The sequence below is a fragment of the Mauremys mutica genome, chromosome 2, assembly GCF_020497125.1.
Source record: "Mauremys mutica isolate MM-2020 ecotype Southern chromosome 2, ASM2049712v1, whole genome shotgun sequence".
Classification (NCBI taxonomy): domain Eukaryota; kingdom Metazoa; phylum Chordata; order Testudines; family Geoemydidae; genus Mauremys; species Mauremys mutica.
The window spans coordinates 10994468-11066556 of record NC_059073.1 but is presented as its reverse complement, the minus strand read 5'-3'; positions in this window follow the sequence as shown (position 1 = coordinate 11066556).

Here is a 72089-nt window from a genome sequence, read left to right as displayed (position 1 = left end):
CTGTAACCCCTGGGTCCTTTTCTGCAGAACTGCAGCCTAGCCATTCGGTCCCTAGTCTGTAGCAGTGCATGGGATTCTTTCGTCCTAAGTGCAGGACTCTGCACTTGTCCTTGTTGAACCTCATCAGCTTTCTTTTGGCACAATCCTCTAATTTGTCTAGGTCCCTCTGTATCCTATTCCTACCCTCCAGCATATCTATCACTCCTCCCAGTTTAGTTTCATCTGCAAACTTGCTGAGAGTGCAGTCCACGCCATCCTCCTGATCATTAATGAAGATCTTGAACAAAACTGGCCCCAGGACTGACCCTTGGGGCACTCCGCTTGAAACCGGCTGCCAACTAGACATGGAGCCGTTGATCACTACCCGTTGAGCCCGACCATCTAGCCAGCTTCCTATCCACCTTATAGTCCATCAATCCAGCCCATACTTCTTTAACTTGCTGGCAAGAATACTGTGGGAGTACATATCAAAAGCTTTGCTAAAGTCAAGGAATAACACATCCACTGCTTTCCTCTCATCCACAGACCCAGTTATTGCCTCATAGAAGGCAATTAGGTTAGTCAGGCATGACTTGCCCTTGGTGAATCCATGCTGATTGTTCCTGATCACTTTCCTCTCCTCTAAGTGCTTCAGAATTGATTCCTTGAGGACCTGCTCCATGATTTTTCTAGGGACTGAGGTGAGACTGACTGGCCTGTAGTTCCCCAGATTCTCCTTCTTCCCTTTTTTAAAGATGGGCACTACATTAGCCTTTTTCCAGTCATCCAGAACCTTCCCCGATCACCATGAGTTTTCAAAGATAATGGCCAATGGCTCTGCAGCTACATCCACTAACTCCTTTAGCACCCTCGGATGCAGCGCATCTGGCCCCATGGATTTGTGCTCATCCAGCTTTTCTAAATAGTCCTGAACCACTTCTTTCTCCACAGAGGGCTGGTCTCCTCCTCCCCAGTTTAGCGGGTGACACATATTTAGCAGTGAAGACAGTCATTCGGAGTTGTCTGGTGAATGGAGCACTGGATTGGACTCAAGAGACATGGTTTCTGTTCTCAGCTCTGCTACTTACTAGTCTGCTAGGTGACCTTTGGCAAATCATTGTACCTTTCTGTACCTCCATTTTCTCATCTATTAAAAGGGGGAAATGTGACCGAGGTCCTGTCGAGACCAATGGTTGGGTGGTCAGGGTCAGGCCCAGAGTCTAAGAACCTGGTTCAAGTACCAAAGCCTTGGGTCAAGACCGAAGTCTGAGTCCAAGAACCAAATCCAGGGTCAAAGCCAGTGGTCAAAGCAGGAGGCAGAGTCCAAGTACCAAAGCTGGGGATTGGGATCAGTGTCAGGGTTCAAAGGTAAAAGCCAGGAGTCGAAGTCTGTAAGCGAGCCAAGAGGCAGGTCCATTGCTCTCACAAACAAACTAAGGAGTCAGCCTAGTTGCATAGACGCTTCCTGGAACTTCTCTTAGGCTTAGACAAATTGCCTGGGCCAATCAGGGACTACGAGAGAAGCTGTCAGTCCAGCCTTCCGAGGTGGTACTTCCTGGGGTGTTTATCTCCAGGGGTCCATGTGATAATGCATGCCGGCTTATCATGGCTGCTGGGCAGTGGCATGGAAATGTCAGCTGCTCTGCAGGCCTAGGTTCTATTTTCCACAGACCCTCACATCTCCCTTGTAAAGCGCTTTGAGATCTACTGATGAAAAAAGTTGTTATAAGAACTGGGTGTTGTTATTCCAGCCCAACATTTCTATGGTTCCGTGATTATCCACAGAACAGGTACACCACGATCGGTGCTTATTGGTCTCCCTTGTCAGTCTAAGCCGGCTGATGACATACAGAATGGGAGTGGAGTATGGAAAAATATGGTGCATTCAGGCTCTTTTTGCATTTCCTTTCTCCAGTCTAGCAAATAAATGTATTCGTAGGAGTGTTCAAGGAAATGGTCAAATTTTAAGCAAATTTTACCGAAGGAGAAAAATACTCCTGTGCAGAGGGTCTTTTGGGAGCTTAAGTGACACATCGTTGTGGTACTTGTCCTATGCACAGGGGTGCATTTCACCCAGGAAGCAAATTTTATTTTTATTATTTATTATTTGTATTGTGGTAGCACCTAGGAGAGCTAGTCAGGGACTAGGATCCTGTTCTGCTAGGCCCTGTCCAAACCCAGAACAAAAAGATGGTCTCTGCTCCAAACCGCACTTATAAATGGTAATTTTCACACTGGAAACCTGATACTCCAAGTTCCTCTCGTCCAGTCAGAGAACACAAACAATATCACATGTCCAATCTAAACAAGTTTCCAATTTCACAGTCTATCTAGTTAAGGGAGTTGCCTGACCAAAGTTATATTCTAAGCAAATATCACATAATTGCATCAAACTGCTCATGAAAATCTACAGACCATGAATTATTTCGAGCGACTGGGTCATATCCTCAGCTGATGTAATCTGGCAGATCTAAATCACTGATTGAGGCCAATTGAAGCTCTCATGCGAGTTTGGAGAAGAATTCCAAATAGCATACGCATTCAAGAAAACCATAAGCTGCTTTACTTGCTACAAACTCTCTGCTCCACTCTCCTATCAAGCTCACAGGACTGTATGAATATGCAAGAACCAGACTAGTTTTTAAGCAACTCGCATGCACCACTACATCAAAAGGGGATGGAATCTACTGTATTCGCTTTCTTCACCCTGCTCAGAATGAACCCAGCATGCAGAAACAAAAGGCCATATTTTATAGAAAGTATTCAGCTAGGGTCATTAGCTTTCCAATTTGGCTTCATCAGATGGCTACACAGGAGGGGGCTTTCCAAATTTATTGGATGGTTTGTCAATAAGCAGCTGCCTGTTAATGGCACAAAGCTCCATGGACTTGAAAAACTAAATATCTCACATTCACACTAGACAACAGAGAGGTCCATCTCTGTGATCTTTGGTTATTGGACAGATGGGACAGAGAGAGGCAGGGGTGGCTCTATGTCACGTGGATTCAGTGGCGTTTCTGCAGGTGATCTGATGGTCCCGCGCCTTCGGCACCCTCCGCCGAATTGCTTCTGAAGCCGCGGGACCAGCGGACCTCCCGCAGGCATGCTGCTGAAGACCACCTGACTCCCACCCTCATGGTGACTGGCACACCGCCCCCCGCGGCTTGCCACACCAGGCATGTGCTTGCTGTGCTGGTGCCTGGAGCCACCCTCGGAGAGAGGGCTTGTCTACACTTAAAAACACTACAGCAGTGCTGCTGTAGCGCTTCCATGTAGACACAACCAACACCAATGAGAGGGAATCTCCCATCAGCAGAGGTAATCCACCTCCCTGAGAGACAGTAGCTAGGTCAATGGAAAAATTCTTCCATCAACCTAGTGCAGTTGGAAGTTAGGTCACCTTAACTACGCCACTCAGGGGTGTGGATTTTTAACACCCCTGACTGACATAGCTAAATCAACCTAATTTTCTAGTGTAGAGCAGGCCAGAGACAAGAATATCCCTTGATTCCACCTCCACTGTTATGGATAATCTAATCAGCAAGTGCCACAGTGGCATGTACTGGTGGTTCATGCTAATGAACCATCCTACCTCCAAGAGTGGCTAAGACCACATGTTGCAGAGGAGGGTGGGAAAAGATTCATAATGCACTTGACCCATTGTGCAATAATAAATATTACAAGGGAAGTTCTTCCCAACCCTAGCTACAGCAGTTTATGCCCTGAAGCATGAGAACCCATAGCCCTGGCAAATACTATCCCAGCTATTGTAACAGCAGCACTGTGTTTGAATATCTCTAAGACTAGAGCTTTGAGGGAATTGGACTTTTCCTCCCTCAGAAAACTTCATATTACAGTTAGGAAAAAGAAAATCATTACAAATCAGAACAAAAATCTCAGATTTGCAAATTTTTCTGTCGGAGGGACATTTAAAAAAAACTAGTTTGGGAAGAATCAAAATAGAATTTTTTGGAAATTTCTGGTCCCACCACACTGGACTGCCAAATTTCCAAGGAGCTTGGGAGTTTGGGAGCCAGGTTTCGTAGGGCTGCCAGACAGGATGCCAAGGAGCTAAGAGGTGGGTGAGCTGGCAGGAAACCAAGCAAGTTTCTATCCCAGGTTTCCATTGAAAGTTTAGTGAGAATTGACATGTTCCCATGGAATGTGTTGATTTCAACAAAGTAGAATTTCCAACAGAAAAAAAATCCACTGGAAAATTTCCAACCACCTCCATCTAATGCCATCTATGAATCTTGCAGAGCCATGTCTAGATCGTTGGGCTCAATGGGTAGTAATCAATGGCTCCATGTCTAGTTGGCAGCCGGTATCAAGTGGAGTGCCACAAGGGTCGGTCCTGGGGCCGGTTTTGTTCAATATCTTCATTAATGTTCTGGAGGATGGTGTGGACTGCACCCTTAGCAAGTTTGCAGATGACACTAAACTGGGAGGAGTGGTAGATACGCTGGAGGGTAGGGATATGATACAGAGGGACCTAGACAAATTAGAGGATTGGGCCAAAAGAAATGTGATGAGGTTCAACAAGGACAAGTGCAGAGTCCTGCACTTAGAACAGAAGAATCCCATGCACTGCTACAGATGAGGGACTGAATGGCTAGGCATCAGTTCCACAGAAAAGGACCCAGGGGTTACAGTGGACGAGAAGCTGGATATGAGTTGACAGTGTGTCCTTGTTGCCAAGAAGGCTAATGACATTTTGTGCTGTATAAGTAGGGGCATTGCCAGCAGATCGAGGGACGTGATCGTTCCCCTCTATTCGACATTGGTGAGGCCTCATCTGAAATACTCTGTCCAGTTTTGGGCCCCACACTACAAGAAGGATGTGGAAAAATTGGAGAGAGTCCAGTGAAGGGCAACAAAAATGATTAGGGGGCTGGAGCACATGACTTATGAGGAGAGGCTGAAGGAACTGGGGTTATTTAGTCTGCAGAAGAGAAGAACGAGGGGGGATTTGATAGCTGCTTTCAACTACCTGAAAGGGGGTTCCAAAGAGGATGGATCTAGACTGTTCTCAGTGGTAGCAGATGACAAAACAAGGAGTAATGTTCTCAAGTTGCAGTGGGGGAGGTTTAGGCTGGATATGAGGAAAAACTTTTTCACTAGGAGAGTGGTGAAGCACTGGAATGGGTTACTTAGGGAGGTGGTGGAATCTCCTTCCTTAGAGGTTTTTGGCTTGACAAAGCCGTGGCTGGGATGATTAGTTGGGGTTGGTCCTGCTTTGGGCAGGGGGTTGGACTAGATGACCTCCTGAGGTCCCTTCCAACCCTGATATTCTATGATTCTATGATTCTATGGCAGAGACAACTGCATGAATTGATTCTGGGTTCAGTTTCACTGCAGCCTTCTGAACAGCCATTTTTTTTCTTGTGTCTGCAAGTACCCCTGTGATGCTTCGTAAATTATTAGGGATAAGGAAAACAAGAGTGAAAAAACATTAAGTTCATCGAGTTCATCCTCTGGCCAGTGCTGGATTATTCTCCACATTCTTCAGACCCTGCTTAAATGACTCTAGTAATTGGCCTTCCACTGTGTCCACTGAGACCATTCCACCGTATATTTATGTGTTTGTTTGCTCCAGGTACTTTTACCAAAGTTAAAATACAAAGTACCAAATTAAGTCACCTGTCTATGAACTGGACTGCCACTGCAACACCTTACAGTAGTGTTATTTACCCACCCTTAGCACAATCCTAGGGCTAGATGGTGACTTTAGTCACAGCCCTGAGCACAGAGAGATGCAGACTAGGGTACACATGCCTCAGCCACAATTCATCCCCTCCTTCCTCCTTGCCCCTGAACACAGGGGGTTGGTAATTTATTGATAGGCTAAATGAGTAGGAAATTACATCAGTCCCTCCACCCCATGTGGACAGGAAGGAGTCCATAGATCCCAAGGCCAGAAGTGATCATCATGATCATCTAGTCTGACCTCCAGCCTAGCATAGGCCGTAGGACTTCTTTGAACTAATTCCTGGTTGAATTAGAGCATCTTTCAGAAAAGCATCCAACCTTGATTTTAAAATTGACAGTGATGGAGAATCCACTGCTACCCTTGGTAAGCTGCTCCAATGGTTAATTACCCTCGCTGTTAAAAATCTATGCCTTATTCCCAGTCTGAATTTGTCTAGCTTCAACTTCCAGCATTAGACCTTTCTCAGCTAGATTGAATTGTGGGGGAGTGGAGATAAGACTCCTCTCATTCCCCACCCAGATGTTCTGGGCAGGGATTAAGCAGGCAAGAGGCACAGAGCTAAGGTCCAGGTAACCTTTATCATGGTAAATGGGGACTTCTTATTCCCTGGTGCAGGAGTCATTATCATGGGCTAGTCTGTGACTCAGGCACCTTATCTATTCAACCACCTTATCTATGCAGCCTTTTAATTATTTTTATCATGTTTATTTTGGTAGTGCCTAGGGGCCAGCCAAGAATGAGGCTCCATTGGGCTAGGTGCAGCACAAACACAGAATAAGAGACAGCCCCTGCCCCTTGCAATGTAAATAGGCAAGACAGACAAAGGGTAAGGGACAGGGATGTAATATGCAAGCAGAGCGATCAGTGCAATGGTGTCAAACATCCTATTAGTGCCACAATTGTTTTGGGGGTTGTTTTATTATTTAAATCCTTTTGTTGGGGTTAGGTTAAGAGATTCGCTAGATGGAAAGACAAAGGAAGGGAGGGATTGTAGCAAACAGCCAATCAACACAGGGGAGAGAATGTCTAGATTGCAAACTGTGCAAAGCTGTATAAATACCTTTTTCTGTGTCCATTGGTCCCTTCTTACCTTCATGTGTCCCATGTTGCTATTAGGAGGTTTAAAAAAAAATCCTGCATCAGACAGGATGTCCCATAGGGTTGACAAGGGATGGTGCCCCATTGGCTAGTTATTGCTGCCCCGACTCCAGCTAGCCACACCCCCTCAACTCTGCAGAGGGCAGGCTGCATGGTGATGAAGTGGTGGGAATTCCGTGTGCTCAGAACCAGGGGCATGATGCCAGTCTGGATCTCCTCCCCCCCCCCACCCACTGAGCCCCCATTCTAGGCCAACATTTGTATCTATTTGTATCTCTTTCATACATGGAATGGACTCAGACACCTTCTGGGTTAGATTCTCACCTCAGTTACTCTGGTGACAACCCAAAGAGATGCAATGAAAGTACTGCTCTGTTCCCATCTAGGGGCTGGAATGCAGAGGTTTATGAGTCTGCTACTGGCTTTGAGCTACCAGCTCTGGGCCTTCTAGCTCATGCAGGAGAGACTTGTGCTTTTAGACCCAAGGGTTCAATCTCCACTGCTTCCAGAGCATCACATTACAGAAGCAAAGGGAGTTACTCAAGCCTTGCACCAGAGCTAGTACACAGAAGGCACTTGCATAGTCCAGGGATGGGGGCTGTGATGAGAACCTGGACAGGCAGAGAGGTAAAGAGATAAATGTGACACAGATCTAGTACACTGTATCTGTGAATGCAGCAGATGATAAGAACATAAGAACGGCCGTACCGGGTCAGACCAAAGGTCCATCTAGCCCAGTATCCTGCCTACCGACAGTGGCTAATGCCAGGTGCCCTAGAGGGAATGAACCTAACAGGCAATGATCAAGTGATCTCTCTCCTGCCATCCATCTCCATCCTCTGACAAACAGAGGCTAGAGGCACCATTCCTTAACCAGCCTGGCTAATAGCCATTTATGGACTTAACCAGCATGAATGTATCCAGTTCTCTTTTAAACGCTGTTATAGTCCTAGCCTTCACAACCTCCTCAGGTAAGGAGTTCCACAAGTCGACACTGCGCTGCGTGAAGAACTTCCTTTTATTTGTTTTAAACCTGCTGCCTGTTAATTTCATTTGGTGACCCTAGTTCTTGTATTATGGGAATAAGTAAATAACTTTTCCTTATCCACTTTCTCCACATCACTCATGATTTTATATACCTCTATCATATTCCCCCTTAGTCTCCTCTTTTCCACGCTGAAGAGTCCTAGCCTCTTTAATCTTTCCTCATATGGGACCCTCTCCAAACCCCTAATCGTTTTAGTTGCCCTTTTCTGAACCTTTTCTAGTGCTAGAATATCTTTTTTGAGGTGAGGAGACCACATCTGTACACAGTATTCGAGATGTGGGCGTACCATGGATTCATATAAGGGCAATAATATATTCTCAGTCTTATTCTCTATCCCCTTTTTAATGATTCCTAACATCCTGTTTGTTTTTTCGACCGCCTCTGCACACTGCGTTGACATCTTCACAGAACTGTCCACGATGACTCCAAGATCTTTTTCCTGACTCGTTGTAGTTAAATTAGCCTCCATCATATTGTATGTATAGTTGGGGTTATTTTTTCCAATGTGCATTACTTTACATTTATCCACATTAAATTTCATTTGCCATTTTGTTGCCCAATTACTTAGTTTTGTGAGATCTTTTTGAAGTTCTTCACAGTCTGCTTTGGTCTTAACTATCTTGAGCAGTTTAGTATCATCTGCAAACTTTGCCACCTCACTGTTTACCCCTTTCTCCAGATCATTTATGAATAAATTGAATAGGATTGGTCCTAGGACTGACCCTTGGGGAACACCACTAGTTACCCCTCTCCATTCTGAGAATTTACCATTAATTCCTACTCTTTGTTCCCTGTCTTTTAACCAGTTCTCAATCCATGAAAGGACCTTCCCTTTTATCCCATGACAGCTTAATTTACATAACAGCCTTTGGTGAGGGACCTTGTCAGAGGCTTTCTGGAAATCTAAGTATACTATGTCCACTGGATCCCCCTTGTTCAGATGTTTGTTGACCCCTTCAAAGAACTCTAATAGATTACAGAGTAGCAACCGTGTTAGTCTGTATCCGTAAAAAGAACAGGAGTACTTGTGGCACCTTAAAGACTAACAAATTTATTTTAGCATGAGCTTTCGTGAGCTACAGCTCACTTCTTCGGATGCATAGAATGGAACACACAGACAGGAGATATTTATATATACAGAGAACATGAAAAGGTGGAAGTATGCATACCAACAGGAAAAGTCTAATCAATTGAGATGAGCCATCATCAGCAGGAGGAAAAAAAACTTTTTGAAGTGATAATTAAGATGGCCCATGGTTTTTTTTAAGGTTTTTTTCCTCCTGCTGATGATGGCTCATCTCAATTGATTAGACTTTTCCTGTTGGTATGCATACTTCCACCTTTTCATGTTCTCTGTATGTATAAATATCTCCTGTCTGTGTGTTCCATTCTATGCATCCGAAGAAGTGAGCTGTAGCTCACGAAAGCTCATGCTGAAATAAATTTGTTAGTCTTTAAGGTGCCACAAGTACGCCTGTTCTAATAGATTAGTAAGACACGATTTCCCTTTAAAGAAACCATGTTGACTATTGCTCAACAGTTTGTTTTACGATATGTCTGACAATTTTATTCTTAACTATTGTTTCGACTAATTTGCCCGGTATAGACGTTAGACTTACCGGTCTGTAATTGCTGGGATCATTTTCAAGACCTCATAAAATGCTCTGTGATTACTCTGTCTCCCCCAAAAATCAGCACCTGGGATTATATAAACTTCTGTTTGCTCCTCCTTCCTTCCCTGCCCCTTCACCAAAATCTCATTCCTCTTGTCCTTACTTACTACACAGTGAATTTTTATCACCCCTTTAAACCAGCACAGAATGGTCTTATCTGAACATGTAAACTTGGTCTTATCCTCAGATTTATTTTGGGTTGTATTTTATGCTTTCCAAAACACTGGGAAATAAAACTCAGTTAAACATTAAACAAAGTCAGTTGCCCTTTTGCCCCTGAAATCTGTTAGCATTTTAAGCCTCTGTAGCCCGGGTTAATTTAACTTCTAGTTCTGGAGGGGTAGAAAATCTATCAAACAAGCAGAAATAGATCGAGGAGTTACCTCATCATTTCAGAGGGTTAAAGCTGTGTCATGTCCTATGAAAGTCTTTCTTCAGGAGGTGAAACCTAGATGGAATTCTAAGTCTCTTCTGCCTGTGATGCAAAACACGACCTACGAAATTTCAGACTTTATGTCTTGAGTTAAGCAGGGCTGGAAGGTGCCTTCCTGATGATTTCAGCTGCAGCAATAAGAGAAGGACTATATAACATAGTAATTAAAACTTCCATATGTTAGGGAAGTACATAAAAGCCTCCTACATAATTTCCTCTTTTATACATTGTGCCACAAGGCAATGCATGGAGGCATCGTTGAGCCATGAGGTGAAGTTACAAAGCCAAGCAAGAAAAAAGATACCACACCAATATTTGTTAGGGTTTCCAGCAGCCTGTTAAATGAGGACGGGGATTTGAATCCCAAACAAATTCCAGTTAGATTTCATTGCAAACGAAGGCCCGTTCCCAATTCATCCAGCAGAGAAATGGCACCAGTGTTTATATGGGTTATTCTTGAAGAAATTCTTCTTTAAAATTGGTCATTCTATCCATCAAGGTTTTGATTTGGGGGAGGGAAGGGGACATTATTAATATGCACTAATACTCCCTACAAAAAAAAAAAAGCCTTCGGCGAATTGAAAGGTTTTCCATTCATACTCCTTTGTTTTAAGGGTGCTTTCACAGGGTGAAATTCAATTCAGTGCAGTGGAGACAGCTCTAATCAACAGCTGGAGCCATAGCCCTTGTGCTTGGTACAGGAATTAATTTCACCCATTATCCACCAGATGGTTGTATGTCTATGGGTCAACATGGTTTTGGCTTGAGTCTCGGCTATGGTAACAAAGTGTCATGCATGCATGACCACATCTGCCACCAAACTGGGTAATTCTGCTAATCCATTAATTCCACTCCAGTGGCTGGCAGCTGGAAGAAACACCACCAAAATTCTGTACGGTATTAGTCCCCTGAAGGCAGAGGCAATTCCGCATGGGGACTCAGGTCAATCTATTGGCACGCTGCAGGACGTGTGACTAAGTTACAGCAGAGATAAATTTGAGGACCAGGGGGCCTGAGATCTTCTTGTCCCTGTTGTAATAAGCGTCAGGATATCAGTCATGAAGGCAGTATAAGAACCAAGAGAGATGGCATAATAAGAGCTGAGCTCCACGCAGGGGGTTGTGCCAGTTTCTTCTTTGCTGTCTCTATACCAGGCCAGATCAAAACCCTGGATCCAAGCTCTCCTGAATTTGGGGAATAGGACTGAAAATCCAGATCCATTTTTTACAGTGGAGCTTGGGCTCTAATTTCAATGCAAAACCACACGGTCTTTTTTCACCAAGTTCTTGATTGTACATCATCTTAGGGCACTCACAGGGGAGCTTGGGTGGGCCACCCACATATAGGGTTACCACCTGGCTGGTATTTGACTGGCTTGGCCAATTTTTTATGGATTTGCCAGTTGCCAGAAAAATGATTTAATCTGCCGGGGCTTTTTTGATGTGGGTCTAAAGATTTGCATTATATCACAATACACTGGGATATGTAATGTTAAAAGTTTCTGTGTCCAGCTAAAGCTCACTTCCACAGTTTAAGCGATAACAGATCAAAACATAGAGTGAGCTGCACCAGGCAGCGGCGACTCCAGGCACCAGCGCTCCAAGCGCATGCCTGGGGCAGCAAGCAGCAGGGGGCGCCCTGCCGGTCCCTGCAAGGGCGACAGTCAGGCTGCCTTTGGCGGCTTGCCTGCGGGAGGTCCGCCGGTCCCATGGATTCGATGGCAACTCGGCGGTGGGTATGCTGAAGCCATGGGACCGGGGACCTCCTGCAGGCAAGCCACCGAAGGCAGCCTGCCTGCTGTGCTTGGGGCGGCAAAAAAGCTAGAGCCACCCCTGGCACCAGAGCAATGGGCTGAACTGACCCAGGACAGGAGCTCTGTGTCCTACATCAGAAAGAAGGGAAATGGGGGGTGAAAACCCAATTTTGTTTTCTTTCCTGGTCACCATTAAGTAACCGCAGATATTGCCTAACTGCAAACGTAGGGAGGAGAGAGCGCTTATGTTAGTAACTCATGGCCCAATCCTCTGAGTACTCATCCAGGTCAGTGAGAACAGCCCCCACTGAAGTCAGTGGGACTACTCGCCTGAGGAGAGTTACTCAGAGGCGTGTTTGCAGGATCAGAGAGCTAAAATCAAACCCTGGGTCCAACACTCCCAAACTGACACATTTCAGATCTGAACCAGAAGTTTCCCTGTTAGCCCCATCGCTATACTGGGTCAAATCACAAGCCCTGCTGTGGCCATCCCCCAATGCCTGAAAAAGTTTCAGTGAGACTTAGGAGCCGAAGGTTAGGTCTGCACTACAGAACTTACAGCTGTACTGATGCAGCTGCGTCGCTGTAAGTTCTCCCGTGTAGCCGCCCTATGCCAAGAGGTCTCCCGCCGGCATAATGAAACCATCCCCAATGAGCGGTGGCAGCTGTGGCAGCAGGAGAGCCTCTTCTGCTGACATAGCATTGTCCACACCAGGGCCGGCTCCAGGCTAGGCAGGGCTGATGCCAAATTGTCTGGTGTGTCACCCAGAAGCATAGCACAAGTTTGAAATACAGACCATATAGAGCCAATACTTATAACTCTAAATACAAAAATGATACTTGCATCCAAATAGCATAATCATAACCAGCAAATCATAACCTCTTCATAGACACCTTACTTGACCTCCTGTGTACAAGATTTGGTGACACTACAGGCTCTTGGCTGCAACAATGATCTATGCGGTCACAGTTCATGTCAGTAACAGCACACCCTCAGAGATGCACAATCTGACATGCATTTTGTATAAGAAGGGGAAAACACATAACAGACATAGTTAAGATGTGGGGGTGTTGCTCTTCCTCATTGATTGTTTATTATTCATGATTCTTGTCCATGGGAGGTGGTTTGATTTCATACCGTATAGCATCTAGGAAAATGGATGTGTAGCACTTAATCGTTGACATAAGATCCAGTGATGGGGTGGGTCACCTGTTTAAGGAAGGTGTTTGGTTCAGTTGCTTAGAGTATGATACTAGAGTTCATATTTCTTCCAAACACCCCGTGTAACCTTGCAGAAGTCATTTAATCTCTCTGTTCCTGTGTAAACTGTGAATAATAAATACTGCCCGACCTCACAGGAATGTTTTGCATCTGAAGACATAAGTGCTCAAACTAGGGATGCTGTCGCACCCCCTAGCTTGAAGTGGTTTCCATCAGATACAAGGTTTACAGCTTGGTTCAATGGCTCTCAGCATCCCCACTATACACATTGTTCCAGAGCCCCTGTCTGAAGAGCATTGAGATCCTCAGATGAAAGGTGCTATGAACATGCCATGTCTTCTTATGCATCATATACTGGTCCAGGAATGTCTAATCACAAGCTAATGAAGCAATTGTTAATAATTCCTGACATCCTTGCAGCTGAGCTTAATAGGTATCTCTGTGTGCATGTGTAAATAAGAATGAATGTAATTGACTAGATCGGGACTGAAGTTCATAGCCCAGCTGTGTGGGAGGCCAGTGGCTGAAGCAGTACAGAGTGCTGTAGGGAAGAGTGTATTGAGGACTGTGCCAGGATCTGCTTACCCATCCCAGCATGCATGCGTCACTTTTCCAATTGCACTACTGGACCTCAGTTTACCCTCCTGGGTCACCAGTCTCTCTCTGGTTGGAGAGATCATCTGGAGTTTAGTCCTCCAACCCAACCACTAAGTTGTCCCCTTCCAGGACAAAGCAGAAGAGGCCAACTAAAACAGTCTTTCCAGCTTCTTGCCAGGACTCAGGAGTCTTTCCATCAGGGCCAGCCCTGGGAGGAGTTAAAGGGAGGTTCTTTCCACTCTCCCGGTTTCTGGCAACAGCCCCATTTGCTGACTCCTTTCCCAGGATGCCTCCCTGAGACACCATGGAGAGGTGGACACCCTCGCATTCCTTAGTCTTTCCATTCTGAGCTAAAGGCTTCTCTTTTTTTATAGCCAGGCTCCCTTCCCCCAGAACGCCTTGCCGTAGCTTTTGATCACCTGATCAGTCATCATATGACCTCTTCCAAGACTACAACCTTCATAGCGGCTGCCTTAAAGGGGCCAAACACTTCTCGGGATAGGAATGTACTGGCCCAAAGGAACAGTACAATCTATGACCGTGTCCTGGACTGGATTTATCAGAGGTGTTGCAGGTTCGGGTTGAGGTATATTGACAGAGTTGTTCTGAAAACTAGGACTGGAGTAGTAGGGGTCCAGTGGGCTAGAATAAGATCCCAGTAGCATTGCTACTTAGCGTGTCAGCACTAAAATAACAAGGGGCTCCTTAGCAAAGTTGCAAAGGGAAGCTTAGTCCCTTGTTTTAATGAAAAAATACATCGTTTAAAAAATTCTCCCTATTATTTTGCAGTCAGCTCACAATAAACAGCTTTCATGGTTGATTAAACACCTCAGCATCAATCTTAGCAGCTGTTTATTACCTACATGCTACAAAGCAGAAGAGATTATCACTTTCATTTACAAGGCTAAGGAAGCTGTTACAGTATGTAGCTTAACACGGCAGAACCATGCTGGAGTTTCGTAACCCGTGAAGACCTAGCCGTTAGCACAATGATTAGTTTTGTTTTTCTAATTGGTCACTGCAGTGCAAGGTTTGCAGCTAACTCACTAGACCCGCTTCAAGGCTACGGCAAGATGACAGAGGAGGAGGCAAGCTCTGGAGGAGCAGAGTGGGTGAACTGGGGGTAGTTGGTTATTTATGCAGCACTGTGAGCCTGTATGATGCTACTGGATAGCAGCAGAGCTGGAGCAAAGCAACAGCATGTTCTTGACTCAAAGTCTTAACAATCTAGCAGCACAAGCAGGCACAGGACAGAACGATGTACTGTAATACCATGTCTAGATGGAACGGTGAGTGTAATGGTGCAGTGTGTCACAGCCCCCTCTAGTGGCTGGTTCTCCTAGAGGATAACAGCCTACAAATGCTGCCAACCAATGGAATTGCTCTTTTCACTCAGGGGATAGTGCTCCATATTTTTAGGGCTAAAGGCCCTACACTGATGACCCATACAGGGTCTTGTTGAATGTACACTGAGTTGGCAGTTGCATTAGGCGCATGAAGCTGGGAATGGGAGAAAGGTACAGAGTCAGTAGTCAGCAGGCAAAAAGGCAGGGTAGAGATTGAGAAGCAGTGTGATCCAGTGGTTAGGGCATCTGGGAGTCTATTCCCAGGCCTGACACTGATAGGTGACCTTAGGTTAAAAAAAAACCAAGGAGTCCTTGTGGCACAAATTTATTTGGGCATAAGCTTTCATGGGCTAGAACCCACTTCATCAGATGCATAAAGTGAAAAATACAGGAGCAGGTATAAATACATGAAAGGATGGGGGTTACTTTGCCAAGTGTGAGGTCAGTCTAAGGAGATAAATCAATTAACAGCAGGATACCAAGGGAGGAAAAATAACTTTTGCAGTGGTAAGAGAGTGGCCCATTACAGACAGTTGACAAGAAGATGTGAGTAACAGTAGGGAGCAATTAGTATTGGGGAAATTAAGTTTAGATTTTGTAATGACCCAACCACTCCCAGTCTTTATTCAAGCCTAATCTGATGGTATCTAGTTTGCAAATTAATTCCAGTTCTGCAGCTTCACGTTGCAATCTGTTCTTTTGTTGAAGAATTGCCAATTTGAGGTCTGTTATTGAGTGACCAGACAGGTTGAAGTGTTCTCCTACTGGTTTTTGAATGTTATGATTCCTGATGTCAGCATTTGTGTCCATTTATTCTTTTGCGTAGAGACTGTCCGGTTTGGCTAATGTACACGGCAGAGGGGCATTGCTGGCACGTGATGGCATATATCCAGGGCCGGCTCCAGGCCCCAGCACGCCAAGTTCATGCTTGGGGCGGCATGCCGCGGGGGGCGCTCCGCCGGTCGCCAAGAGGAGCGCCTAGATCACCCTCCTGGGATCAGGGCCCCATCGTACAAGGCAGTGATATACGCAGGGAGAGCCAGTCCCTGTCCGGCAGAGCTTACTGTCTGACTGGACAGGACAGACAAAGAGTGGAAGAGGAACCAGCCAGAAGGGTACAGAGAAGTCACCTATTACAAGACAGGCCCAACAACGAAAGTAACAGAACACCACTAGCCATCACCTACAGCCCCCAGCTAAAACCTCTCCAGCGCATCAAACAGCCTATCCTGAAGGATGATCCCTCACTCTCACAGACCTTGGAAGACAGGCCAGTCCTCGTTTACAGACAGCCCCCCAACCTGAAGCAAATACTCACCAGCAACTACACACCACACCACAAAACCACGAATCAAACCCTGATACAAATCCCAATGCCACTCTGTCCACATATCTATTCAAGGGACACCATCATAGGACCAAACCACATCAGCCACACCATCTGGGGCTTGTTCACCTGCACATCCACCAAAGTGATATATGCAGGGGCGGCTCTAGCAATTTCGCCGCCCCAAGCACGGCGGCACGCCGCGGGGGGCGCTCTGGCGGTCGCCAGTCCCGCGGCTCCGGTGGACCTCTCGCAGGCATGCCTTGATGCGCTGGAGAGGTTTTAGCTGGGGGCTGTAGGTGATGGCTAGTGGTGTTCTGTTACTTTCGTTGTTGGGCCTGTCTTGTAATAGGTGACTTCTCTGTACCCTTCTGGCTAGTTCCTCTTCCACTCTTTCTCTGTCCTGTCCAGTCAGACAGTAAGCTCTGCCGGACAGGGCTGGCTCTCCCTGCGTACATCACTGCCTTGTACAATGGGGCCCTGATCCCAGGTGGGTGTTCTAGGTGCTACTGACAATAAATGACCATAATAAAAAAATGCAGGAAGCAGAGAGAGACATGGCCAGAGTGGATTGAAGAAGAAAGACATTGCCACAGTCCTAATTCAGTTTTTTCTCAGGCAAACTCTGAGTGACTTCAGTATCTATCTACTGCAATTGGTAGCTGTGAGATCTTAGCGTGGCTTTTCCACCCCCACTGGCCATAGGTGTATCTAGTTGTAAGGCTGGCTGGAAGCTCTAGTTGAATACCAGATGAAAACTCTTGTTCAGTGCTCCCAGCTGAGGGAGACAGGTAACATGAAATTCAATAAAGATAAGTGCAAAGTACTACACTGAGGCAGGAAAAATTCAGTGACCAACTACAAATCAGGGAATAAGTGGCTTGGTGGAAGTACTGCAGAAAAGGATCTGGGGTTCTAGTGGATTACAAATTCAATATGAGTCAACGATGTCATGTTAGGTGCAAAAAAGGCTAATAGCAGTCAGGGCTGCATTAACAGCAGTGTTATATGTAAGACATGGCAGGTAATTGTCCCACTGTACTCAGCACTGATGAGGACTCAGCTGGCATACTGTGTCCAGTTCTGGGGGCCCACATTTTGCGAAAGATGTGGACAAACTGGAGAGGACATCAACACAAATGAAAAAAAGTTTAGAAAACCTGACCTATGAGGAAAAGTTAAAGGAAAAGAAGACTGAGGGGGAAACATGATAATTGTTTTCAAATCAGTTAAGGGCTGTTATAAAGAGGACGGTGATCAATTGTTCTCCATGTCCACTGAAGGTAGAACAAGAAGTAATCAGATTGAACTGCAGCAAGGGAGATTTAGGTTAGATATTAGGAAAATCTTGCTAACTCTAAAGGGTACTTAAGTTCTGGAATAGGCTCTCAGTGGAGGTTGTGGAATCCCCACCACTGGAGGTTTTTAAGACTAGGCTGGAAAAACACTTGTCAGGGATGGTCTATGTTTACGTGGTCCTGCAGGGGGCTGGCCTAGAAGACCTCTGAAGTTTCTTGCAGCCCCGCATTTGCTGCATCTATACAGTTAGCTGATCTTTCACTAGTCTGAGTGGCAGCTTTCCAGTTCCCAATCTTCCAGCAGTTATCTTAGATCTTGCTGGATGTTAATGGGGACAGCTGGTGCAAATCTCTCATTGCATGATTTTTAATCCAGACAGCAAAGTCTTAGGTATCGCTATCAAATTGCACAATGCCAGCACCATTAACACTCCCTTTTATAAGCAAGCCGGTGAGGTGTGTGGCATACTGTAATGTTATCTGATAAAATATGACCATGTAGATCATTGTTGCTACCACTGTTATATAATTGCAACAAATCTTGTACAAAGTATGTCAGGTAAGGTGTCTATGCAAAGATTATGCTTTGCTAAATATGATTGTGCTATTTGTAGGCATGTATCATTTTTGTATTTGAAGTTATGAGTATTGGTTCTATACCTGGATTTCAAATATGTTTGCTTCTGTGGTAATGACCACAAGGTATGTAGCCTGCGCATCTTGAAGGAACTATTCAAGTTAAATGGCTCATCAAGGAACACTTAACTCACAATGGATCATGGGACACACCTATCTATACCTAATGGACTTTCCTGTGAACATCCCATCCGGAGTATAAGTAATGGCTTCTGCTGTGACTAAGCAAAATCATGCTTGGACATGTGACTTGCCACTGTGACCCCAAACACCATCTTGCCACCTGTAATTTTCCACAGTGAGAACAAAGGGTTTCCCTTCACTTGAGAAAAGCTATAAAAGGCCCTGGAAACACCTCCATTTTGCCTCTTTCCTGCTCAGACCTCTGGACTATACTAACGGGAGCATTCTAACCAAGGGACTGAGGTCCTTCCAATGATTTGGAAGCAACCAGGAACTTAACAAGCCAGCAGTTTATTCCATCACTGCTTCAAGCCTGATCCAAGAACTTTGCAAGTACTGTATGTATTTGATTTCTTTAGCCAATTTTAACACTAACCTTTCTTTCTTTTTATAAATAAACCTTTAGATTTTAGATACTAAAGAATTGGCAACAGCATGATTATTGGGTGAGATCTGAGTTGTATATTGACCTGGGTATATGGCTGGTCCTTTGGGAATCAGAAGACCCTTTTGTTTGATGAAATTGGTTTTAAATAACCACTCATCATTTAGTCTAGTGTCTGGGTGTCGAATCCAGTCCTGACTTCTTGTTAGCCAGTGTGGTGAAACAGAAGTTTACTTTTATTGCTAGTCTGGTATAGCTTATGGGAGAATAACCAACAGTTTTGGGGTGTGTCTGCCTTATTTCCCAGCAGTTTGTCCTAACATTGGTACCCCTGGAAATACAGTGACACATACAATGAAATGGGGTTCACTGTTGTGAAGATAATGTGAAGCGCTATCAAGGAATGGAGTTTTATCAGTTTACATTGCTACCTTCCAGGCATGGCTCATTTGATTAATCAAAGCACCAGCCGGAGTGGCAGCCTTGGAGACACTTTTGTAACAACGTATCAAGTGACCAAATCCATCCCTGGTATAGCACCACTGGATTAACCACAGAGATTAATAGGGGCTTTGGCATTTATTGATAACAAGAGTCTATCAATAGATAGAAAGTGTTGCGTTGTCTGTGCACTGGATACTGGGGTTGGTAACCTCCAGATGTGCAGGATCAAGGGATTGGTACTATTCCTGAGTTGCTTCCTGTTCTGGTCCTCTTGTCCGAAGGGGGATAAGGTGCAGAACTGCACCAATTCTCTTGCCTTTTTCTGTAGAGCTGGTTGGGAAATGGTTTGTTCCCCCCCCACCCCTGGAAAATTTCAACTAAATTATTTTTGTTGTTGTTTTTATAATCTTTTTCCACAGAAGATGTTGACTTTTCACAAAATATCAAAACCCAAAACATTCTGTCCAAAACCCTAAATACTTTGTTGCAAAATGGTGCCACAGGGATTCACGGGAGTTGTAGTTTTAGTGACTTATGCTCCCTTTCTTCTCTGGGCCAGGCTTTCTGGCTGGACTATGTCTTCCCTGATGTACCACAGCCAGGATGGAAACCCCTCCCCTCATCAATAGAGGAGAAAGTGATGCATTCAAAATGGAGCTATGGTGCCTCATGGGAGTTGTAGTTCAGGTGCCTTATGCTCCCAGTCTCCTGTGTAGGCTGGGATCCCTGGACAGACAACGTATTCCATAATGCCCCACTAAAACCCAATTTTCTATTGAAAATCAGTTTTTGACCAGCCCTACCTATATGACTTCTGCTCTTAAGGCCCATTGCAGAAACACTGAACTTCCTGGATTAAATTGTGCCCCGGGAAATATGCTGTCCATGAGAGCAGAGACAGTACATTTGAGCACAGGATTTGGTCCCTGAATTCTGTGGAAGGCTTTCAACCATCTTTTCTCTTGTTTGTGCATAAGGGCCACACTGATGAAATAGAGCCAAAGATCTCCTGATTAGAGTAGATTTCAAAGGCCTGCTCCAATGGGAGTAGGATTCAATATTGCCAGCCCCAGACATTCAAAAGCCATGAGTCAAGCCCCACTCCAAAATCATGAAACTGGATTAAAAAAATCATAAGGCACACAGGGTGGGTGAGGTAACAACTTTTATTGGACCCACTTCTGTTGGTGAAAGAGAAGCATTTGATCTCCAGAGGATATTACCTCACCAACCTTATCTCTCTCATATCCTGGAACCAACATGGCTACAACAACCCTTAAAAAATCATGAGATTTAAAAAAAAAATTAATATACACCGGGGACTTTTTATTTGCTGCCTGGTTTCTGAGTCTTTAGAATATGACTCTTTTCTGGAGCTGGAGCACATGACTTATGAGGAGAGGCTGAGGGAACTGGGATTGTTTAGTCTGCAGAAGAGAAGAATGAGGGGGGATTTGATAGCTGCTTTCAACTACCTGAAAGGGGGTTCCAAAGAGGATGGATCTAGACTGTTCTCAGTGGTAGAAGATGACAGAACAAGGAGTAATGGTCTCAAGTTGCAGAGGGGGGAGGTTTAGGTTGGATATTAGGAAAAACTTTTTCACTAGTAGGGTGGTGAAGAACTGGAATGGGTTACCTAGGGAGGTAGTGGAATCTCCTTCCTTAGAGGTTTTTAAGGTCAGGCTTGACAAAGCCCTGGCTGGGATGATTTAGTTGGGTTTGGTCCTGCTTTGAGCAGGGGGTTGGACTAGATGACCTCCTGAGGTCCCTTCCAACCCTGAGATTCTATGATTCTATGATTGTACCACATTTTAAACCTTTTCCCTCAGCCATTAGTCTAGACACTTTTTTTTTTAATGAAAGCTGAAATTCCCATGCAAATGTTGAGATTCCAGCAGCTTGGGCTTTAAGAAAACCCCCAAATATCACAATAAAATCATGAGAGCTGGCCAAACTAAGGACTGGGCCTTAATTTTGTTTTATCTTTGAAATATTTAGCACTGGTTCATCAGCTCAATTTTCTTATCAGAGGCTTTCTCCTCCACCCTGGTGCCTTCAAAGGCTCTATAATTACACTTCTGGTATTAGCTCGTTTCCGATTGACACAGGGAAAAAAAATCACAGCGTGTCATCTGTTTGCATCAGACTTAAATTCAGAGTCAGCAATATGAGAGATGTTAGAAAGCCGGGAAAAGATGCTGCACACCTAATTGCTACATTAGCCGGTGAAATATTAACAAGTTTCTAGGGCTTTTTCTGTTTAAAAAAAATAATAAAAAAAAAGTTCATTATGCTCCGTAATCTTGCTTAAATATTCATCATGTTGTTAATGAACCATATTCATTTTTAAAATGTGCAACCTGAGACCCCATCTAACATGATTTGATAATAATATAATTTGCTTATAATGGTGAAGGGGACAAGAACAGTAAAAATAATTGTATCTCTAAACATTCTACCCAGTTTTCTCCTGACTAATGAGCAGCTGTTTTTCATTAGCAGCAATGTTATATCTGTAGCCTATCAACCTGCACAGCTGGGCACATTTGAAACAGCTCAATGTACTACAGAGTTTACGTTTCCTAAATTACCAAGACAGAGTGTAGCAAGGTATTAGACTTTCTGGGAGTGGTTCTCTGGAGGCCTGGACTGGTAGTGGGCCATCATTGGGCCAGACATTGTACAAAAATGCATATTAAGAGCTGCAGATATAAATAGAGAGGGGGATAAACAGACACACACAGAGGTGAAGTGACTTGCCCAAGGCCATACAGTAAATCTTTCGAAGAGTCAGGAATAGCACCCAATGCTCCTGACTTGCAGTCCAGTGCCCTACCTCCTACACCACACTATCCTATGAGTAAAGCATTAAAAGTCCTGGGGCTACTCTGGCTTTAGATTGGTGTAATGAAAATCAGAATCTGGCCCTAAATATCTACTATTTACCCCCACCCCCATGCATCAGTGAGTTGGTAGTAGGATCCAACACAGACTGGCTGCATGGATTATTTACAACAGAACATAAGAACATCCCTACTGGGTCAGACCAAAGGGCCATCTAGCCCAGTATCCTGTCTTCCGACAGTGGCCAGTGCCAGGTGCCCCAGAGGCAATGAACAGAACAGGTCATCATCCAGTGATCGATTCCTTGTCACCCATTCCCAGCTTCTGGCAAGCAGAGGCTAGGGAGACCATCCCTGGCCATCTTGGCTAATAGCTATTGATGGACCTATGCTCCATGAAATTTATCTAGTTCTTTTTTGAACCCTGTTATAGTCTTGGCCTTCACAACATCCTTTGGCAAAGAATTCCACAGGTTGACTGTGCATGAAGAAATACTGAAGAAATACTGCCTTTTGTTTGTTTTAAACCTGCTGCCTATTAATTTCATTTGATGACCCCTAGTTCTTGTGTTATGAGAAGGAGTAAATAACCCTTCCTCATTTACTTTCTCCTCACCATTCAGGATTTTATAGACCTCTATCATATCCCCCCTTCATCGTCTCTTTTCCAAGCTGAAAAGTCCCAGTCTTATTAATCTCTCCTCATACGGCAGCCGTTCCATATCTCTAATAATTTGTGTTGCCCTTTTCTGTACCTTTTCCAATTCCCATGTAACTTTTTTCAGATGAGGTGACCACATCTGCACACAGTATTCAAGGTGTGGGCGTACCATGGATTTATATAGAGGTAATATGATATTTTCTGTCTTATTATCTATCCCTTTCTTAATGATTCCCAACGTTCTGTTCACTTTTTTGCCTGCCACTGCACATTGAGTGGATGTTTTCAGAGAACTATCCACAATGACTCCAAGATCTCTTTCTTGAGTGGTAACAGCTACTTTAGACCCCATCATTGTATATGTATAGTTGGGATTATGTTTTCCAGTGTGAACATAAGAATGGCCGTATCGGGTCAGACCAAAGGTCCATCTAGCCCAGTATCTGTCTACTGACAGTGGCCAATGCCAGGTGCCCCACAGGGAGTGAACCTAATAGGCAATAATCAAGTGATCTCTCTCCTGCCATCCATCTCCATCCTCTGACAAACAGAGGCTAGGGACACCATTCCTTACCCATCCTGGCTAATAGCCATTTATGGACTTAACCACCATGAATTTATCCAGTTCTCTTTTAAATGCTGTTATAGTCCTAGCCTTCACAACCTCCTCAGGTAAGGAGTTCCACAAGTTGACTGTGCGCTGCGTGAAGAAGAACTTCCTTTTATTTGTTTTAAACCTGCTGCCTATTAATTTAATTTGATGACCCCTAGTTCTTGTATTACGGGAATAAGTAAATAACTTTTCCTTATCCACTTTCTCCACATCACTCATGATTTTATATACCTCTATCATTTCCCCCCTTAGTCTCCTCTTTTCCAAGCTGACGAGTCCTAGCCTCTTTAAGCTTTCCTCATATGTGACCCTCTCCAAACCCCTAATCATTTTAGTTACCCTTTTCTGAACCTTTTCTAGTGCCAGTATATCTTTTTTGAGGTGAGGAGACCACATCTGTACACAGTATTCGAGATGTGGGCGTACCATGGATTTATATAAGGGCAATAATATATTCTCAGTCTTATTCTCTATCCCCTTTTTAATGATTCCTAACATCCTGTTTGCTTTTTTGACCGCCTCTGCACACTGCGTGGACATCTTCAGAGAACTGTCCACGATGACTCTAAGATCTTTTTCCTGACTCATTGTAGCTAAATTAGCCCCCATCATATTGTATGTATAGTTTGGGGTTATTTTTTCCAATGTGCATTACTTTACATTTATCCACATTAAATTTCATTTGCCATTTCGTTGCCCAATCATTTAGTTTTGTTAGAGTAATGTGCATTACTTTGCATTTATCAACATTGAATTTAAGCCGCCATTTTGTTACTCAGTCACTCAGTTTTGTGTGGTCCCTTTTCAGCTCTTCAGAGTCTGCTTTGGCCTTACCTATTCTGAGTAGTTTTGTATCATCTGCAAATTTTGCCACCTCACTGTTTACCACTATTTCTCTCTCTCCATTCTGAAAACTGACCATTTATTCCTACCCTTTTTATCTTATCTTTTAAACAGTTACTGATCCCTGAGAGGATCTTCCCTCTTATCCCAATTATTTATGTGTGTATTCATTCCCTTTAAAGTGCCTCCTCCCTGCCGCCCTCTAACTGGTCTCTGTTAACTGTATCAAGTGCAATCCACTGATTGATCTAATCATTGTGAAGAATCATAGGACTGTGCTGGCATCTTCTGATTCAAAATAATAACTCAACCAGACCTGTGGACGGCGCAGGTAAACAAACCAGCCCGGCCCACCAGGGGCTTTCCCTACACAAGCGGCGACCCCTGTTTGAGAAACCCTGCTGTAGGTTCTATCAAAACATCTCTATCCATCGTGCTCTCATCCTGATCTTATTCTTAACATGTTCCCTGTTATCTTTGGGGAATGTGCTAGTATCGAGGTATTCTGGTTCTACCCTTCTGGAATGAGCTTGCATGAGTGTTTTGTGCCTAGCACCTCTCAGGAATATGTGTTTTTTCAGTATCAACCCTATGCTTGTCAAATTCTCCGAGCAAGGCCTGCCTGTTGCTCACAACCTCACTTTGCTTTATATCAGCAAAGTTTTGACTACTTTAGCTCAGGCCTCATACCAGGCCTCTCATACATGGGCTTATGTTTCAGGCCTTCTTCCTACTACATCACTGAAGCTAAAGGAGTGACTCAAAATCCTGTCACCCCGTGTAGCTGGCAGCAGCAGCATTTTTACCTGTGCTTCTTGCAAACAGATTGAACATTTATAAGAACATCATCTACAGTCTCACTAGTTAGGTTAAAATATGACCAGGGCCAGCATAAACCCTCAACTGGAATCAGCAGAGTCAAGAGAATATCCATAGTTAGGAAATTAATGACAACAATTTTAGAAGGGACATTAAACCTCAAGCATTCAAGGTTTAAGCCAGTCTAACTATTAGAGGTCAGGATGAGGCCTAAGTGTGATTTTATTCCAGAATATTAGAGGGGTAGCCATATTAATCTGGGTGCGTGCACATACCGACAAAGTGGGTATTCACCCACGAAAGCTCATGCTCCAATACATCTGTTAGTCTATAAGGTGCCACAGGACTCTTTGCTGCTATTCCAGAATAATCACTCCCCTCACAAAGTGCAGTCATCAGTCTCCACATGGGGAATAGCTATTGCAGAATAGCTCCTGCTGCTGTATCTATGCTGGTCAATTTCCCTGTGTAGACAAGGGCCTCTGGTCTATTTCTCAGGATTTCCTTTCTTTGCATAATCAGCTGTCACAGCTAAAGTGGGAGTCTCATTATTTACTTATGTGTTCCGTGGTATTTCTATCATAAGAGATAGGAGACCTTGAAATGGCTCTTTTGCTTTCACTCAAAGGTATAAGATACTCGTCTCTTGCACTCCCCCTCCTCCTGGAAAGCAATCAAAATCTTATTACACAGCGTTAACTAGCAGCCGCCAGGTTTGTTCCCTTGTTTGTGAGGAAATTAAAAATGCAGATAATAGAAGAGCTGAACTGAATAACCCGATAGCAAAGAGAGAGAGACAGACAGACGGACAGAAAAGTGTTGCCGTGTTTTATTTGCCAAATTGCAGGCAGATCTATTAGCCACTCATTTCAGAGTGGGAGGCTGGGGTGAGGTTTTGAAAGCAGAGAAGAAATGCATTTCCTTTACAGTTTCTTGTGCCTTGAATTAGCAGCAATTTTTTTCCAAGGGCTTGTGAAGCAGGGTTTATGTCCAATTTTCTAACTACCTGTAAATACTGTTAGAGACACGCATGCACAATCTACTGATATTTGACAATAGTTATTGCAAAGTGTTATCATAGATGCCACAGTTTCCTTTACATACTTATGGAAATAAACAGAGCACCCCAGACACCACTGTTAAGCCTTGCAACGGTGAATGTGTAGCAGTGTATTTCAAGAACTGGCAGGAGATGATATAAAAAAAACTCATAGTAATGTGTGGAGGCTATTTATTATTGCAGATCCCCAAAGTAAAGATTCCCAATACATTAATCACTTGGTAAAAAAATTAACTGTGTTGTATTATTGTAGAAACAGAATGGAGTTGCACTGATTTATATCAGCCAAGGGTCTGGCCTATCTTGCTTAAAATGAAATTCCCACCAGTCTGGTAGGACCGGTGTGCATTCCACTAGGATCCATATTTGCTGTTCTTGTTGGCTTTCTCTGTCATGTGTAGTTGACCCATCGTTCACCTTGACTATTGCAATTCCCTCCTCTGTGCAGCATATGTAGAATGTGATTCTGCACCTCACATGAACTAAGGAGATTCACCTTCAATTCTCCTCTTCAGTTTCCAGAGCCAGTTCAGAACTGCTTTTAAGGGGCCTGATTCTCCTCTCATTTACACATCGGTAAGCCGAGAGTAACTCCCATGAAGTCAGAGCAAGCGAGAGGAAAATGGAACCCCTTTTCTTTTCTCTAGTCTACATCATGGACCATTCCTCCATCTCTTTCTCTCTACTCCTCTTTTTGGTCCATCTGCCCATCTCTCATAGAACTATAGAGATCAGAGATGGAATTAGACCTATTTAGTCAACAAGTTCATCCCCCTGCCACTGCAGAATTGCTTTCCACAATAAAGACCTTCCCTCTTTCCCTTCACATCATCTCAGCATTGTTAACATGAGCCCCTTCTCCTCTGCAGCTCCTGACCTTTGGAAATAACCTCCTTGTATTTCTGCCTCATCAGCTCTCCAAAAGTAAACATAGTCAACTAACCCTGAGGATATTTGCCTCCATAGAACTCAATCCTGCTCAGCTGATCACGCACATCAATGGGATTTGAGAGCACCTGCCACCACACAGGAGTTCTCAGCACCTTGTCAGGTCAAGTTTGTTAGTGCCCAAATACCATGGTGATGGGCACAAGGTAGAGAGAGCTACAGATGATTCTGTTCAGCTGAAGTGAGGGATGGGACAAAGAATAGGAACCAGAGTGGCGAGAGAGGAGAAGGAGTGAATGAAACAAAACCATAACAAAAATGTGTTGAAATAGCTATTTTCCCTAAATCTGAGCTATGTTCTCTAAGGTAGAGTCTCACACATTGGTTAATATCTTTATACTTTATGCTTTATACCTCCCATGATTATTTTTAAACGAGTAAAAACTTCAGTGCAGGGAAAACTCACTGATTAAAAATTTCAAATGTACTGGGTATGTAATCCTTTGATGCAAATTTCTTAGTTATAAAAGGGCAGGTATTAAAATTAAACACTGTTTTGATCCCCATAGAAACATTCCTGCTAGAAATCTGGCAAATCTTTTGCATTCAGATGTTTGCAAGTTTCGGGGAATCACACGCTTGTAACATTTGCAATGTAAAGCTAATGTGTCTGGGGTTAAAAACACTGGAATTGCCTCCGAGCTGAAAAGTTTATGTGGAGATCAGTATCCCTCTGACCTTTTGCAGCTCCTAACAAAAGATTGGCAAAATTCAAATCTTCTTCAGCGGAAGTGCCTGGACTGACATGTCTAGGAGAAGACAATAGCTGTATAGAGATGCATAGGGAAAGATGTGATCACATATCATGTATGAGGGACTGAAATTGCCAATTAATCTAGTTCCCAAAGATAATTCTGTCCTATATGCTTTAGCTAAGTTTGTATTTTACAGCTTTACCCAGTACAAGAAGAATGGCTTTTAGAAAAAATATGGATGCGAAAGAAAAGACCTTGCTTAATGGGTTATAATAAACGAGGACTCATTTACTATTACTTTTATGCCACGTTTAACTTCACTGTTTACTTAGCAGACTATAAATGCAATTTCTTTTGGTGAAAATATTTAAAGAAGATGTTTAGAAATGGAGCAAATTTTCCCCAAACGGTTTTAGAAAACGTTCTCCTAGTGCAAATGAAACAGAGCCCACTATTTACTAATAGGCTACTTATTACTGTAACATAGCACTTTCCAAAGCATGGGGGCAGGTGCAAAGGACTTGCCAGATGTTTGCAGACAGACTCGGTGTTCGTTTTCATTTTTTAAAACAAGTAGTAAGTATCTAGCTGTTATGGTTTTGCAAAGTACCTTCAAAACATGACCCAAGTGTAACTGAGGCAGAGTTTGCAGAGAGCCTGAAACAATTAGCTCTGATGTATGATCTGCTCCATTCATTTAAACTGGAGCTCACTGAGAGGCCAATACTTGAAATCAATGTTTTCCTGGGGGGAGGAAGGTCATCAGAGATTAGTTGAGAGGTGACATGCAAGAATCCCAGTGGCAAAGCAAATTACCTTCAGGCTGCCTTGCAAAAATGGCAGAGTTGAAGAGGGAAGAGAAGTGGGGTTTATTATCATGAAAACACGTGCAAATGTTTTCAAAATGTTGCCATCACATGACACTTTTTTTTTAAACGGACTCTACTTTTTCAGCCACAATTTTGTGTAATCACTTGTGGGTGAGAATGGCGGTTTCAACATGTACCTGCCTGATTGCACCAGCAATGTTGCTGCTGTAATTGACTGCAAGAGAAAAATTAAACTGGGTGAAGGCTCCTACCTGCAAGTATTTGCAGAGGGCAAAGGTGTCATGATCAAAGATTGGGTTGACACCTTGCGGGGAGGGGCACATTTTAATGAGACTTTCAAAATGTGTCCTCCAATACATCTGTCCTCCCTTTGGATAGCCCACTGAACTCCATGTCACACAGACAGCATCCAGATACAGTCTAGACTCCACAACCAGGACAAAAGAAGCGGAGATCTGGATGAACAGGTCTTCCTGGGCATCTGACCCCTCCCATCTTCCATAATTCCTATCTCAGATATTACTGCACAATCCCGGTGCTGAGTCAGTGTAGCTGGGAAAGAGAAACACTCACTGACACTGAGGGCAAAGAGAAATGGGTAGGGGCCTCACTGAGACAGAATAGGGCAATCATCAAATGATCCATCCCCTGTGGTTTACTCCCAGCATCTGGCAGACAGAGCCTTAGGGACACCCAGATTATGGGGTTGCATCCCTGACCATCTTGACTAGTAGCCATTGATGGACCTATCCTCCATGAACGTTATCTAATTCTTTTTTGAATCCAGCTATAGTTTTAGCTTTCACAACATCCCCTGGCCACGACTTCCGCATGTTGACTGTGCATTGTCTGATGAAGTATTTCCTTATGATTGTTTTATACCTGCTGTCTATTAATTTCTTTGGGTGACCCCTAGTTATTCTGTTATGTAAAGGGGAAAATAACTCTTCTTTAGTCATTTTTGCCACACCATTCATGATTTTATAGACCTCTATCATACCCTCCCTTAGTTGTCTCTGTTCCAAGCTGAATAGTCCCAGTCTTTTTAATCTCTCCTCATATGGAATCTGTTCCACACCCGTAGTCATTTTTGTTGCCCTTCCCTGTACCTTTTCCATTTCTAATATATCATTTTTGAGATGGAGTGACCAGAACTGCATGTAGTATTCAAGGTGCAGGCACAGCAGGGATAATATAGGGGCATTATGATATTTTCTGTCTTATTATCTATCCCTTTCCTAATAGTTTCTAACATTGTTAGCTTTTTTTTTCTTTTCTTTTTTTTTTTTTTTTTTTTTGACTGTCACTGCACATTGAGTGGATATTTACAGAGAACTATCCACAATGACTCCAAGATCTCTTTCATGAGTGGTAACAGCTCATTTAGGCCCCATCATTTTATATGTATAGTTAGGATTATGCTTTTCAATATGCATTACTTTGCATTGATCAATGTTGAATTTCAATCTGCCCTTTTGTTGCCCAGTCACCCAGTTTTGTAAGATCCCTTTGTAACACTTCACAGTCTGCTTTAGACTTAAGGATCATGAGTAATTTTGCCACCTTCACTGATTGCCCCTTTTTCCAGATCATGTATGAATATGTTGAACAGCACTTGTCCCAATACAGATTCCTGAGGGACACCACTATTTACCTCTCTCCATTCTGAAAATGGACCATTTATTCCTACCCTTTGTTTCTGGTCTTGGATCAGGAACTGGTTAAATGAGAGGACCTTCCCTCTTATCCCATGACTGCTCAGTTTATTTAAGAGCCTTTGGTGAGGGACCTTATCAAAGGCTTTCTGAAAGTTCAAGTACACTATATCCACTGGATCACCCTTGTCCACATGTGTGTTGAGAACTTCAAAGAATTCTAGCAGATTGGTGAGGCATGATTTTCCTGTGCAAAAGCTGTGTTGACTTTTCACCAACAAATTGTGTTCATCTATGTGTCTGATAATTCTGTTCTTTACCATAGTTTCAACCAATTTGACTGGTTCAACCTGTAATTGCCAGGATCGCCTCTGGAGCCTTTTTCAAAATATTGGCATCACATTAACTATCGTCCAGTCTTCTGGTACAGAGGCTAATTTAAGTGATAGTTTACGTACCACATATAGCATGTGTTTCTGCTGAGTTATGGTGCAAAAGTGGAGTCAAACAGTGATGAACCAGCCCCAATATCTTTTTACTCTGTAATGTGAGCACATTTGATACGGGGAATTGCTGAGGGACTACAAGGGTTGGTTGCTTGTTACAAAGTATTGCTTGTCAGAGAAGAGTCATGCTTTTAAAAAGAGAACATTTACCTTGCCCCTGTATAAGCACCTCATTGTGTTATTCCATCCTTTGAAAGTAACACAAGATATTGCAGTAAAGCGGTAAGGTAAATGTTTCCTTTCAAAGATCCTTCACCAGAATGCAATGCTGCAACGATACTTAAAAGTAATGCAGGCTTCAGAGGCCGACCTGCAAAATTCAAAAAGCATATAAAAATTAACAAAAAAACCTACAAATTTCAGGCCAGCAGCTTTAGTCATGCCAGGACCCAATCCTGCCTTCAGGCCAAAGTGTTTAGCCCACAGCCAGCAGAGGATATCAGGATACAAGTCTTACTGTTACTCTGGAATGGAATGGTACATGCAATTCTGTCTAACAATTGCTACTGACCACATGCCTGCACAACTTGAAATGTCCCCTCTAGTGGCTGGTCCATGTAGAGGATAGCAGCTTACTAGTGGTACTAGCTAATGCAGCTATTCCATTAGCTCAGGTGGTAGAGATCTGTGCTTGCACATTGCATGGCTGGGAGGCAGAAGGCAGGGCCTGGTAGTGACCCCAATGTGGCAGGTTATTGGTTGGCTACGTTCTGCCTACACAGAGACAATCTCTGTCCTCAATTTGAATTCAGTAAAGTGATTCTAGATTTATGCCTGTATAAATGAGAGGAGAGTTTAGCCCACACATTATTTCAGATTAAGAGCAAATAAATGATTACAAATGTTGCACAGTAGATATACAGGATCTGAACTGAGAAATCAATTTATCACAGATATGGAGAAACAATTTCAAAAGATAATTACAGGATGTGCAGGGTGTTGTTTTGGAAAACTTTTTACAATTGAAATACAACTGCAGATTGGTTTTTGTCCTTATTTTCTTTAACATAAAAAGAATTACAGCATCCTGTACTTATGGAAATATCTCCCAGTGGTGCCTCAAGACTGTCATGAAATGTACTACTGACTATCCAAGAGACTAATAAAGTTTTTCTCTTGTTTTACAAAAGGACAATAACAAGGCTGTGAAAAGAAACATTCCACCTAACTTTAACCATTAGCTGATGCAATAAATAAGATTGGTTCCATAGCCAATCTCTTTCGATTTACTTCATTAACCAATGAACTAATTAGCTCCTATCTTCTAAAAATACTTCCTGAAAGTCTTATTTTGGTGATAATAGAGTCTGTCTTGAAATTTTAGAGCCTCTTTAACCCACTTAATATGGGATTAGACATGTACATGGATGACAACGCTATCCAGAGTTAGAATGGTGGTTACTAAATAACAAATAGTTTTGGAAGACAAATAAAGCTTCAGGACTGGAACCAACTTCTATCTGTTTGGGATTAGGAGGACACTTTATCCCAGGACAGATAATCTCACAATTTTCTGCTGCAGGTTTTCTTGCAGCTTTCTCTGAAGCATCTGCTACTGGTCACTGACAGAAACATGATGTCAGACAGGATGGGCTGATGTGGCAATTATTATACGGCTATTTTTCTGGCAAAGTCTGCGACTGAACCCAGATTACCTGAATTCCAGTCCGGTGCTTTGATTATAAGATTGATTTTCCTCTCCTAACTTTCTGGCTGCTGCCATTCCTTGAATGACCTAGTCATGAACACGGTATTTCCAAGAATGGCATCACAGGGTTGAACCATGCTGACAGGTTAATGCTATGAAATCATTCTCGGGAGGCATAACTTTCAGTAGCTGGTCACTTCTAGAAATGATGTAAAACACATTTTGGCTAGTTCAGAGTGCCCATTGCTTATAGAGGGAACTACATCCAGGCTGGATCATGAGAATACCCCATCTTGCCTACCTCGACTGTAACATTTACAGAGACCAACAACACAACATCCTTCTATCTTTGTGTATACACCCTCAGCATGAAATGTGTCATATCTTCATAAGGTCTTGTTTAATAACCCACCTTTCCCCCGGACCCCTGGCTTCCCATAAACACTCTAGTCAAATGTGCTTTTCCCTCAAGTTTCCCTCAGTGGAAAGCAACACAAGGAAGTAATTTAATAGAAGCCATGACTTCTAAATAAAGACATATGATTAGGTCTCTTGTGAGAAACACCTTGTAGGGAATTCTCATGAGAACCCAAATCAGCTACATATCATCACACAGCCCAGCCTCATTCAAAATGAAGCACAGCTTACTTGATGCAGGTATGCTGGTGAATATCATTTCTCTAGTGTTTTCTTTTGTTTGTCTGTATTTGAACTAAGTTAACTGCATGCTGATAATGAACAACTAAATAACTTTGGCCTAAGGCTTACCGTGAATTGCAATCCAAGGAAGAATAATAGCTTTTGCATACAGCCATCCATGTATTCCCCTCCCCAATGAGTTCTGCACATCATCTCTGTAATTTACTGTATCAGCCATTTTATAGCTTCAGCTCATCCTACCAGCAGGTCCTCCTGAGCAAATTTCCTTGCACAAAGACTGTGAGATGTGTAGTCTTGGATCCTTTCCCAAACATAAATCATCTACTCAGAGAGGCTGTGAAATGAAATCTCGCTTCGCTTTTATTTTTAAGGAACAACTTATACCTGAGTTTCCTGCTTTGGGATGGAAAGCAGTGTGGACTCTGTGTCCTGCATTTACTGGACAAAGGACAATTACTGCTCTCCAATTTATTTTCCTTCTCCATACCAATTTATTTTGGCTGCTCATTCTTTTGTGATATTAAATTGGCGCTGGTGTTATTCCAGGTTAATTAAAGTATAGGCATGGGTTGGTGTTAACACCAGTAAGAGAACAACTGCAAACTTTGGAGCCTCAGTTCCACATCTAACTGAATACTGTGTCCCTGGAAACCAATCAGTCTGATCAGTGTCCAAGAACATCTCCAAAGGAAATCATGCCATAGCACCTGGGAAAAGTGTAACCTTATCACAACAGACAGTAGAATGTAGGGGCCCAGCATATCCACTCTATCTCCTTCAACTTAACTAGTGGGTGCTTGTGCCTTGGGGCCCAACCCAGTGCCTTTAGAAGTCAATGGAACTCTTTCCCATTAAGTTCATTAGACTTTGGATCAATCGCCAGTCGCTGAATGTCTTAAATCCTATACTAAAAGGAAGGTTGGTCCATGGGTTAAGGTAGTAGTCTAGACTTAAGAAACCCAGGTTAAATCCCCTACCCTACCAAAAGGTTACATAAGTGCTCAGATACTACAATGATGGTGTAGCAGGGTGGACCCCTGCTTCTGCTGTGAGGGGTTTAAAAGTGGCCTGGCAGGGCTTGAGAGCAGCTGCTCTCAAGGCTGGGCTGATTGAGGGAGTGGCTGCGGGTGAGGCCACGCCCCAAACTGAGCCACAGCTGGCCCCTATAAAAGGCCAGGGAAGCCAGAAGCCCAGACAGTCTCTCTCCGCCTTCAGAGAGAGAAGGGCCTGGCTGTAGGGAGCTAGAGACTGGATACCTGAGTGAAGCAGGGCTGGGGAAAGGCTGGGGAGCTCCAGCCTGGAAAGCCCCAGGCTGCGGCCTAGCAGTGGGCCAACAGGTACTAGGGGTTGCAGAGGGCAGCCCAGGGGTAGGACAAAGCAGCAGGTCCAAACTCTCCTTGCCAGTGATGAGTTGGCTGATACTGCAGTCTGCCCCAGGACGTGGGGCTAGACAATGACTGGCCGTAGCCATATACTGAGGCAAGGTGGGGATAGAGGGTGGGGGTTCCCTGAGAAGGGGAAACCCTGAGAGAAAGGGGTTACTGCCAAGGGGCAGCACCCCCATGTAAAAGGGCACTGGGTCCAGGAAGGGACACGGGGGGCCAGAGGACAGGAGGATCACCGGCCTGCAGAGGGCGCTCCAGTGCTGGAACAGAGCTAATTCCCGGAGTCACCAGCAGGAGGCGCCGCAGGGGTGAGTCCGACCCGTCTACAGATGGACATAGTAGAAGGACCTAAATAGAATAGATACCTAGTTCAGTGACTTAGACTTGCTGAGACAGGATGGTCAGTATTTCAATCATCTTATATAGCAACTTTAAATCCTGTGCCACAAGATAGATAAAAAGATGGATAAAAAATATGTGAATTCGAGAAACCAAGAAAATTACCCTTTGATTTCTCTTAGGGATTTCCTGAAGGCTGACTTGGTCATATTTTACCACATAGATTTTCTATAGAACATCAGCACTTTTAATAAACCTGAATCATCAAAATTCAAGCAGATGTTTTATGGCATTTTCTCTAGTGTTGTTAGACATGTCATCCAAAAACACAGTCTGTAGCCTGCGCTCAGTTATTAACATTTCACTTAGCCTAGGCGGTCAAGCCTACGGCTTCCTGAATAGAGAAGCATCCTCATTGCTGTGTAAGTGTGAAATGCAACATCAGCAATACAAAGTCAGTGCAAACTCGCCAGCTCTCTTGGTCTGATAATACTCTGACCCGTGAGTATTCAGCGAGTATTGACTTCAGTTGCTGGTTTATTTGTTCTCATGGCTTCTCACATGGGAAACGAGTCTAATCTTGCATTTGTCTTGCTAGGACAGTGGTTGTTGAGTGGAAGGTTTGAAGCATTGGCCTTATGACATGCTATCTTCTCCTGTAAAGACCTCACATGCCACCCCTCAAAAGTGGACATGGCCTTTTGGCACCCCTCTCCATCTGGGTCTGTCCAGTGCAACAAATTCCCAGGTTTTAATATCTATCTTGCATGCTTTGAGGTTGGCCTTCACGGTGTCTTTGTATTTGAGGATGTGTCAACCCTTAGAGCAGGTTTCCATGGTCGGCTGGCTGTAGAACATCACTTTTGGTATATGGGAAACCTGCATGCGGGCCATGTGTCCAACCCTGATAAGCATACTCTGGATTCCAGGGATTTGGCACCTCTCCAGGACTTAAGTGTTGGGGATCCTGTCCTGCCACTTGATGTTGCAAATAGACCTTAGGCAGAGAAGGTGGAAGCTCTCCAGCTATTTGATGTGGTCAGCAGAGCATCCATGTCTCACAGCCATAGAGGAGTGATGTGAGGACAACATTGCAACAGATTTTTATCTTGGTTCTGAGGTAGACTCCATGCTCCCTCCAGAGTCTGCTACATGCCAAGCTGGTCTTTGCTAGGCATGGAATGATCTCCTTATCCAATATGGCGGTGCTGGAAAGTATGCAGAATTTCCTGACCAAGCTGAGGGGTGTATTGTTAATTGTGATGATGGGATCATGGTGCTTATTATGCTGGTGGTCTGGCGCTGGCTGGTACATGACCTCTGTCTCTTTCAGGCTGATTGTGAAACTGAAGTATTTTGAGGCATACGTAAAGTGGTCCACGACTGAGTTGAATGTTCTCGAACATGTGTGCAGTGAGGGTACAGTCATCAGCAAACAGGCACTCTCTTGGTGCAGGCCCTGACTTCCTGTAGCTTGACTAGACCCTCATCCAATCTAGCCCAGTTTTGCACACCTCCATCAGAGTCCTAGAATGCACACAAGAACATGGCTGAAAAGACAATGGGAAAAAGAACTGGATCCATTACACATCTTTGGTGCCATTGGTGACAGGGAAGGATTCTGATGAGTCACCCCACTCCTGTACCCTGGCCATCATGTCAGTACCAAATAAGCAAATGACAGCACTTATCTTCTCTGGGCAACCAAATTTATGAAGGACTTTCCATAGACCCGCGTGATTCACCGAGTTGAAGGCTTTGGTCAGATTAACAAACACTGTGTACAGGTCCTTGTTCTGTTCATGCGCCTTCTTCTTTATTTGTTGGACTGCAGAGATTGTGTCCATGGTGCCATAGCCAACACAAAAGCCACACTGTGACTCTGGTTAGACTGAGTCCACTAGGTGAGAGACGGCCCACTAATGAATACTACAATAATGATACAATCTGGCCATGTCACTACAGCCAGATACTAATGTCTAAGAATCCACTGCCATTTAAACCAGTTACATGAAATGAAGGTTATTGAGGCACCTCTGCCCATAAAATAAAGGGCTATTTGGAAAAGGAATATATACATTTTCTCTCTGAGAGAAACCTAGAGAGGGAGGCCCTCATTACTTGATTGACTCCTCCCTCAACACTGAGTGTGCCTGTAATGAATGACAGGGCAATTGACTACTAGCCCATCACAGGATGGTCCTTTCACCCATCACTTGATGGGGTGGGTGTTCGGACCAGGCGTGGCAAGTAGCTTAATGTTAGGATCGTATTATACTGTTGTACTCTGAGAGTATCCACAATTACCCCCCAGTCTTGAGGCCCTTGCTCAGGGTGAAATTCACCCATGAATAGGCCTGATACCCCTTAAGCCCCACTTAGAGTCTTCAATATAAGTGTCTGGTGCACCCGGATGAATTTTGCCCCACTGAATTCAATTGGCGTTTGCTTGAATAAGGATCAAATGAAAACAGAATCGTGATTTGGCCATTAATTTTTAGTACAGTGCCCCTGCTCCCGGTATGTCTATTTACACAGCATGGTGGACTCCTAAATAATGTGTAACCATTTTCTTCCAAACTGATCAACAATATTAGATAAAAATTAGGGCTGTCGATTAATTGCTGTTAACTAACATGATTAATCTAAAAAAAAAATCACAATCGCAGTTTTAATCGCACTGTTAAACAATAGAATGCCTGTTGAAATGTATTAAATATTTTGGATGTTTTTTCTACATTTTCATATATATTGTATTCTGTGTTGCAACTGAAATGAGAGTGTATGTTATTTTTATTAGAAATATTTGCACTGAAAAAATGATAAACAAAAGAAATAATATTTTTCAATTAACCTCATACAAGTACTATAGTGCCATCTCTTTATCGTGAAAATGCAACTTACAAATGTAGATTTTTTTTTGTTCCATAAATGCATTCAAAAACAAAACAATGTAAAACTTCAGAGCCTACAGCCCTCTCAGTCCTACTTCTTGTTCAGCCAAACGCTAAGACAAACAAGCTTGTTTACATTTAAAGGAGATAATGCTCTTCTTATTTACGTCACCAGAAAGTGAGAACAGGCATTTGCAAGGCACTTTTGTAGCTGGCATTCCAAGGTATTTACTTGCCAGATATGCTAACCATTCATATGCCCTTTCATGCTTCAACCACCATTCCAGAGGACATGCTTTCATGCCGATGACGCTTAAAAAAATAATGTGTTAACTAAATTTGTGACTGAACTCTTTGGGGGAGAATTGTATGTCCCCTGCTCTGTTTTACCTGCATTCTGACATATATTTCACGTTATAGCAGTCTCGGATGATGACCCAGCATATGTTGTTCATTTTAAGAACACTTTCACTGCAGATTTGACAAACAGAAAGAAGGTGCCAATGTGAGATTTCTAAAGATAGCTACAGCACACAACCCAAGGTTCAAGAATCTGAAGTGCCATCCAAAATCTGAGAGGGATGAGGTGTGGAGCATGCTTTCAGAAGTCTTAAAAGAGCAACACACTGATGCGGAAACTACAGAAGCTGAACCACCAAAAAAGAAAATCACCCTTTTGCTGGTGTCATCTGACTCAGATGATAAAAATGAACATGCATCGGTCCATTCTGCTTTGGATCGTTATGAAGCAGAGCCCATCATCAGCATGAATGCATGTCCCCTGGAATGGTGGTTGAAGCATGAAGGGACATATGAATCTTTAGCACATCTCCATAAATACCTTGCAATGCCGGCTACAAAAGTGCCATGCAAATGCCTGTTCTCACTTTGCATTCTGTGTTGTAATTGAAATCAATCTATCTGAAAATGCAGAAAGCATCCAAAATATTTAAATAAATGGTATTCTATTATTGTTTAACAGAGCGATTAATCGCAATGCATTTTTTTAATCGCTTGACAGCCCTAATGAAAATCATAAATTCTCAGGAACCATTCTGTGTTTCTCATACTTTCACCATTGCCTCACTTCATGCTAGCAATAACAACGCTCTTACCTAGTGCTTTTCATCCATAGACCTGAAAGCACTTCACCAGGGAGAGCAGTAACTCTAGTCCCCATTTTATAGGTTGGGAAACTGAGGCAAAGAGACTTGCCCACGTTCACCCAGCAGCAGAGCTGGGAATGTAAACCTTGTCTCCCAAGTCCTCGTCCATTTCTCATTCTACTAGGCCACACGACTGTTAAAGAACACGCCTGTCTTCTTTTACTGTTGCCAGCCATGTAGTCAGCTTGGCCTAGGGAGATGTGCCAGAGCATGACTTTTACCTCCCTCAGATTGCCAAGTGCTAAGTACTGTCAAGGAGAAGATGAGTTTAGATTCGGAAGGCTGTGACAGATGTCTCTGATTTGTCCCTAAAGTCACTAGGAAATCAGATCCTCACCAGGGTTGCTGATGCTGTCCTTTTGCCCTGCACTCTGCCCTGCTCCCTGGGTAGTAAAAAGTCTTTATGTCTGGCAGGTCACTTAAAAAAAAAATCATCCTGTTTATTTTATGGGTAACTTCATTAGCGAGAAACAGCAAGGACTGAAATACGGGGCTGTAAAACCCAAGTTAGGTTTGTAATGTAATGTCGTTTGAGTAATTAGTCCACTTACACTTTTTAATGTGGTCTCCTGGTTTCCAAAGTGCTAAAATGCTTCTTAAAGCCTGTTCCAAAGATTTGGTTTAGGCCGCAGGCCTTGGGTCTGAGAATCAGAAAGCTGGGCACACATCAATGCTTTACAGGGATAGTGCCAGACAGGAGCAGCCCTGGCTGTTTCACTAGCCAGGGTGGAAAACTCAAGCAAAAAGAGAACAACAAATAATGCTGGCCAATCAGTGAAGCAAAAATGAATGTTCAGCCAATGAGAGTGGAGAAAACAAACAAAGAAAAGAGCCCAGGGTCACAGTGGTATGGCGCTGCTTGGAACAAGGTGCCCAGAGTGATCATCTTGGTAACCTGCCCTTAGAACAGACCCTGGCACTAGAACATCAGCTGGTGGAAATCAGTGTAGCGCTATTGAATTCAGTGGAGCTACACTCATTTACACCAGCTGAGGATTTGGCCTTTGAAGTACTTTTCACGCATATCTCTAAAACCATTAGCAAAAACAGTTGGTTATCGCTATCTAGGGTTTTTGCATAATGAGAGGGGAAAAAGGGGGAGAAAGATGAAGAGACTTCTTCAGGGTCCTGGGTCCTGCAGTGAAGCAGTAGCAGAACCAAGAATTAAACCCAGCCCCATCCACAGTATCTATGCTGCATCCCGTTTACATTAGAAAATGGGAGAATCCAATTCAAAAAGAGCTGCTGGTATTACCGTGGTGAATCATGAACCCTGGAATAGCAAAGCCTAGGGCACCATCCATTAGTGTTGCACAACCCTTCAACCATTCTTAGTTTGGGTGTAGTTTAGATCCTGGAGGAAAATTCCAGAAATTCAGGGGGAAAAACTGTTTGGAATGGGAAAGAAAAGACAAATATAAAATTTCTTTCAGAAGAAAACTGAAAAGTGTCAATTCAGAAGCATTTATTCAGGTCAGTGATGTTGAAGTGTTGTTATATATGATATATCAACAATATTTTATAATTTATAACATAAACATTAAAATATGTCAATAGAAAAGTCTAAAAACATGAAAATAGCTGTTGAAATAAAATGTTTCGACGACGTTATCTAAACTTGTTTCAACACGCTCCTGTTGAAAATGTCCCACCAAATGTTTCAATTTTTACTAAACAGTTTTCTGATGAAAAAACAGGGCCGTTGAAAAAATGTCAACCAGCTCTACTTTTATTGCCATGGCAATGGGTTGCCATGTCACAAATCCTGGGTTCTGACATCCCTGGAAGACTGGCCATTGGAGAGGGCTGAGCTGTGAGTGATGCTATTTTCTAAGCATAAAACAGCTGAACTAATAGCAGAAGGAATGCAGGAAATGACTCCTCAAACAAAGGGGCCTGCTCACAGGTGTTTCACATTTTGCTATGACCTGTCATATTTCCTAGGCTCTTTCCTCCTTGGAGGGGAGAGTTCCAAGGAAGATGATGTCAATTCAGGAGGTGCTGTCGGTGACTCGGGAGAGTGATTCTCCAGCTCAGAACTCAGCCAATTCTCCAGGGTGGGGTTAGGAAACGCAGTGTTGCCTGTGAGATTCGAACAGTCCTCACGCCATGTCAGGAAAGGTCTTCTTTCCAGAGAAGGGATGTATGAAACCTGGCGGCTGACCAGATTCTGCTGCAGGTGATCACATTCCATTCAACTCAATTGCCCCTGCAGTCTAAAGGCCTGATCCGAAGTGCAGTGAGGTCAATGGGAGCCTTTACACAGACTTCAGTTGCATCGGTTGAGACGTGGGCTATTCTCCTTCACTCCTGTCCGATAATATTAGTGTTCCTGGCCCATTCACATTGGCTCAAGGGTCCGGGTGTGTGCAAACTGCACCTGTTGCACCAATGGCTTCAGAAGGTATTCACCCCTGAGGGAAGGCAGGCTGTTTGCGCTGGGGATGGGCAGCTCAGACTTGCATTTGGGATGCCCAAGGAACCCCACCAGCAATGGCTGGGTTGAGGATGCAGTGAATCAGCATAACTCCTGTCTTTCCCTAGCCAGCGGTGGGCTCCCATTAAAATGGTGTAGTCTTGTACCATCGCAGCCCTCCTCCCGACAGATTGTCTGCACCTACGAGTCTCCTGCTGCTGTCGTAACTCAATCTAGCCTACTGTATGCAAACAGCTGCTGCTGTATGCCCCAGTGATACCTGCCTATCAGTTGGCAAAGTGCCTTAGGAGCCTTTGGGGGACAGGCACCGTATGTCAATGTGCTTCCTCAGGGAAGCCTCCTTTAAAGAAATCAAGCTCATGGGTCCCGATCCTCTTCTGCCTGGTACCTCGCATAGTCCTTTGCACCTGGGCAAAGTGAATGTGCAACACGACTGCCTGTGGCAGCAGACCGTGCTTTGCCCAGGTGTAAATGGCTATGCAAGGTGTCAAGACAGCAGGGAGAGTCACGATCTTGCTCTGATGTCCCATCTTCAGCAATATGGTTAGAACAAGGAACATGGTCTCAAGTTGCAGTGGGGGAGGTCTAGACTGGATATTAGGAAAAACTTTTTCACTAAGAGGGTGGTGAAGCCCTGGAATGGGTTATAATAATATGTGGAGATATACCTATCTTATAAAACTGGAAGGTACCCTGAAGGGTCATTGAGTCCCACCCCCTGCCTTCACTAGCAGGACCAAGTACTGATTTTGCCCTAGATCCCTTAGCAATCCTCTCAAGGATTGAGCTTACAACCCTGTGGTAGAGAGGCTAATACTTAAACCACTGAGCTATCCCTTCCCCCTAGGCTTACTGAGGGAGGTGGTGGAATCTCCATCCTTAGAGGTTTTTAAGGTCAGGCTTGACAAAGCCCTGGCTGGGATGATTTAGTTGGAGATTGGTCCTGCTTTGAGCAGGGGGTTGGACTAGATGACCTCCTGAGGTCCCTTCCAACCCTGATATTCTATGATTCTGTGATTGTATTGCTAGCCCCGCTGCCAAAGCAAAATGTCTCCTCTCTTCTGAGCGTTCTAACCAATGAGTATTAACTCCGGCTGGCTGGGCTCAGTACTCCCTAACTAATGCACATGCTGACAGAAGCCAAATGTAGAAATGCATTATGCAACTCACTAGAGAGTATAGCCCTGGCACGCACTGCACTATTGGGCCCATTTGTAATTTCCTTGATTTTCACAGTATTGTGTATAAGTACTTGGTAATTACTAGGGAGTCATTATGGAATGGGTTTGGTTTGGGGAGGTGGGGGAATGAGAAATCTGTTAACAAGTAGTTGACTTGGGTTCTCTTTCTATTCTAATTAGATAATTTGCCATTAGCAGCGTGATGCCCTAGTTATTTCTAGCTATTAATCCTCTGAAATGGATCCGCTTCTTCTGTAAATCTCACCGACGTTCTGAATATGTGTTTTTCCAAATGTTAGCGGCACAAAAAAAAAAAACCACCTGTGGGAAGCTCACGAGCTGTGGGAGTAAAGTAGCACAGAGAGGAGGTTAGCTTTGGTTCTAGAAGGAGTTCTCGAAGTTCACTGCACCGTGACCCCTTTCTGACAACAGAAATTACTACATGACCCAAGGAGAGGGGAGCGAAGCCTGAGCCCACCCGAGCCCAGCTGCCCTGGGCCGCGGGGGGGGGGGGGGGGTAGAGGAGGGGCAAAGTCGAAACCCACCCAGGGCTCAGGCTTCGGCCCCAGACCCCAGGAAGTCTAATGCCAGCCCTAGCAACCCCAATATAAGGGGATTGTGACCTACTTTGGGGTCCCAACTCACAGTTTGAGAACCACTGGGTTATTATAGCAGTGGCCTGGGACTCGGCAGAACGTAGTTTGGTTCCTGGGCCTGCCACAGAATTCTTGTGTATCCTTGGGCATGTCACTTAATCCCCCAGTTGCCCAGCTGTATAATGGGGACAATACTAATTCTTTTCTCCCACCCTTTGTCTTGTCTATGTAGATTGCAAACTGTTTGAAGCAGGGACTGTCTCTTACGATGTGTATCTACAACACCTAGAACAATGGGGCCCTGATGTTGGTTGAAGTTATTAGGGGCTACTGTACTACAAAAAATAATAGCTCACCCCAACTGTAATATTATCAGCCCAATTGTGGCTGGTCCTGTCCTGTGCTCAAGAAACTTTCTCTTCACCCTGTGCCCGGAAAAGGGGCCAGCCATGATACCAGCTCCCCCTGACCACAAAGGCTATGAGAATAGACGGGCGAGGGGTGGTGCTAGAAACCTCAGAGAGGGCAGGGAAGGGTGTGGTGAGGAATGACCTTGGCTTGTTCCCCTCTGCACAAGCCAGCAGAACTAAACTAATGCAGGATGAGCTAGTATCTGCCCTCCAATTGCCAAGAAGCAACCCGTGGCTGTGGTCTCTCTCAAATCCTTCCAGATAGCCGTGGCTGACCAGGAGGTGGGACCCTCTCCTGTCAGACTCTGATTTGGCCACAGGTATCCGTGCATTCGTGACCTCTGGGCTTGTTTATTGCAATTCGTTATACACAGGAATGAAGCTGCCAACCACGGAAAAGCTCCACTCACTCCACAACAGTAGCCCTGCCAAGGGACTGAGGGCACAGCACCCCAGCGCTCTGCACTGACTCACAATGGTATGCCCCGTCACATGCCAGGCTTTGGTCCTGAAGGTCAAACCCTCCATGAGACTGACCCATGCCACTTGAGGACCTGCCTCCTTGATGTTTGATTGATGTTCCAGTGGACCAGTGGAATGGTCAACACCCATAAAGGTGAGGCTTGGTTGCACAGTACTTAGAGATTGCTCAGCAGATGGCCCAGGATTGGTGGAATTCCTTGCTGACATGCAAATCTCATCACCTTTTGAGTCAGCTGAAAAGCTCACTGATTTCAATACAGCCCTCCCACAGTCCACTAATTAATATTAACTATACAGGATGAGAGAAGCATCAGATAAAGAACTTGCACAGCACTCAGATGCCATGGAGACAAGCAAAACATACAAGCACACCAAGATTAGACAATACGGGCCTGCCGTGCCCTGTTAAATGTTGGGGTGGGCACCAAGGAATAACTTTTGCTGAGTCAGCCAGAATGTCTCCAGGGACTCTATCTGATGCATAGGCCCGTTGCGTCATCCCCTTCCCTAATAATAGATGTGATTTAGCAACAACTATGTGGCCCACAAAATAAGACACAAAGTGGAAGGTTACCATGATGGGGCAAAACCAGGAGCTTTGAGAGTCCAGAGCTGATAAACACTGAGACTGGCCTAATCAGTCTAGGGTTGCTGGCAAGCATTCAGTGTCTTGGGGCCCAGTTCTGACAGGGGCGGATCCCAGACAATTCGGCACCTTGAAAGAGAAGCTCATCGTCTCTTAACATCTGGCCCTCATGCTGCACAGAGCAGGAAGGGGAAAAATATTTCTTTTAGAGACATCTGTTTTGTGATATTAACTAGTAAATAATGCATGAGTCGGTAGGATTCTTGGCACAGCAAAGTTGCTCGGTGCAAAATATAAAAGTCAACACATTCTCATAAGGCAAATAGCAATCAGAACCGTGGAACACGGCAGAATTTACACGCATAGTATTTCCTGCCAAGGCTGAAAAAGGGTGAGAGGCTAGAACTGTGTTGAGCTTCAGCCACAAGAGGCTGTGCAAAGGTTAGCTTTTGTGAGTGGGTGGGTTTTGGGGCACACCGAGAAAGTTTCATTTGAGTTTTGTGCTGGAACAAACCCCCACAAACTCAGAGAGAAAATGAGTCAGAAACTTTGTGTTGCACCTGGCTTCATGCTGAAATCATCCTACACCCCAAATGGAGACATGGTTTCATTGTGAAACAGTTCACCACCTCTGAATTTGCTCACAACTGAACATAGATTTGCTTGAGAGGTTTGGGAACCTTGGCAAACCTTCCAGTGAACGTGCTGTCATATGGAAGTCAGTGAGGATTTTGCCATTGTCTTTGATGGAACCCCAATTTGGTCTGAATTATGATTTTGCAGTGCAACTCAGAAACCCATGTGAGCTGGTTTCATTGTAACGATTTCACACGTTCTGTCCACAGAACTCACTTGCGGGACACATTTTAGAAATGGCTATGTGGTCATTAGCACAGGGATTGGATTCTCCTTAGTGCTCATACAAAGCTTAGTCTAATGGAGCCTGGATTTGGGCTTCTGGTCCCACTACCACCATACAAATAATTCATATTAATAATAAGTGGGCTGCTGCTATTGGCAGAACAAGAACCAATCCTGGGAGCCAATTGAAGTGCAGCAAAGTATGACCCAGGGGGTGGGCTTCTAGTTCTAGAAGCCAATGAGAGTGCTCATCTCCCCAGAAAGAGGCTGGTGTTAACCATAGGGTAGAACATCCACTCAGTTCTGCCTGTGGTTTTGGGGCTGCTGTCTAGTTCCAGCTGCGTGGAAAGATAAATTCTATTCTGTTCCATTCTGTTTAGGTTCTCATACAGCACTCATCCTTGTAGTATCTCAGCACCTTCCAGAAGTGCCTTAAGCAACGCGACTAACAGCTGTCACAGGTAGATTGTTCTCCCATCCTCTGTCCAGGGGAAGAAGCGTATACAATGGAGTGTCTTCTTGAGGTAGGGTTTTAGGTTTTGAAAAAAAATGTACATGTTGCGATGTAGTTGTTAGAGAAGGGGAGGTCAAAAGGTGCCTTGCACTTGGAGCAGAAGATGGCAAGCTTTGTTAAGATCCTGGGTTCCTGTGGGAGCGTATTCAAATGCCTGGACTGTGTGAGGTCATTCAAAGCCATGCATTTTCCCCATTGGGGTTGAATATTATGGGAAATCTCCCCTGTCAGTCGGGTCTGCAGTTAGGGGTGGGAGGAAGGAAGTCACACAATCCAAGCCGGTAGCATGCATGTCAGCCATGGATTAGAAGACACTTTAGTAGCAGTGGTCCTTTAACATTCTCAGACTTGAACATTTCCTTCCAAGCTGTTGCTTTTCACTACATTGTATCAATATTTATCAAATCTGACAGGCCTTAAAATGTAAAAAAAAAAAGAAAGAAAAAGAAAAAAAAAGGATTAAATGAATTTATCAGAGGTCTGAGGACTGTTTTGCATAGATTTAATATGTCCCTCCATGCTTAGTATCTCTCACCCATTACCAGTGCATGAAGTGTCTGCCGGAATTAGTAAATCTCTTTCATTTACTTAGAAGAAAATGTTGAATCGGTGCCACATGAATTTTGCAAATTGTGCTCAGTCTGATGCTGATTAATAGAAAGCCGTGTAAAACGCATCAATAATGTCTTGCCTTAAATTAGTGCTGGGTTCGACTTAAATAGGGATAGATGGAGGGATAGATGGAGACTTGGGATCTTTTACTTTCACCCATTTTCGATATATTTATGTCTTAATTGAGCTTCATGTAAAAGATGAAATTGGAGCATATTATAGGATGGAAGTGATGTCTCTGCCATTATCTCTAGACTACGAGATGGTGCGTGTCTGTAACACCATGCAACCAATCCTTCATCTGAAGCCTGAAAAATGCTTTTCCTTAAGCAGCTTTATGTTAAATGGCTAAAATCATAGGGCTGGGAAACCATCTCATTTGTTTAATGTAAAGCAGAGTGGAGTTTGACCCACCACTTTTTGAGTGAGGTTGGTACTTCAGGTTTTACCCAGCCATAATCTGCTATCGTGCTGTAGGATTTACACTAAACTCCTTAAAAGTTGTTCCTTACAATGATATGTGAGTTTAAAATTGACTGGAGTCTTTTCTCCAGCCTTCAGTGACCTGCAGCCTTTCCTGTCTCCAGTGCTGAGAGCATTCATTTAAGTCATTTGCTGAAATCACATTGAGACTGAGGGCAAGTGTACTGAAGCTTAGCTGAGATGAAGCCAGTGATGGGCTATAGAATGTTTCACTTGGAGGTCATCAGTTCAAATTTAGCATGATAGCAAAAGTCACTCCCCTCTGTCGGAAATGTAAGTGGAATAAGTTGAGGGGTTTCATTCCAGCTCCCCAGAGGACAGGTGTTCACAGCATCAAAGCTGCTGTTGCAATTGGCGTTAATTGCTCCCCCTTGTTGGCAGTCTCAGCGGAGAGGCTGGGCACTAACCAGATCATGGAAACGGAATTGAATTAGCAGCAAAGAATCCTGTGGCACCTTATAGACTAACAGACGTTTTGCAGCATGAGCTTTCGTGGGTGAATACCCACTTCTTCGGATGCAAGTGGTGGAAATTTCCAGGGGCAGGTTTATATATGCAAGCAAGAAGCAAGCTAGAGATAACGAGGTTAGTTCAATCAGGGAGGATGAGGCCCTGTTCTAGCAGTTGAGTGAAAACCAAGAGAGGAGAAACTGGTTCTGTAGTTGGCAAGCCATTCACAGTCTTTGTTTAATCCTGAGCCGATGGTGTCAAATTTGCAGATGAACTGGAGCTCAGCAGTTTCTCTTTGAAGTCTGGTCCTGAAGTTTTTTTGCTGTAGGATGGCCACCTTAAGATCTGCTATTGTGTGGCCAGGGAGGTTGAAGTGTTCTCCTACAGGTTTTTGTATATTGCCATTCCTAATATCTGATTTGTGTCCATTTATCCTTTTCCTTAGAGACTGTCCAGTTTGGCCGATGTACATAGCAGAGGGGCATTGCTGGCATATGATGGCATATATTACATTGGTGGATGTGCAGGTGAATGAATCGGTGATGCTGTGGCTGAACTGGTTAGGTCCTGTGATGGTGTCGCTGGTGTAGATATGTGGGCAGAATTGGCATCGAGGTTTGTTGCATGGATTGGTTCCTGAGCTAGAGTTACTATGGTGCGGTGTGCAGTTACTGGTGAGAATATGCTTCAGGTTGGCAGGTTGTCTGTGGGCGAGGACTGGCCTGCCACCCAAGGCCTGTGAAAGTGTGGGATCATTCTCTAGGATGGGTTGTAGATCCCTGATGATGCGCTGGAGGGGTTTTAGCTGGGGACTGTATGTGATGGCCAGTGGAGTCCTGTTGGTTTCTTTCTTGGGTTTGTCTTGCAGTAGGAGGCTTCTGGGTACACGTCTGGCTCTGTTGATCTGTCTCCTTATTTCCTCGTGCAGGTACTGTAGTTTTGAGAATGCTTGGTGGAGATTTTGTAGGTGTTGGTCTCTGTCTGTGGGGTTAGAGCAGATACGGTTGTACCTCAGTGCTTGGCTGTAGACAATGGATCTTGTGGTGTGCCCGGGATGGAAGCTGGAGGCATGAAGGTAGGCATAGCGGTCAGTGGGTTTTCGGTATAGGGTGGTGTTAATGTGACCATCAATTATTTGCACCGTAGTGTCTAGGAAGTGGGCCTCCCGTGTAGATTGGTCCAGGCTCAGGTTGATGGAGGGGTGGAAGCTGTTGAAATCATGGTGGAATTTTTCCAGAGTCTCCTTCCCATGGGTCTAGATGATGAAGATGTCATCAATGTAGCGTAGGTAGAGAAGGGGCGTGAGTGGATGGGAGCTGAGGAAGCATTGTTCCAGGTCAGCCATAAAAATATTGGCATATTGTGGGCACATGCGGGTGCCCATAGCGGTGCCACTGATCTGGAGATATATATTGTCATCAAATTTGAAATAGTTGTGTCTGAGGATAAAGGCACAGAGCTCAGCAACCAGTTGTGCTGTGGCATCATCAGGGATACTGTTCCTGACAGCTTGTATTCCATCAGTGTGTGGGATGTTGGTGTAGAGAGCCTCTACATCCATGGTGGCCAGGATGGTGTTTTCTGGAAGGTCACCAATGCATTGAATTGAATTACCTTTTCATTCCTGCAGAACAGGACTGGAGCACGTTGACACGGCACTGCGTGGCAGCATGCATTCTCGGTGCATGCTGCAGTGTTTCTTCTGGGAATAAATAGAAGCCTTTATGCTTTGGGCTTGTCAAATCTCACCTTTCCGCAGTGTTAGATCCACTGATCCCAGGGTGCCCCAGTTTTCCACTGGGCAAAGGGCAGCCAGTAGGTGGGAGGTGGGGAAGGGGAACAGAAGGGGCAGCTGGCTACCTACCACCCTGCCTCTGATGCCGAGGGCCAGCTGCCACCACTTAACTTGTATTTTTCAACGTGTTTGAGTTTGCAGAAGCATCTAAAAGTTCAGACACCCCCTCCCTGGAAGAAATGCTTGTGACAGTCTCAGCCCAGAACAGGCATCCCAGTGGGAGTTTCAGTTTTCTCTCACTTTGCCCTCATCACAAATAGTAAGACATTCCAAAGCCTATTTCAGGAGCACCACCAGGCACCATAACCAGACACCCTTTCCAGTCAGCCCCGCCCAGTTTTTGGACTGTACTTTGTTCCTCCTTCCAAAGGACCCACAGTAGATGGGGCTTTGTGGCTTCTTTGCACCACACCCCTATTTCACCTCTGCCGTGGAAGGATTTGATTTTTATCGGTAAATGCCGATTTCACTGGATACACAAACCGAAAAAATATTTCCATCGATAATCATCTAAATGTACCGAGAAGCAGGTTTCCCTTATTTTGCCTGAGGACTTCTTAGATTTTGATTCAAGGATGTTTACTTTGTATGTTTTGACATGTGATGTTGATGGTTATAAAGCTTTAACGTTTTGAATCTGAGTTGCCTATTGTGTGTAAATAATTATTATCAGACCCACAGGATTCAGGGGGCCCCGCCGCCGAATTGCTGCCGAAGACCCGGAGCGGAAGAAGCTCTGGGGCCCCGGGCCCCGCAAGAGTTTTCCGGGTTCCCCAGAGCGAGTGAAAGACCCTGCTCCAGGGCCCCTGAAAAACTCTCGTGGGGGCCACTGCGGGGCCTGGGGCAAATTGCCCCACTTGCCCCCCCGCCCCCCGGGCGGCCCTGCTATGAACACCAGGAAAACAGTGATGCTAAAAAAGAGCAGGTAGTATTGGGTGGGAAAATTACCTATATTTATAAGGCAATTTTGGACAGCATCAAAAAATAGCCAATGAAATTATGAAAGGCATCACTCGAGGAATAGGAAATGTAACAGCCCTTTCTTTTATATGGCTTAAATGTGAAGTCAATGGCTCTGAAATCTGTTAAATAAAAAACAGAGAGCTCACAGAAAACCAACAAGAGTAATTAGGGAGCTGGAAAGATTAACATCTGAGGCTAAGTAATGTCTATGTAAATATCAGAAATGCCAAAGGAGGTAACTCCTAGATTCTGTGATCACCTAGTCTGACCTCCTCCATACACAGAGTATTTCAGTAATAATCTCAATAATGCTGTGTACCGTGGTAATACCACCTCCCTACTCCTATTTGATATTTCCCTGCTTATGCATCCAACAATCACATTAGCTCTCTTAGCCACTGGGAGCTTGTGTTCAGTTGGTTATCCACCATGCCCCTAAATCTCTTTGAGTCATTGCTTTCCAGTACACAATTTCTCACTGTCATGGGGACTGCCCCTGGTGGCTGATGAGACCCTGCAAGCACATTTCTCTCAGCACCCTCTGTTGGGGTCAGAAATAACTCACTCATTTCCAGAGTCTTTAAACAACAATCCCCTTTTCCTGGGGTCTAGTTTATTTAGTTCATGCGGCTTCCTCAATAGAAGTCCCCTGTATGGTCAGGGATCTCAACCCTCCCTCTTGGGACTCTGAGGGTTTTAGTGCTGGCCCATGTATTTTCCCCTCAGGTTTGGGAACCTTCCCAGACCACCTCCTTGTGGCTGAGGTTTTCTCTTGGGCTTCTTCTCCTTAGCCCAGGAGGCTCCGAGCTCCCCTTGCTGGGCTGTGCTCAATACCTATGGCAAGGGGCAGAATATATACTGCCCTCTTTCCCAGGGCTGGCTCTGGTTGAATGGGAGAGAGGGGAGCCTCCCCGTGCCCTCTTTAAAAGGCGCCTCCTGTTCCGTAAAGGAATGGGAGCACAGGTTTTCCCCAAACACAGTGTATTCTCCTAGCACCTCTTCCTCTCACCCCATATCTGACGTTTCTCATTTTCCTAGACCCTTAGGTAACACACCACAAGGCAAGGGTGGAATGACCCCTTTGTCCTAGCACCCTTAAAGGGAGAGGCCACCCCTCAAAAGTGTGCCCTACAGTCTTTGTTTCTAAGTGTATGAACTTTCTCCCTCACATCCCCCTTTTTCCCACAGATTTATTACCGTGCATTTTTCCAAGTTGACTCTCGTGTTGATATTTTCTGCATCTGCTTCTAGTCTCATTCCATTTCTTTGTATTATTTTCCTGTCCTCACTGGAGTTTGCAGATCCTCCCCAATTAGTAGCTGAAGTGTATTTTAATGACACTTTGACCCTTCTTCTAGATCATTAAAGGAGATGTTAAACAAAATTTTACCTAAGGCTGATCCCCACAATATCCTCACCAGACACATTCCCCAAGCCCAGCACATGATCATGCTTCAATAACTGTGAGATTGTTCATATCCAGCCCACCTGGAATTGAGCCCCACGATCAGCCACACAAGTAGTTCCATGGATTTAAGCACATGCCTACGTGCTCAGCAGAATTGTGGCTTAATTCTCTGAAAACCCATTGGGCTTCTTGTTTCATTATCCTCCTATATGGTTTTAAGGATTCTTCTCTTAATACTGGCTTCATCATTTTACTAGGGATTGAATTTAGACTTATTGTGTCAATTGCCAGGATCACTCATCTTTCTCTTTTTGAATACCAGTATGACCTTTGCTTTTATCCGTAGTTCTGGTATCTCCATAATTTTCCATGACGTTTGAAAAATAGTTTTCAATGGTGCTAAAAGTTTGCTATCTATTTCCCTTAGTTCTCTAGGATATTGTCATAAACAGATAGTTAAGGGTTAAAGTCTGTTTTACCTGTAAAGGGTTAACATGTAGTACCTGGTGACCACCTGACCAGAGGACCAATCAGAGATAAGATTTTTTCAAATCTCTGTGGAGGGAAGCCTTTGTCTGTGTGAGAACTGTTTTTGGATTTAACAGAGGACAGTCATGTCCCCAAGTTCTCCTGGAGTAGTTTCTACTAATTAATAGTGAGTATTAATTAGAAAGGCGAATTAGTCTTATGATTTGATTTCTATATTTGCAATTGTGTGTTTGCTAAAGGAAATGCTTTATTCCTGTTTGCTGATATTGCTTTTACTGAGAAAAGGGGGAGAGGGGATTCTCTCCAGAGATTGATAAGGTTATACCCTATGAGTGTCCAGCTTGGGCTCATAGAGATTCTGTATTTTTCTTTTTATTCTTTAATAAATTCTTTTCTTTTCTTTGGACTTGGTTAATTCCTTCCCTTGGGGAAATTCAGGGGAAGGGGAGGGGGAAGTGGGCTGCTTCCCTGTGTGTGTGAGATTCAAGGCGTTTGAATCCAGGCACCTCTGTCTCCAGAGCAGGCTGGAGAGAGGGAGGAGGGGGGAGGTTCCTCCTCTGTGAATTGATCTGTGTTCCCAAGGGGGGAAACAGGGGTGTCCCGGCCCACGGAATTGACCGGGTGGTGGCAGCCGAAGGGGAGACCTACCCTAGGATTTTGGGGTGGGGGGAAGACATGCGGGTCCTCACTTTGAAACCGCCCAGTTTCAAGTGAGGGTAGACTCCTGACATGGTGGCAGCGGAGTTTCGAACCCATTCTTACAAGGAGTTTTTTTCAGCTAGGCTACGCTGAAGGGAGCTATTCTCTTCTTCTATAGCAGGAAAGCAACCTGACAGAAGAGGGAGTTTACAGTTTCAGCCAGGTTGGCTGGAGGGAATTAAGTTTTCCAGCAGGCTTTGTTGGAAGTATATTTTCGTTCTTGTTGCTTGGACAGGCAGCTTGAGGAAAAGGCAAGTTTCAAGCAGTTTTCAGGAAAAGGAGGAGTTTTTTTCTCTGCTGGCTATGCTGAGGAAAAACTCTTCCCTAGAGGTGTGTCCTTCCTTTGTGATATCAGGTATCACTCAGGATTCCTAAGGTGGGGGGAAGTGCTCGACAAAGTACATTCCCATCCAACAGGGAAAACAGGTTTGGGGGGGGAGACAGAAACCCTCCAGCCAGATTTTTTTTCCTGTGTCTTTTGAAATCCTCTGAAGCCAGGGAATACAAATCTCTGAGAGGATTTACTACACTTTTCTGCAGGTACTAAGTAGCACCAGCCGGTTAGCTGGGCTTATTAGGAAGATTGTTTTTTTGGAAACAGATTTTCAGCTGGGTTTAGCTGAGGCATAAGGTTTCTAACAGGCTGTGTTAGAAAAGGATTTTTTTCCTTCTTCTTTTCTTTTTTCTCCTTTTTTTTCTTTCTGTCTGCTTAAAAACAGCTAGGAAAGAGGTGCAAGTTTTTCTAGGAGGCTTGTTAGAAAGGACCCCCACTGTGAGGTACTTAGCAAGTGCTAGAAACAGGACAAACCAGTTTTTTTGGTCTTCTCAGTATATCAGCAAACAGCAACTACACATTTGCAAATGAAAAGGTTTTGTTTCTTTTCTATTCAGTCTCTCGGGAATAGAGAGGGTTAGGAATTGGGGAAACCAATTCCCTGACTGCAAAGGGGTGTGGCCAGCACCAAAAAGCAACACCAGCAAGCCACACATAAAATTCACTGACTGCAGAGGGGTGTGGCCAGCACCAGAAGGCACTGTTCCCCATCCCAAGAAATTTCCCACCTACATGGCAGGTGAGGACACTAAGGCCTTCTTCAAAAAGGTTAAAAGGACCTGCCATGGGTACAGCATCCCTGAAGACCAGTACAAGGACTGGTCAGGAAAAAGGACTTTTGCTGTCTATTACAATTATTCCATCCCCATGCTACTGGGGGAAGACTTGGCCAACCATGTGCAGCTGGCCAAGAGGGGGGGAGTGGTCACCCGCGGCCAGGCCAAACAAGCAGGCACTCCCATCCCTGTTCCTGAGCCATCCACCAGGACCCTGTCTGTGTTACCAGAGACCCAGACAGAGGTGGTAGAACCGGATCTCATGCCAACAACTACAGCAGCCATAGTACATCCAGTCCCAGGACCGGAACTGGAAAAGCAACCAGCGGCACAACCAGCGCCAGCACTAACGCCAGCGCTTGCAACTCCACCGCCAGGGGGCGCCAACGGGCCTAAACTGGCAGAAGCAGCAGACAACTCTACCCAAGAGGCTCAGCCAGAGCCTCAAATATCACCTTGTGCACCAGCGAAGAGCGGTCCACAGTCAATGGAAACAACCTCATCACCTACATCGCTCCCAAAGGAACTGGTGTCTCCCGCCTCAAGGGAACAGTTCCAGACAGAGCAGGAAGCCAATGACAGCCTTAAAAAAGCTTGGGCGGCGGCACGAAGCAACCCACCGCCTCTCAGCTCTTCTACCCAATTCCAGTTTGTTGTAAAACAAGGACTTTTATATAAGGACATTCTTTCTGGTGAACACCAGGAAGGCCAGCATCCTCAAAGACAGTTGGTAGTTCCAACTAAGTACTGGGACAAGCTCTTAAGCTTGGGCCCTGACATCCCAGGGGGCATTCTGGGGTCAACAAAGCAAAAACAGGTTAAAAACATTCCTTCCACTGGGAGGGGATGGGCAAGGACGATGCCAAGTATGTCCGCTCAAATGCATACAAAGTGTTCTTCAGTGTCAAATATCTTGTTGTTTACATACTTAGTAGTATATGTAATAGTGCATGTGTTTTGTTTATCTGTTTATTTTACAGTTCTAGGAGGAAATCACCACCAGTAGTTCCCACTGTTGGCGATTTGGGGGGCGTGTCATAAACAGATAGTTAAGGGTTAAAGTCTGTTTTACCTGTAAAGGGTTAACATGTAGTACCTGGTGACCACCTGACCAGAGGACCAATCAGAGATAAGATTTTTTCAAATCTCTGTGGAGGGAAGCCTTTGTCTGTGTGAGAACTGTTTTTGGATTTAACAGAGGACAGTCATGTCCCCAAGTTCTCCTGGAGTAGTTTCTACTAATTAATAGTGAGTATTAATTAGAAAGGCGAATTAGTCTTATGATTTGATTTCTATATTTGCAATTGTGTGTTTGCTAAAGGAAATGCTTTATTCCTGTTTGCTGATATTGCTTTTACTGAGAAAAGGGGGAGAGGGGATTCTCTCCAGAGATTGATAAGGTTATACCCTATGAGTGTCCAGCTTGGGCTCATAGAGATTCTGTATTTTTCTTTTTATTCTTTAATAAATTCTTTTCTTTTCTTTGGACTTGGTTAATTCCTTCCCTTGGGGAAATTCAGGGGAAGGGGAGGGGGAAGTGGGCTGCTTCCCTGTGTGTGTGAGATTCAAGGCGTTTGAATCCAGGCACCTCTGTCTCCAGAGCAGGCTGGAGAGAGGGAGGAGGGGGGAGGTTCCTCCTCTGTGAATTGATCTGTGTTCCCAAGGGGGGAAACAGGGGTGTCCCGGCCCACGGAATTGACCGGGTGGTGGCAGCCGAAGGGGAGACCTACCCTAGGATTTTGGGGTGGGGGGAAGACATGCGGGTCCTCACTTTGAAACCGCCCAGTTTCAAGTGAGGGTAGACTCCTGACAGATATGTATTGTACTGTATAGACCTGCAAAATGGGGGACTGTATCCTGGAAAACAGTGATGCCAAAAAGGATTTAGGGGTCATAAATCGACAAGCAACTCAACATGAGCTCCCAGTGTGACGCTGTGGCAAAAGGGGTGAATGAATTGCTTGGGTGTGTAAACAGGAGTAATTATTAGAAGTAGGAAGGTGATTTTAATTCTATATATGGCATTGGTGAGACCTATACTGGAATACTGTGTCTAGTTCTGGTATCTACATAGTAAAAAGAATGTTGGAAAATTGGAAAGGGTCCAAAAAGAACCACAAAAAGGAATTGAAGGCTGGAGAAAATGCCTGTCAGTGAGAGATTTAAGGAGCTCAGAGAAGATTGAGAGGTGATTAGATTACAGTGTATGAAAAGTCCCTTCCTGGGGAGAAAATATCAGATACTAAAGGGATCTTTAATCTAGCAGAGAAGGGCATAAGAAGTAGCAATGGCTGGAAGCTTAAGCCAGACAAATTCAAAAAAAATTAGGCACACATTTTTAACGGTGAAGGTCATTAACCACTGGAACAAACCACCAAGAGGAGTGATGGATTCTCCAACTCTTGATGGCTTCAGATCTTTCTGGAAGACATGCTGGAGCCAAACACAAGTTGTTGGGCTCAATACAGGGATAGCTCGATGAAATTCTGTGGTCTGTGATACAGAGGAGCTCAGACTACCCTATATAATCATCAGAGAGTCCTGTGGCACCTTTAAGACTAACAGATAACTCCAAAAAGGATTTAGGGGTCATAAATGGACAAGGTGCCACAGGACTCTCTGTTGCTTTTTACAGATCCAGACTAACACGGCTACCCCTCTGATACTATATAATCATGACTGTCCCTTCTGGCCTTAAAATCTATGAATTTATGAGTTTCCAGGCCTGCACGGTTTGTATATGTTTTATTTCCCCACATAGTCCCTTACCAACTCTTAAAAAAAACAATACCCTATTATCTTCTAATTAGGTTTCAATTTAATTTCTTGGAGCCAGATCCTCTTCTGGTGTAAACAGACTTTATGGAGCTATTCCAATTTACACCAGCAAGTATCTGGCCCTTCAGGTTTCCTGTCTGAGGTTTTTTAAACTCCATAGTTTAAACCAACTTTGAGATGCCTGTGATTCAAAATGCATTTGACCTTCCCCATTTTTGAGTATCACAAATGGTGGCACAGAAATTATTCATCCACCCTCTCCTCCAGTCCTGCTGGTCTACGGCAGATACACAGTGTCATTTCTCCTTTGTTTCTCATTTCTCCTCCCAAAACATTTTACCAACATACTCTTCATTGTAGACTTTTAGCTCACTGGCATTTTAAATACATCTGATGCATAGCATGATCCCTCCACCTCTTCTGCCATTTCTATCTTTCCCATATAGATTGCACCTATCTATACAATGACATTCCAGTTATGAGACTCATCCCACTAGGCTGTAGCAATGTCCTCTAGATCATAATCTTCCTCTTTAGCAACACTTCTCACTTTTCTTTCTATCTTCTCATGTGCTTTGCATTTAAGTGCAAACCCTTCAGTTCGCTTCTTATTCTTTACTTTTGGTTGCAGAAAAAACTCCATCCCCTGCCTTACTTTGTATGTTGAAGTACATGCTGCATTATCTGAGTTAAGACAACACTCCCTTTGTTCCCTCTTCCCAACCTAGTTTAAAGCCTGTTGAATCAATTAGTCCTTACACTTTCGAACACAGGAGTTTGGTATCACTTCTGTTCTAATAGAAACCATGTTTGGGGTCGGGAAGGAATTTTCCCCCATGTCAGATCAGAGACCCCGGGGTGGAGGGGGAGTTCACTTGCCTCTGCAGCACGGGGGACTTGCAGGTTTAAACCAGTGTAAATGCTGGATTCTCTGTAATTTGAAGTCTTTAAATGATAATTTGAGGACATCAGTAACTCAGCCAGAGGTTAGGGGTCTATTACAGGAGTGAGTGGGTAAGATTCTGTGCCTGAGATGTGCAGGAGGTCAGACTAGCCGATCATGATAGTTCCATCTGGCCTAAAGGTCTATGAGTCTATGAGCACAGGCTCTCTTTGGAAGCTGCCTCAAATTAACCCTTCTAATACCTTTGCAGACCATCTTTTGTTGCTAAATGGTTTCGATTTAGTGTTCAGCCACTAAACTACTAATGAAGATGTTAAAGAGGGCTTTGCCTATTTCTGATCGCTGAGCAGAGTGGAGATCAGGAGTTCTGTTCTTGACTCTGCTACTGACTGACTGTATGAGGTTGGCCAAGGTACATAAACTAACAATGCATGCCTAAAGGAAGGCATCTAAAAATGGCTTCATTTCCTAGGAGTGCCTTCATTTCCACTGCTCCCATTCTCATCAACAAGTGGAGTAACTCCACGAGAGTGTTCTGACAGTCATTTAATAGAAAGGGCCGCTATGATCATCCAATATGAACACCTACATAGCATGGGCCCAGTGATTCCTGCCCATCTGTTTTTGAAAGATGTCCAGTCTTGATTTAATGATTTGGAATGAGGGAGGACTTACTGCATTCCAAATAGTCATCCAAAGCTCAAATTGAAATCTGCCCACTCCCCAATCCAGGCTTTGAAAACCAATGGAGAACTGTTATCCCCAGTTATTTTTCATTGTCCTATGTCACTGAATTCTGGGTGCTGGATGAAGGGCCTAAAGGAAAGATTGTTGCCATTTTGTTTGTAATCCCAAGGGAAGCTGGAAGCATCAGAAAGCTTGTTCTCATAAGATTTCCGTCTTAGTTAATCACATCCAAGAGATTCAAGTTGTTTCAGTAAAGCACCTGAACATTGGAGAACTTACCCAACCTGAACTTTAAGGACATAAGAATGGCCATCCAGAGTCAGACCAATGGTCCAGCTAGCCAAGTATATTGTCTCTGACAGTGGCCAGTGCCAGATGCTTCAGAGAGAATTAACAGAAAAAGGCAATTTATCGACTGACCCATCCACTCTTGTCCACTCCCAGTTTCTGGCAGTCAAAGGCGAAGGGACACCAGAGCATGGGGTTGCTTCCCTGATCATCTTGCCTAATAGCATTGATGGACCTATCCTCCATGAACTTATCTACTTCTTTTTTGAACCCAGTTATACTTTTCGTCTTCACAACATCCCCTGGCAACGAGTTCCACAGATTGACTGGGAATTCTGTGAAGAAGTACGTCCTTATGTTTATTTTAAACCTGCTGCCTATCAATGTCATTGGTGACCTCTGGTTTGTGTGTTATGGGATGGGGTAAATAACACTTCCTTATTCACTTTCTTCACACCATTCATGATTTTATAGACCGCTATCATATCCACCTTTAGTCGTCCCTTTTCTAAGCTAAACAGTCCCAATTTTTTTAGTCTCTCCTCATAGGGAAGCTCTTCCATATCCCTAATCATTTTTTGTTGCCCTTCTCTGTACTTTCTCCAGTTCTAATATATTTTTTGAGAGGTGGGGTGACCAGAACTGCATGCAGTATTCAAGGTGAGGGTTTACCATGAATTTATATTGTGGCATTATGATATTTTCTGTCACATTATCTATCCCTTTCCTAATGGTTCCTAACATTCCGTTACCGTTTTTGACTGCCGCTGCACATTGAGGGGGTGTTTTCAGAGAACTATCCACGATGACTCCAGGATCTCTATCTTGAATGGTAACATGTTGTATGTATAGTTGGGATTGTGTTTTCCAATGTGCATTACTTTGTGTTTATCAACACTGAATTTCATCTGCCATTTTGTTGCCGAGTCACTCAGTTTTGTGAGATCCCTTTGTGACTCTTTGCTGTCAACTTTGGACCTAACTGTCTTGAGTAATTTTGTATCATCTGCAAACTTTGTCACCTCACGGTTTACTGACATTTCCTGGTCATTTATGAACATGTTGAACAGCACTAGTCCCAGTACAGATCTTTGGAGGACTCTGCTATTTACCTCTCTCCATTATGAAAACTGATCATATATTCCTACCCTTTGTTTCCTACCTTTTAACTAGTTACTGATCTGTGCTGGGACTTTCCCTCTTACCCCATTACTGCTTAGTTTGCTTAAGAGCCTTTGGTGAGGGATCTTGTCAAAGGCTTTCTGAAAAATCTAAATACACTATATCAACTGGATCATCCTTGTCCACATATTTGTTGACACCCTCAAAGAATTCTAATTGATTGATATGTCTTGATTTCCCTGTACAAACGCCATGTTGACTCTTCCCCAACATATGTGTCTGGTAATTCTCTTCTTTACTATAGTTTCAACCAATTTGCCTGGTAATGAAGTTAGGCTTCCTGGCCTGTAATCACCAGGATCGCTTCTGGAGGCTTTGTTAAAAATCAGCATTAAATTAGCAATTACCCAGTCATCTGGTACAGAGCCTGATTTAAACAATAGGTTACATTTCATATTTTAATTACTTATGAAATTTTGGATGAATACCATCTAGTCCTGCTGACTTTTTAATTTATCAGTTTGTTCCAAAATCCCTTTAATGACACTTCAACCTGGGAGAATTCCTCAGCTTTGTCATCTAAAAAGAATGGCTCCGGTGTGGAAATCTCTCTTATAACCTCTGCAGCAGAGACTGATGCAGAATTCATTTAGCTTCTGTGCAATAGCCTTGTCTTCCTTGAGTGCTCCTTTAGCAACCTGATCATCCAGTGGCCCCACTGATTGTTTGGCAGGCTTCCTGCTTCTGATGTACTCTCAGAAAAATTGGTGTTAGTTTTTGTGGTGTTTGCTAGTTTCTCTTCAAATTCTTTTTTGGCCTTTAAAAGGGTTGAAAATTCACCCATCTGTCATTTCAGCTAATTCCAATGTTACCCAAGTTATTCCTTCCTCTGGGCTTCCTGGTGTGAACTGTCTTTTCCACTTGTCTTCTGTTGAGGGCAGAGACTTTCATGTGTGTATGTGCGTGGCCAGTGCTCAGCCCATTGTCCGCATTTAATTATATTCTCAGCAGCAGGAACCCAGGCTGTATTTCTGTGTGAGGTGACTTTAATCCAGAGAAGCTAGACCTGCTCCAGAATTAATGGGGGGCTTGAAGGTACCGGAGTTCCTAACAAGAATACATTATTACAATGGTGCTTACAGGTCCTAACCAAGATCAGGGACCCACTGGGCATAACCCTTTCATGGGAGATTGAAGAACAGAAATATTAAGTGACTTGCTCAGTGTCACAAAAAAAATCAATGATGCAGACAGGAATTGAACCAAGGGCTGCTGGATACTTGTCACCTCACCACTGCACCCTAACCACAAGACCATCCTCCTTCTCGTTAAGAAGCTGTTAAGCACATTAATAAGTTATTAACCCCCTTGCAGCTTCCAGTTTACTTGCAGGTTAATGTGGGATAATAGGGCTTTTTGTCCTTCCGATACACTTCTCCTGACAACAGATTCCCATAAAACTAGTTCATTTATTACCATTTCAAGCTCGCTGGAAGAGATAAATAGGACATTAAACATGTTCAGTGGTTTAAATTGGCAAAATCCCATCTGTTGCAATCCTTCCCCTAGAAATGCAGGAGTCTACAATCCATCAGCCCCATGGCTCTGGGCCAGGAAGCAGCACTGCTGATGCCATCCTTTTCTAGTGCCACTCTTGTGCAGAATACAAAGTTGGACACTGCGGGTGATGTGTATTTTACCCAGAGCTGGAAAAGTCAAAGGATATTTTTCAGTCTCTCATCTCTATTTTCTGTTTGCAGTGGTGGCGTTGCTGTGTTCGTCCCATGATATGAGCGAGCCAAAGGGTGGGGGGGGAGGTAATATCTTTTATGCGACGCATAAGAGACTAACTTTCGAGCTCCACAGAGCTCTTCCTTGGGTCTGTGATGTTCTGGGGATCACTCACTCTGACCAGTAAGGGGTCTCTCACCACCTGCCTTATAACTTGGAGGACCTTAATACTGTGCTGCTATGGCTCAGAGCCTGGACACCAGTAGCCGGCCCACAAGCATAAAGGTCTCACCCTGGCTTCCACCAGCCTAGTTACTCCTAGTGTTCCCAGCAGGGGGCAGCAGCCCTTCTGGTCCACGGTCTCTCTAAACCTGCCTGCCCTGAGTTCTTTACGACTAGACACTCAGACTTTTCCCCTCCACGGAGTTTGCACAGCAGAGAGCTGGGATAAAAATAAACGAAAGGTTTATTTAATAGAAAAATCACAGGCTCAAAGATGAAACAACCAGGGAAGCCAACACATATCAGTGACACAGAAAATAAACAAAGGCGCAACTGCAAGCTTTACACGTCTAGATTAGATTAATCCCCCTTTCTAATAGAAGTTACCTATCGCTAAAGCTGCGAGTTGGTCACGGTCACGACCTCTGTGACTTCTGCAGCCACCCCCAGCAGCAGCAGGAGTTTGGGTGGGGGAGGTCAGGGCGGAGGGTTCCCGGGTTCCCAGCCAATGGGAGCTGCAGAGGCCACATGCAGCCCTGCCTGGCCACACCTCTGCTTAGGAGCTGAGGGAGGAGGATGTTGCCACTTCCGGGGAGGCACAGAGCCAGGTTGGGAGCCTGCCAGCCATGCCAACCCCCTGCCTCCCAGAACCAGTGGGGATCTCAGGCCACGCGCTGCTTTCCACGCCCTCCCCCACATCACCAGCGGGGGTCCCACCGCCCCATCACCCTTGGTATCTCCCGGGCCACCCCTCTGAGCCCTTTCAGCACCCCCGGGCCGCACCCCTCCCCAAGATTTAGTCAGGGGTATATAGTACACACCATGGACAGGTCACAGGCCGTGAATTTTTATTTACTGCCTGTGACCTGTCCATGATTTTTACTAAAAATACCTGTGACTAAAACGTAGCCTTGCCTATCACCTTTGACCAGTTTCCCAGCATGCCCCCTGACATAGAGGTGATCCAGTGTTTCATGTGCAGCCCACCTAGATGCTGGCCCTCAGTTTCAAGCCTCCTTTTTGAGGGTTATTTTGCTTTCTTTTCTCCTGGCATGGTGACTCGGGTTATTTAGGGAAGGGAGATTCTAGCCAGGATGTCTTAATGTTTTCCCATTAAACCTAATGGCCCATCCTTTGTCTTTTCCTGGGTTGTACAGCGGCAGGTGCTTGAAGCTAATCTTGTCTGCCTGTGGAGGCAACCCTCCCTGCCCGGCTGACCACCTCCCTGTTATGAGATGGAGCTGAATCTTGCAGCCCAAATTAGGAGCATATTTTATTTTTAAGCTTTCTCTGGTTCTGAAATTGCAAGACTATTATGTATAAAACATTCTATTCCTAAAGGAGTGGCTAGATGTGATGTTGCAAGGTTTGTTCTGCCGACCGGGTCGCCTGTGGCCTTGTGGCTGTCTGCCCTCCGGCTTGATCTCGCCCTTTTTGAGGTTAACCACGGTTTTCATCAATATTCCCAAGATCTCACACCAGGTCAATGGCCCTGGTACAGGCCCAATACTGCTTCTAGCCCCTTGTGTCTGGGTCTTCCCACTAGTCTCCCCAGTGAAGCTGTAGGAGAATCCAGTCCCTCTCTCTTTATCCTGGGTTCCAGCCCAGGGAGCCTTGTAGCAAGTGGTTAAGGTCTGTCTGGTCAGACCTCTTGCTTCTTCTCTGGACTACTTCCTATGTTGGCCAATCTTCTCCTCGGGGGGGCTTGAATTCTCAGCGGGGAGGGGGGCTGGCCCAGGGTCAAACCCTGAGTTCCAGTCCTCTAGGCAACAAAGGAAAAAGAACATTAACAGAAATAAAGAACAGTACCAGCTTCTCTGTCCTAGCAGGATCCTCCAGCCATCTGTCCTACTGCTTTGTGTTCACAGGTAGCCTAGATCTCTGCAGGGCTCTTCCCTGGGAGAGGAGGAGGAGGAGGAGAAGCATGACCCCCTCCCCAAGCTGGGGACTTTGGAACTGAGCTGCTTCCTTTATGGCTCCTCCTCCAAAACGGGGCTGCCTGAACCCAAAGCTGCTCCTTAGTCCCTTCTTGTCTGGTGCAGGGTTTGTGCACCCCCTCCCAAGGAGGTGGTGTTATAAGTGGTGCAAGCAAAACCACCTGTGGTTAAGGTTGTCCAACACTTTCCATTATCAGACCCTGTGTTGGGTTGCTTATGACATTGCCAGACTGTAGCCAGGTAGGCTGAAATTTTCGATGCTGGTTGTCTGCCTTGGGCTAAATGTTTTTGGAAAGTGTAAACAAAAATAGATCAGCCATTTCCAGGAACCAGCTTAGGGGGGGAAATCATTGTTTTGCCCTTGATAAAAATAGGTTGTATGGTTGGTTGGTTGATTAATTTGAGAAGATCTAACTCCTCCATGCTTTGAAAGAGGGTCTTGGAATTTGGAAGCGGGGCCACTCTTGTGAAAGGGAGGTGCCTGTTGCTGTTCCCAAGAAAAAAGACCCAAATTTGGCCCAATTATAAGGCTTTAAAAAAAATCCAAGTTTGCACATGCTCAGGAGAGATTTGTTAGAGTTTGGGAGACATATTTTCTGAAGATTCTGTCCGTACTGAGCATGCTCCAGCTCTCATAGCTCCTACCTGCCAGCTAGACTGTGCACACACCAGCCTCCTGCAGCATCCCAGATCTGCAGAGGCTGAGGAGGACTTTCTCTGCAATTACTCCTCCCAGCTGTCAAGGACTGCGTTGGCATAGAGCACTGGAGCTGACCGCAGTGGGTCTGTCTCTGCTGTGCAACCTAAGGTTCTTGCTGCTGGTGACCAGGCAACATGAGAAGGAGGAGGAAGGAGCCTGACTCAAATTCGGAGAGGGTAAGAGGAAGAGATGTAGAGCACAGGGACAGGGCAGGAGCCTGGAGAGTTGAAGTAGGAGTGGGAGGGCAGAAGATGGTTGGAGACAGGGGCAAGAGAGGGGACATGGGCAGGAACGGGGCTGTAGAGGGGTAGGGACTCACCACCATGGCGCCTCCTGCTGGTTGCTCCAGGAATTAGCTTAGTCCTTGGCGGGGCGCCCACTGTTGGCAGTGTCCCATCCGTCCTCTGCTCCTTTGTTGTTGTCTGGATCCGCGTTGCTTCCCACTTGGTGGCGTCCTCTTCAGGACACTGCCCTCCAGCAGTGCCCACTGCTCTGGTCTCACCCCCTTCTGGGGGTCTCTGTGCCCCTGCCACTGTGGTCAACCACACCCCAAAGTCTAACCCCTAGTGTCAGGGGTCTGGTGCAGTCCACTATCGCCACATCCACAGGCTGGGTGTTTGTGCAAGGGAGAAGGGGGGGACCCAAACACTGGGTCCCAAACCAGGGACCCTTTGGTGGTGGCCTTCCTGCCCTCCTTCTCTCCCGTTGTGTGCCTCTCTCCCTGGGCCACTTCCCCTTTGGCCCCTTTGCACCAGATAGGCCCTTCCCTCAGGGCCTGCAGCCTGGCAGGTAGTGGGCTGGAGTTCCCTTCTATTCACCCGAGCCTGCCCAGCACTGCGCTGCTCTGTCCCAGGTGCTGGTTTCCTCACTCAGGAGACAGACCTTCCCCTCTGAAGGTCTGGGAGAGACTCCTTGCTCCTCTCCTAGGCAGCCTTTATATAGGGCCTAGCCTAGCCCTGATTGGCTCTCAGTAAGCCCTTTTCTCATTGGCTTCCGGCCTGCACAGCTGCTCTGGCCTACTCTAACCCCCTCTCACATGGGGGTGGGGCAGCCACCCCACCACAGGGGCCAGAAACAAATGCCATGGGGCAAGAGGTTGGCCAGGAGAGTCTATACCCAGTAGGGAATACTCCTCTCCAGAACGTGGAATCGAACCCATTATTCCTGAGTCTTTGCATTCCTTGGCTGTTATCAAACACTGTGAAACCCATTGGCAAAGTATGTCTCTGTCCCCCTTCTAGGGGCAGATCCACATAGAAGTTAACAGCCTTCTACTGCCATCAGCTTCTCTTTTTGTTCAAGCAGTAGCAGACTGTGATAGGGATATAAAGACCCCAGCCCTGCTGGTGATGCAGGTGGGGGATCAATATGGTGCCACAGGATGGAATTTTTGTTTCATCAATTTTTTTGTTGCTAAGGAGCCAGAGGTTGCTTGGATGTAATTTCCTAAGTGTAAAAAAATGCCAGGATTGCAAAGTAAGCACTCAAAAACTGGGAAATTCCTGGATTAAGGTTGCCTATACAACCTTAATTTGTGTGCATGCGTTGTGGTATTGTCTTTAATTACATGATCCCATATTATTGATTCCATGAGACCCCTGCCTCATTCATGCCTATATTGGCAGCAAGCCCTTCCCCTTCTGTTCTGACTCAGCTGGGCTTGCTGTTGCCGTGGGAGATGGAGCCGAGGCCTGTCCATTCCCTGTCCAGGTACATAGGGAGTAATGACCTTACAGGGTCTGCTCTCCCTCCTGCCCCCCATGCATACAGACCCCGCGACGGCTGTGTGGGGCAAGTCACAAGCTTGACCCTCACCTGCAAGCTCTTCAGGTTGGGGACTCTGTCTTTATCTCTGTTACGAAGCCCAATCCTATTATCACCCTCTCCGGTATTCGGGTACCCCTGCTTCCTAGGCCCTTTGTATGTGACCAGCTCCATTATTTGAAACCAGTGGTTCCCAACCTATTTACCATTGTGGGCCACATCCACACAATATATATACCAGCTGTATGGGCCTGATGATGTCACATGGGCCGCAGCTGTGTGCTGATTGGGCCACAAGTGGCTTATGGGCCGTGGCTTGAGATCCACTGCTTTAAACTGTCATCTCATACTGTGCTTCTTAATGAAAGTTCAATGGTGCTCCTATCTTTGCAGTGGGCACACTGCAACATCGTATTTCACTAGGAGGGTGGTGAAGCACTGGAATGGGTTACCTAGGGAGGTGGTGGAATCTCCTTCCTTAGACGTTTTTAAGGTCAGGCTTGACAAAGCCCTGGCTGGGATGATTTAGTTGGGGATTGGTCCTGCTTTGAGCAGGGGGTTGGACTAGATGACCTCCTGAGGTCCCTTCCAACTCTGATATTCTATGATTCCAAGGGGCACGACACACTAACTCATACAACCCCAGGTGGTGCTGCTCCAGCCAGAGTCGGTTCTGTGTTATCGATTTGCTCCGCCATTCCTGCCGCACCTCATCCCGCAGGAAACGAAACGCTGTAAAGCCAGGGCTGGGAATGATGTCATCTCCCATAAAATACAGAACCGCTACTTCAGCCAGAGTGCCTCTGAAATGAAAATATTGGCCTTCCTGGATAGACAGTATATTTTCTTTCCCCCAATTGCTACAAGCAAACTCTCTGAGATAATGACCCTGGCCTTGGATAGCCGCATTATTCACTATGAACGGTAGCAAGCGATGCCATTTCAGGGTGCTATCTGAACTGCTCCGGTGCCCTAAATTACCTAGCAAACATAGATGGATGGCCAAAGGTTCTTCAGTGTAAATTGATTCTCGGAGGTTTTAGTGCGTGTGTGTGTTTATTTTCCCTCCCTAGTGATCATTGAAAAACACTTTTCCATAATAGCACAATTCACTAGCTGCCCAATAGGAAGCAAAGATGTATATCTAATAAGAGATTAATGCAGTGCAAAGTGAAAAGCTCTCTAATTTATGCCGGCCAGGCTGGCAAAAGCATTTGGGGATATAACAGAGTCACTCCTTCATTCCCTGCGTGGCATGTGATGGGAGGGTGCCTCCCACATACTGACTCCCGCCACATATTGGCGATATCTCGTGCGTTATCTAGTTAACACACAGAGAGAGCTCCATTGTGGCTTTGCCACAGCAAGTGGCAGTGGCTAGGTACGCTGCCCCAGGACCAGAACTGGAAGTACACGGTGATTCCCAGTGGAGTCTTGTTCCAAGGCGGAAGTAACCTATTCCAGCTCTGTGCCTGATGCAGATCAGTTCCCCTGGCACATAGGCTCCACTGTGTCGCCCTGCCTGCCCACCTGTATAGAGTGCAGGAATAGTTGTTCCATGCAGGACTCACAAATGAGCTGGTCGGTAGCACTTAACTCTTCACTGACTGACTGTAGGAAATCAGGTGCTCTGAAGTCTTAACTCACAGTCGGCTTGATCCTACAGGAGCAGGGGTGGGATGTTGAACATACACGTTCAGCATTAAAACTGAGGAACAGACTACAGGACTTTGAGCCTGCAGTAACAAACACTGCTGAGTAGCCACCAAGTATCCCTGCCTCAAAGTGAAGTGTCATGGAGCGTATGGCCTCTTAAGGCAGGCCTCCAGTCCCATATTACTCTGGCCTGAATAGCACTTGTAGTCTGAAAGGACACGTGGGAACTGCACGTTACCATAAGGCATGCTGGGAAAGAGGACAGACATTATAAACCACCGTATCCAAGAGGAAAACGGTGGCAGTGGTCATAGTCCTGTCATAGCAGGTAGGAGGCCCACTGGAAAAAGTGAATTCTGAGGGATAAACATGTAAATAATATCCCTGGTGGCAGGCTCAGGGCCACACCTGGGGCCATGTCACATCAGACACACCCTTTCCCCACTCTTGCCCTCTCCCATTCTACCTTGTGTGCTTGGGAGTAAGACTGTGGGCAAGGAGAGGGGGCCTAAGATGTGGAGGATTATGCCTGTTCTGAGCCCATGAGTAGCCTCCACTCATGTTTGCGCTGGGACACAAGACCCTCTTGCCATTTGCAGCCCTCACTAGAGGGATTTGCAGGACCTGTCTATTGGCTTATCTGTTGATCACGTCTCTAACACCACTGCATCCGAGAATCGCCAGAGAACCTACCACACGGAGGTACCCCAACGTTGTGACTCTGAAGTGCTGCCGATAATTTAACAAGCGGTTCCCACCCTAACGTCTCCCCACCCTTCATCCTGTGATATAACCCACACTGCAGAGTGATGCTGAGGCTTCCAGAGGGGCGAGGGATAGCTGGAAATCTATCCATTCATTTTCCCTTTTGGCAACAAAACTTTGCAAACATTGACATGTGGGACACCTGGCGTAAGGAGGTTGTATTTTCTATCTATCCAGGTGTTTGTATGCTCCTCCCCAACACTATAGCATCTACACCTAACAAAAAAAAAAAGATGTATCCTCACAACCTTGGGAAGTATCATCATTTTATCCCCACTTTACAGCTAGGGAACGGAGGCACAGACAGACAGGCACAGATCCCTGCTTGGGGTCACTCAAGAAACCTGTGACAAAACTAGGCACTAGACTCAGATCCTTCAGATCCCACTTCATCCCTTAACCACAACCGTGCTGTTCCTCATGGCAGTGAGGGACTTCATCAGACCAACCTCTCCTACCGTTTGGTCACAGATTTGAACCCAGATCTCCAGTAAGCACACTGTGTTGGCAGTTTGCCAGGAAAGCAAAGATCTATGAACATAAATCTGCACAGTTAAAAAAAACAAAAAAACAAACAACCTGCATGCAAAGAATGGCACCATTTCCTAGTATGGCACTTGTAATTTCCAGCCGCTCAGCCAGACTTCTCACTCTGCCGACTCACAGCAATTATCTCCTGCAGGAACTGTGAAATGCCCAGGCTGTTGGGGATTTAGTTCTGCTTTTCTATCTCAGTGGACTCTTCACCCCATTTATTGTCTTTGTCTCCTTTTGATCCATTCTAAAAATAATGAAGATGGGAATGAAAACACTGGATCCTTTTGTTATCAGAATCAAAATCCCCTCTTATCTGAGCGTGCCACGGTCAGCCATGTGGCTGTGCACCCTGACAGGCATTGGAACAGCCCCGTGCATTTATCCATAACCCTGGGCATCCAGCTAAATCCCCTGGCTCCTGTTTGAGTCAGATAAACAGCCTCGGCCTGTATTCATTTATTTTAAAGACGTGGCTTGTTGTTGGAGTGCACCAGCAGCTAAAGCTTCTAGTTCAGCTTTGTTCTTCTCACCCTGCAATTAGAGGAAGAGGGCAGCCATGCGGCAGGTTTTAAGACATCACAGGCTGCGTTTTGGTGGTGTTTTGGATGTAGCTAGCAGGGGCCAAAAGAAAGGGAAGAGAGGGAGAATGAGCGATGCTGTCTTTTTAAAAGGATCTAAATGGATTGCAAAGATCAGTGTAGCCTGGGTGTGTGCCACTGCTCTCTAGTGGATGAAATCAGAACCACTTTATTAGCCTGCCACTGCTAATGGCTGTTCTCTTCTCTCTGAGACCGGGCTCAGTTGTCAGGAGTTGTGAGCCAAAGTCCATTAAAATCAGTGGAAAGATTCTCGTTGGCTTCAGTGGAGTTTGCATCAGGCCCTTGGACTAAAATCTAGGTTCTTAGCCTACCTGATACCAGGCTAATGGCACCCATGAAATCATAGGCGTCCAGAGATTTGTCCCTGCTACTGCTACTTAACACTAACAATAATAATCGTTTGTCCCCGTCTAGCACCTATAGCTGCTCAGGAAACAGAATTGCCATTCCAGAGGAAATTCCAGCTTTTCAAAATTGGTTTTCATTTGGAATCAGAACAAAACGGTAAAACATCCTCTGGAACTAAAGTTTTTAAAAAAAATGCATTTGGAGTCATTAAATCACGTTGTTTTCACCATGTCAGAACATATTGTAATATTATATAATATATGAAATATTATATTGCAATATAATATAATAAAATGAATATTTAAGTGATAGAAAAGCCAAAAGAGTTGAATCAAAATGATAATGTCAGAACTAAATGTGTTCACTTGAGTGAAATGGAACATTCCACCATTATCATAACAAAAAGAGAAATTTGAAATGGTTCATTTTGACTTCTTCCCATGACAAATTTTGTCAAAAATCAACACGTTCCTACAAACTGGTTAGATTTTGATGAAACTGCATTTTCTAATGGGAAGCTGTCCAGTGGAAACATTTTCAAGCAGCTCCTGTAGGAGTTTTCATCCAAGCCTCTCTCACAGCACTTCCCCATGGGGGCTAGTTAATGTTGACCTCAGCTAAGACAGAGGGAAGTGAATAAGAACAACTAGGACTTTGTCTATGCTGCCCTGCAGTTTGGCCCACGTGGGCCTGAAAAGCAGTGCACACCGAAGTGCTGCGCTGTAACTCCCAGTGGGGCTGCTGTGGCTGTGAACTAAGAGGTTCCTAGTTCGCATTAATGGAGTCCTGTTTGAAGAGAACAATGTGAACATGGACTAGGAACCTTTTAGCTGGCACCCGCAGCATCCACACAAGGGAGCACTTTGGTGCGCACTATTCTTCACACTTCGGTAGTCCAAACTGTGGGGCCGTGTAGATGAGTTCTAACTTTGCCAAGCTGGATTCCCAATTCTCCTTGTCCAGTCAGACTGAGACCAGCAGCAATTTCAGAGTAAGGCGTGATCTACATTACAGAGTTAGGTCGACGTAAACTGCCTTAACTCTGTAAGCATCTACACTAAAATGTAGCTCCCACCCATGTAACACGCCTACTTCACTGACTTCATAACTCCCCCTCCATGAGCTGCGTAGCGCTTAGGTCGATGTAGTTAGGTCAATGCAGTGTCAGTGTAAACACTTCATTGCTTACATCGACTGTTGCTGTCTTTCAGAAGCCGTCCCACAATGCCCCCCACTGACAGTTAAATCGGTGCAAGCTCTGTCAGTGAGGACACGCATCGCCGACACAAGGAGCATTGTGTGGACATGCAAACGCGATTTAATTACTGCGGTGGCTGCCTGTCAATGTAACTTAGGTTGACTTAATTTTGTAGTGTAGATTTGCCTAAACCAGCCACAGGTGTTTTTATCTAATCTCTTCCCCACTCGTATTATTTCTTTGTATTACTGTATTGCCTAGAAGCCCCACTCAGGGACTAGGACTCCACTCTGTTAGGTGTTGTAAAAACACAGAACAAAAAGACAGTCTCTGTCCACAATCTAACTTGAGTGAAAGCCTCCATCTTCTTGTCTCTTCTGAGCCTCAGGTACAAAGCGCCTTGTCTCCCTCCCTTACAGGGAGAGTGGCTTATGCAGAATAGTACGTAAGCTTACAGATGAAGGCCAAATGTAGCTATTTAAGAAGCAAGGGTACATTAAAGTCTATATAGGGTGATCAGACAGCAAATGTAAAAAATCGGGATGGGGTAGGGGGTAATAGGAGCCTATATAAGAAAAAGACCCAAAATCAGGACTCTCCCTATAAAATCGGGACATCTGGTCACCCTAAGTCTATAGCAGGCACTCTGGTAACAGTGTGATGGATGCAAGAGAAGACCTAAAGAGGGAGATTACAAGAATGTTCCAGCTCAAACAACTCTTCCTGGAGCAGATTTTTGCTTGTAATTTTCAACGGTATTTTTCCCGATTGTTTTGTTATTTTTGGAACATAGCCCCTTCCAATGACACCAGTGTACGCCTTGTCATGGCTCTATCACAGTGCTGGGTCTGGTCTTGCTCATGAGTAATTCTTGGGCCAAGGAAACACAGCCTGTTTGCCTAACCCTCCGGCTTTGCAGACTTGCACAATCCTGAGCAGGGCTGGCATTCTTGGGGAAGTCCTTGGGCTTTCGTTCATGTCTGAGCACCGAAAGAAACAAACATTAAAACCACTGTGATTGCTCAGAATGGAGACGTGTTTATGTACTGGGGGCAAATTGTCTATCCCCCTGTCAATGC